Source organism: Podarcis tiliguerta (genome assembly GCF_965153285.1).
Source record: "Podarcis tiliguerta genome assembly, chromosome: 10".
NCBI lineage: Eukaryota > Metazoa > Chordata > Lepidosauria > Squamata > Lacertidae > Podarcis > Podarcis tiliguerta.
Window position 1 is genome coordinate 27,268,639 of NC_139543.1, and position 72,089 is coordinate 27,340,727.

The 72,089-nt window shown below is 41.9% G+C and overlaps 2 protein-coding genes across 7 annotated transcripts; one reads left to right on the forward strand and one right to left on the reverse strand.

The window, feature by feature from the left end:
• Positions 1-17,659: 17,659 nt before the first annotated feature.
• RPAP3 (RNA polymerase II associated protein 3) lies at positions 17,660-36,252 on the reverse strand. 6 transcript variants are annotated; one of them, XM_083399707.1, is made up of 17 exons: positions 36,052-36,252; positions 34,047-34,254; positions 33,342-33,482; positions 31,421-31,543; positions 30,539-30,666; positions 29,933-30,054; positions 28,891-28,961; positions 28,678-28,803; positions 28,097-28,224; positions 26,895-27,016; positions 26,070-26,140; positions 25,859-25,975; positions 25,058-25,287; positions 22,979-23,183; positions 21,455-21,552; positions 19,758-19,858; positions 17,660-18,278 (listed from the first exon to the last, which is right to left on the reverse strand). In XM_083399707.1, exons 2-17 carry the CDS (start codon positions 34,197-34,199, stop codon positions 18,193-18,195), a joined length of 2,022 nt encoding a protein of 673 aa, XP_083255833.1. In that variant the 5' UTR covers positions 34,200-34,254; positions 36,052-36,252; the 3' UTR covers positions 17,660-18,192. The 6 variants fall into 6 exon arrangements, with proteins under 6 accessions (XP_083255833.1, XP_083255834.1, XP_083255837.1 ...); XM_083399708.1 differs by having other exon boundaries at positions 34,047-34,199; positions 36,052-36,182; XM_083399711.1 differs by having other exon boundaries at positions 34,047-34,199; positions 36,020-36,127.
• Positions 36,253-36,259: 7 nt separating this feature from the next.
• Positions 36,260-43,571, forward strand: ATP23 (ATP23 metallopeptidase and ATP synthase assembly factor homolog). The gene is made up of 6 exons (XM_083400077.1): positions 36,260-36,717; positions 39,364-39,409; positions 39,516-39,597; positions 41,179-41,316; positions 42,337-42,420; positions 43,103-43,571. The coding sequence occupies exons 1-6, from the start codon at positions 36,504-36,506 to the stop codon at positions 43,304-43,306; spliced, it is 768 nt and encodes a 255-aa protein (XP_083256203.1). The 5' UTR covers positions 36,260-36,503; the 3' UTR covers positions 43,307-43,571.
• Positions 43,572-72,089: the final 28,518 nt, after the last annotated feature.

Consider the following 72,089-nt stretch of genomic DNA (forward strand, 5'->3'; position numbering starts at 1 on the left):
CTGAGGTCGTCCAAAACACGGATAGTGGCATGGGGGGAGATGCTGCTGCTTGGGGGGGGCGGTCTGGGGGCACTGGCTGGTGGCGAGCAGCTTCGCCCAATGCCACGTGAGTGGGGGGCAATCTGGGGGCGCTGGCTGACTGGAGCGCAACTTCCCTCGATGCTGTTGCGCGAGGGAAACACTCCCTCCCTGTGTGCGGGAAACTATCTAGAGAGTGTTTCCTGCGTGCAGCTGCGTGGGGGGAGAGGCTCAACCACTTTGGGCCATCTCCCCACATTTTCTTAAAATTGAGTCCCCCCAAATGGGGGCGGGGGGGTCCTAATACAATGGTACCTCGGGTTAAGTACTTAATTCGTTCCGGATGTCCGTTCCTAACCTGAAACTGTTCTTAACCTGAAGCACCACTTTAGCTAAGGGGGCCTCCTGCTGCCACCGTGCCGCCGGAGCCCGATTTCTGTTCTTATCCTGAAGCAAAGTTCTTAACCTTTTTCTGGGTTAGTGGAGCCTGTAACCTGAAGCATATGTAACCTGAAACATATGTAACCAGAGGTACCACTGTACACGGGGGCTTCTGATAGATGGAAAAGTATGGTGGTCCCTCCAGCACCCAGCAGGATTGAACCTTTTGCTCCACTGACTTCCCACAGTCTCCATTCCCCCTCTTCCCACAGTCTCCTCTCAGAATTAGACCTACCCTGCTTGCTTTCTTTTCACAATGGGAGGAAAGCTCCCAGTGTGACTAATTGAAGCTCCCCTCTCATTGTGAATAGGAAGGGGTGGTTTTTGTGTATGTGGTGGTGATAGGGATTGGCAGAGGGGAGTCAGTTATGACCATGGCAGAGATCCAGCCTTTTTAAAAAAACCAAACAACCTACCTCCATGTTAGTGTTGGATCCAAGAATGCCCCTAAGCTGCACTCCTGATCCACAATAGTTTCAGTGACCAGCGAGTTTGAACCTTGTGAATAACAATCAGAGTGGGGGACTTTTATCTAGTCTCTACGACTGGTTCATTTGCTTCTTTCAACCATGTGGGATAGTTTTTAATGAAACTGTCTTGTAGTTGGCTTTTCTGTCAAAGTATGTAATATTTCAGTTCCCTCTGGGGACTTCGTTTTATCATTGTTTTTGTGTGTCTTCTCCGTGATTCTCCATTAAAACTCAAAATGGATTATGTGTTGTTGTTTCCTTAAATGAGTTTCTAATCCGAAAGAATATTAGCTACACATAATTAAGCTGCCTTTATTTAGAGATCATTTGATGTGTTTAGTACAGAATGCTGAAGTGATTCAGTAAATGAGGCTGCCCGCCCACTGTTTATATATTGGCTCTCACCGCTTAGACTTGCACACAAGTATACTAATGAATTCCCAGTAGTGATGTATGGAAGTGAGAGCTGGACCATAAAGAAGGCTGATTGCCGAAGAATTGATGCTTTTGAATTATGGTGCTGGAGGAGACTCTTGAGAGTCCCATGGACTGCAAGAAGTTCAAACCTATCCATTCTTAAGGAAATTAGCCCTGAGTGCTCACTGGAAGGACAGATCATGAAGCTGAGGCTCCAATACTCTGGCCACCTCATGAGAAGAGAAGACTCCCTGGAAAAGACCTTGATGTTGGGAAAGATGGAGGGCACAAGGAGAAGGGGACGACAGAGGACGAGATGGTTGGATAGTGCTCTCGAAGCTACCAGCATGAGTTTGACCAAACTGCGGGAGGCAGTGGAACACAGGAGTGCTTGGCGTGCTCTGGTCCATGGGGTCATGAAGAGTCGGGCACGACTAAACGACTAAACAACAACAACATAGTAATGAATGCACTGCAATATTTGTACTTCTGCAGATATCTTGTTCCTGAAGTTCAAATACTAGAACTTTTAGTTTAGAAGAGCACTGGAAATGTATGCTAGGGCATCTTCCCACCGCCACCCCCAAAATCCTCTAAGATTTAAATATCTGATTTAGAATTACTTACCTGAAGAAAGTCCTCAGATTGTTTTTTCCAGAAAAACTATATAAATTCATTGACACAAGGAATGTGTCCATGAATAAGGCTAAAGCTTGACACAGTGAATGCTTCTTTCATGACATTCTGTCTCCAGGAGCTACTGTAATAGAAGAGGTACAATGTTGGGCAGAAACACAATGATGAACCAAATCTCCAATTAAAATGAAATGTCAAGTATTCACTTGGAAGTTAGCAAGAGGAAACCAAGATCCTAGTAGTCCAGACTACAGAGGATTGTTTCGTTTTTAGATACTTAGCTGATATACATGGCTAGAGATGCGCAAACCTTCCTTTAATTGCTGCTCAACAATGCAGTTTTATACCTGTTTACTCAGAAGTAATGAGGTTTATTTATAAGAGGCAGCTGGGTAATGACAGAGAAATCTGTCAATTTTAGTTTCTCTCAGTTTCTCATTTTACTAGTCTTCATTTCTCCACATTTCCAAATCAGTTTGTGATTTGCTCTTTTAAGTCCCTATAGAATTTCATCACGATTTTAGCACAATTTTCTCATTATATAAATGTTTCTGGATGGATTTCCCCCCTAATATACACATTTTTACAAAGCCCACTCCCCCCCCCCCCAGTATTTATATTTCCCCTAGCACAAAGCATTTATTTATGCCATTTGCACAAATACACCGGTGGCACTGTGGGTTAAACCACAGAGCCTAGGACTTGCCGATCAGAAGGTCGGCGGTTCAAATCGCCACGACAGGGTGAGCTCCCTTTGCTCGGTCCCTGCTCCTGCCAACCCAGCAGTTCAAAAGCATGCCAAAGTGCAAGCAGATAAATAGGTACCGCTCTGGCGGGAAGGTAAACAGTGTTTTTGTGCTCTGCTCTGGTTCGCCAGAAGCGGCTTAGTCATGCTGGCCACATGACCTGGAAGCTGTACGCCGGCTCCCTCGGCCAATAAAGCTAGATGAGTGCCACAACCCCAGAGTCGGTCACGACTAGACCTAATGGCCAGGGGTCCCTTTACCTTTAACTTTACTTGCCAGAGAACTGTATTGCGGTAGATGCCATGTCGTTGTTTCAGTCTTTTTTAATGACTCTTTCCTATTCTGTGAACATATACATTGCAAATCATCAGAATGCACATTTCCCGTTTCAGCTTGACTTGTTCTTTTCCTTGTTTAGCAGGTTCTTTTCCTTAGGGAGTTCTTAGGAAAGCTACCGGTACTTAGCATACATGCAATATGGTTAGGAAATTGTGCTTTGACGATGGCTAGACTTCAAGCCGAGAAGAGAAGACTCCCTGGAAAAGACCCTGATGTTGGGAAAGATGGAGGGCACAAGGAGAAGGGGACGACAGAGGACGAGATAGTTGGACAGTGCTCTCGAAGCTACCAACATGAGTTTGACCAAACTGCGGGAGGCAGTGGAAGACAGAAGTGCCTGGCATGCTCTGGTCCATGGGGTCACGAAGAGTCAGACACGACTAAACGACTAAGCAACAACAACAACAGACTTCAAGCCTGAATGCAGCTGCTCTATAACTTTAACACTCTTGGAATGGTGCAGATGAAGCTTCTTTTCCCCTTCGAACCCAAGTTGTTCAGGGCTTTGCAAATTAACACAAATACCTTGAACCTGGCTCAGAAGAAACCAGTGAGGCACTCTCAGCAGTGGGAAAACATTAGCCCAAAGAGAAAATACATGATTCCACTGACCACTGTAGAGGAAGCAAATTGCCTGTGTAACACAAAGGCTTAAGCATCCATAGGAAACAAACCTAAGCGCCATTGTATTTCCTAAGGGTGCTTTTGTTGTGAGTTGAGTTTGACTGTGAACCACATGGCAATCCTAGGCCCTTGAGGCTCTAATGGCAATGACAGATTCAGAATGACCCACAGTATGTTTGGGTTCATGAGATGGGGTGCCCAATAGCCCACTTTGGGACAGAATGAATTTGCCTAAATGCAGATCATGTGTGCTGAATTGTGGATTCAGATGTGAGAAAGCACTTAATGGTGAACTCAGCCGTAGTGTCAACCGAGAAACATGCACGCAGACTTCTTTCCTTCCACACGAATGTTTTGCTTCCATTCCTTGTGCCGTATTCCCCCCACCCAAACACAGAATCATAGAATTGTAGAGTTTGAAAGGACCCTCAGCATCATCTAGTCCAACCGCCTGCAATGCTGGAATCTCAAGTAAAGCATCCATGGCCAATGGCCATCCGATCCGTGCTTAAAAACACCCATTTTTGTGGTGGTTATTCTGTCAGGGCACTTTTTATTAATGCTGTTCTCCTTTGTCTCTGTTAAAAGAAAAAGTGCTGCAAGGGTGTACCACATACAGCGTTGCTATGACCCAGTTTGAGAGACTGCTTCATATAATGAACCACAAACAGTGTGCTACAACAGCCAAAGAAGTGTCACAATGAATGTCATGCCCAACTTGCTTACAAGAAATGCATCTCTCTCTCTCTCTCTCTCTCTCTCTCTCCAAGGGTGAAAGTTTTAAACAAAAGTAGACTTCAATATGTCATATATTTCATTTGACACTCAGAGAACTGGTTGGGAGGCAAAATGGAAAGGTGTAGCATGTACCTAAAAATAGCATCCCCTCATACGTTGTCCACATGAACAACACTGTTGAAACACACAGAAGGCTCCCAAAGCTGTTCTGGAAGTTATTTACTTTGGCAACATCGTGTTTTAGTAGGTGTTCAGCCTACAACTAGAGACAGATCCACTTCCACACAAATGTTATTTTGAAAGGTCACTTCTCCCCTGCCAATTTTGCTTAAAACAAAAATAAACCTGCTATTTCATTTCACTAACTAACTAGTCCTTGAGCAAAGTTGTCATGTTTTCATGGTTTTCACATACCTCTCAACATATTTATATATAAAGAATCAACCTATTAAAAACATTGGAAATCAATATTTTGGAGATTGGGAGCTTTGCTGTGTATTGCTTGTTCAGAAGCTTGTAGGTCCTTTTACATAATAGACTTTTTATTGAACTTCTAATTCCTTCTTGGTTCAACTCAGTTCAGCTGAAAATCAATTGGACAATTTCTTCACTCATAATAGAAATGAGGAACAAGCTTTAAAGCAGACATCCTTAAACTTATTTTGTACTCTGAAACTATTTCTCTATAATTTGCAGCACAATCTTTTGCATATTTACTTAGAAGTAGCGTAAGTTCCATTTACTTCAGGAACTGTGCACATAGAATTTCAGCTTTAATACATTTTCCCCCAATGCCAAAACATCCCCATGGAATTTATTATTATTATTTCCATACTCATTCATATAATTTCTGTTATTAGTGGGCAACATGATTTCACTTTGACCTGCATTTCTATATATTAAGGTAGTTAATCTGCAGAATACTAGGGTTGCCCATATTTCAAAAAGTGAAAAGACGCTGTAACAGAGGGCCGAATCCCATCTATGTCTGAGGAATTCCAGATGTATGGCCACCCTAATTGAATATACCATTTGTTTTGGGGAGAAGCAGGGTAAACACAGCCAGTTCAGGCTCATATTATATACCTTTGTTTTTATGATCATTTTACCCCAAATTAAGTGTTGGAACTGGATTATATATACAGTGGTACCTTGGTTCTCAAACGTAATCCATTCTGGAAGTCTGTTCGACATCCGAGATGCTTGAAAACCAAGGCGCGACTTCCGATTGGCTGAAATGTTCAAGTACCAAGGTGTTTGAGAACCAAGGTTCCACTGTAATAACTACTAATTCACAACTTTCCTGTGTGGATATTATTAACCTGTTTTGATACATTATATGTATCTGACCTAGACAGATGATAGTTGCATAACACTATAATTCTAAATTATAGTCAGAAAAGACATTAATCAAATTAAGTCTACTCAGGGTCTGATTAACAATGCATATCACCCACACAGCATCACTAAATAAGATTATAGCTCTATACCATGTGGCAGAATATCTTACACCAGATTTAAGAGATGCAAATCCAGACTTACCTTCAGAACCAGTCAGGAAGGAAATTCCACAAGACAGAACTGCTCTTAAGAGTTTACAAAAATTCAAGCACACGAACCCTTTCAGTTCCATCTATTTTCCCTTAAAACCCTTATTGTGCTATCTTCAGTCGGTCAATGACATAGATAACAGAAATGGATTTCTCTCTTCCGTCTGAAAGGCAGTGCTGTTTTTCTAGAAAAAGAGGTGCCAGAACTCACCGTGAACACCTCCATCATTCTCTTAGAATGGCAATGGCATCCACCTGACAGGGGCCGGGACTGAGTTCCTGCGAGTTCCCCCTGAAAAACAGCCCTGCAGTGGAAGCAGTGTTAGAAACTGAGATATAAAAGCTAGGAGCTAAATGGCACCTTAAACCTAGGTTATGGGCGCAACAGTGGAATGTCTAGGCAGACTTATATTTATAACAAGAATACAAAGCTGAAAATGAATGAACAGCAGCTAAAATATTATGTTCATTTTTCACATGATCCAGTCCTTCCCCTGCCCACCCCCCTAATATTCTTAAGAGGGTCTCTTAGAACAATGGGAGTTTCAAACACTGAGTGGAAGATATACAATATCAGATATTGAAGTCAAAACTTAGAACCTAATAGGGAGGGGGTGGGAAATTGGATCTGGTTGGCGAGCTCCAGATACTGTTCTTCCCACCGGCCAAATCCGACAGGTGGGTGGGGCTGCCCACCTGTCAATCACCTAAGGCAAATAAAGGTTGGACGTTACACCTCAAAAGCATACAGATAGTGAATCAGCTCAACATTGAATTGTTTACAGCTGTCTAAAGCTTTATTTGCAGATGTGTTCTGTACACAGAAGGTTGACTGGAAAACTTTCTCAAAAAAGAACCACCACAACAAAAAACAGTCCACAAGCACCTTTCAAAGTGTTCTGGGTCTTGCAAAGCCACATGGTTCTGCAGGTGCAGTGTTAGGATATTTCCGTTCCACCTTAAAAGGGAGCAGGATGTTTGTGTCACAGCCCGCGTATTTCCTGTTTCACAGGATGTTTATGTTGTGTCTTTGCTTTCGTTTCTCCCTCTCTCGGTGCCGGAACATTGAAGCAGGCAGTCATGTTTTTCTTTGTTCTGACCAACGCTGAATAAACTTGTAAATATGCTCCCCTGCGTGCATCTTTCGCTGTGCATTATCTGCTGATAGAGCGTGCATCGGCTCTGGAATGTGGCAAGCTATTTCTGGAGCTCGTGTCGCTAATTGCTGATACTGCGTGTCTACGGGAGATCGATGGACGTCCGGAGACGACGTGGGGTCATGATGGACTTTGTCTCCCTGGCAGTATCCCAACAGATAGGTGATACTGCAACACACACCTTTCACTGCTCTTACCTGTCTGACATATGACATAGATCTACAAGGGTGTAGGGTAGGTGGGTGGAACATGGCCATAATGGCCTTGTGGGTTAAATGTGGACCATGGACAGGAGGTTCCCCACCCTTGTGACACAATGTGGGGGGGAAACACGTTGAATACTGAGGTTATGAGTGAATGAGGTCTTAAAAACAGGTGAGGTTCCAGAAACATGGAAAGAGGCCTACATAACTTTGATATCAAAACAAGATTCAGATGTAACATTGGTAAAAAAAATTACAGGCCTATATGATTATTAAATAATGATTACAAATTGTTTGCATTTGTTTTCTCCCAAAAAGGTTGCACTGAGGGTCCATTGTAGGTTGTTTTGTTCCTGAACGCACAGATGCCAGTAAGAGAGGTTATTTGCTTTGTCTAGATAAATATGAACAGCTGGATAAAGAGCTGTAAAGGTTGTACGTTCCACCTCAAAAGCATCCAGATAGTGAATCAGCACATGCTGAATTGTTTAGAGCTGTCTAACGCTTGTATTTGCTGGTGTGTTCTGTACATAGAAGGATGACTGGAACACCTGGAGGGCTGCAGACTCCTTTACCCTCATAAGAGAGTAAAGTAATAAATTGATATTTTACTAACACGGAATCAGAGGGGTGAGAAAGTTTTGGCATTATCATTTTTTGACTTTTCTGTGATGCTTCCTTCTGACATTCAGCTAATTATAATCGTAGTCATGTGTACTGAATAGTATAGGTAAAAATCACCACAACAGCATACCCATTTCTGCAAAACAAACTAAAGAAAATCCCCACAACACTGAACAAGTTCACACAGTCCATGTTTAAAGCATGGAAGGGAAAAGTAGGCAAATTATCCCCATCCGCACTAACTTCCCTGGCCTATCACCCACTATTCCAACACGCAGCACAAAACCTCCAGATAAAAACCTGACAAGCTAAAGGCCTACACTGTCTAAAAGACTTCTACAAAAACAACAAACCCATACTAACACAAGAAATATGTGACAAACTAAGGGACACCCAAATACCTTGGCTAACACACTATCAACTACATGCCTTTTTAAACAGAGCAGCTCTTTGCATATTTTTATGGAGGTGAGCCTAGGAAAATCCACTTGGTTTGTGCGTGTGTGTACTCATTTAAAAACCTATTACTGCTTCCAAGTCTAATTAATTGGCATAATGAATACATCTGAACGTATTGGTGTATGTGCTAGAAGTGGAATTAAAGGAGCAGCACGTACAAAGAATTAGCGAGAGGAGCAAAGGCCCAGAACAACAAAACGCTGCCTTAAAACATGTTAAAATTAACTCCAGTTGGAGAGTAGACTCTGCACCTTTCAGCCAGCTCCTATAACTTCTGGGGCCATTCTAGATAATGGGTTTATAGCATAAGAAATACATAAATTAGCTGGTGCTCATTTGTTGCCTGGAAAGGATAACCTTCCCTCAAAGAAGTACTTTGCTTTGGAGGTTTATTTCATTTACCAAGTAGGCAAAATGGCTATATGTTGTTGCTGGGATAAAGCTTTATCTAATAGCGGGTCCAAAAGTTAAGAAGGCAGTTTCTGCATGTGCTGCAGAGGGAAGTGGGGAGAAGATGGGGCTCTTCAACCTGGGAGAAGGAAAACTGTTATGTACTGAAGTTCTCACCCTGGGCCAGCAGGGGGATACTGTAGATAGTTTTCATTCAGGTCCACATATGCAAATAAGGAATTGAAAGTGACGTTCAGTGATTGGATAGTTACAGAAAGTTGTTACTGTTGCTTTTGTAGTGGAGCTCTATATAAGCAGGTTGGCAGAACCCTGCAGCCCATTTCTGTTCTGGCCTGTGAATAAACAAGAGCTGTTTGAAGAATCGCTGTGTCGTCTGATATGTTCACCCACAACTTAACAAAAACTCTGGCATTAAGCCTCCATTGCCTTGCCGCTCTACTTATGTGGAATACCAGGTACACAAAAACTAAACCTGATGATGATTCTTTTGCTTACTTCAGTTATAAACCGAATTTCAGGTAAATGGTTTATCAGTTTCCATCATTCACTGTCTTGTGGTTCTTGCTAAAGCCAAGCAAAGCGAGAAAAATGAAGCATCTTGATTTTGGAATTAAACTGGGGAAAAATCCAAACAATATTGCCCACAGCAATTGAAATTACATATGATAGGGGGGTGAGGGAGAAGAAAACCCAACACTGGAGCAAAAGATTGGAATAAATGAATGGCAAAAGGTCTGCTATCTTACTAGATATGATTTAATGAAAACAAAGGGGCATCTGCCTGACACCACACCAACATTTATCCCTGCCCCCATCAAGTGGTGTGGAAATGAGAGAATTAAAGAATAGTAACACTTCCAGACTGCTGTACCCATTCTTTGTTTATTTGTTGAGTCATTAAACTAGGAAAGAGCAGACCAGCTCTATTGGTGGGAATAATATATATAAAAAGATCGCTTAATTCAAGGAACGTCACAAGCACGATCAAAATAATTGATTCAGTATATAATTTGCAGCAACCTGCTTTTGCTTCACATCTCAGATGTTTGCTTTCCTTGCAGAAGGCATAAGGTCAGAAGGTCTTATGGTTGCCGTTATTTCCTTATTTAATATCTATAATATATTCCACCTTTCAGCAGAGATTCGAGGGCTGTTTATGAACACAAGAGAAAAGAAAAATACCCAGATTAAATATAATCATTGACAAATGCCTTTGCTCCATCTCGGTAACTACAGGCAACTTATAACAATGCCTGCTTGTCAGATTTAGAACAGTGGCTTACTGGCATGTCACAGTTGTCATTCTAGCAGCCTGACATTTTTGAAGCGCTGGGGTATCTGATAAGATGCTATAATGCCAATTTTCAAGTCGCCTTGGTCTGTTTTTAAACCCACTCAGCGGTCGTTGACTGAGTCAAACTCTGGAAGGACAATAAATAAGGAAGGCAGAATAAACAGGACCCAGAGGACGAAACGTCAGACAAGGCTAGGACTTTATTTCTACCGTGGACAAGGAATTGTCAGTTTCAGCCCTTTCTTAGAACAGGAATAATATTGACTTATCTCAAATACCTTTTTTAATGAGGATAAATGGGATAAGGACTGCTGAGTGTGGGGTAATAATGATGAGATGTTCATGGGGAACAGGTCAGGAAGCCATTTTAGAAAAAAGATCTACTTTGTCTTAATTTTTTTAAAAAACCTCACAAAAATTCAAATTGCTGTATATTTAACTGGATAGAAAAGGGGACTTTAATCATAATTGGATTTCATAATGTTCACAATGTGTGTGACTCATTCAGAGTTTTGATAATTACCACAAACCTCTGAGAGGGATATTTGAAGATGGAGCGCTTTTTCCATTCCAGTAACCTTATTGCCCACAAAAATTTGGCCAAATCTTGTGGGACATTCAGTGGCGTAGTGTGGGTTGTCAGCACCCGGGGCAAGGCAAGTAATTTGCATCCCCTAACCCGTGGATTTGCGCCCCCTAACCCTAACCCCCAGATGTTGCGCCCGGTACGGCCGGCCCCCCCTGCACCCCCACGCTACGCCACTGGGGACATTAAAGAGAAACAGATTTAAAGTACTTCCACATGAAAATGTTTTAGCATTGTCCAATCATTGTTCCACACTTCATAAAATACATCCCCCTATCTTCCGTTAGGTCAGTGACCTCTCCCTTTTTACTGGGCGACTAGTAGGCAATTATTCATTTAAAGACCTAGCACTGTGGTCAACTAACCTTTATTAAGTGGAGACCCATTGTAATCAAGGGGTTGAAATTAATCATGGGAATTAATTCCAATTGTCTTTATTTCAGTCATTTGAGAGGCAGAAGGGGCGAAGCACAGATAAGAAAAACAGGGGGGTTAGAATTTCAAACTGTAGAAAGACATGTAACTGGCCTGAAGTCCTTTCTTCAAAGAACCACATGCTGCACTGAGCACAAATAGGGTGTTTTAAAACTGTTCTGAAGAGGAAAACGTCCTCAGACACCCCTTTGCATAAATAAGGTAAATGGAAGCACATATGCCAGCCCCTCAAATCCCTCCCCCAATTATCACACTCCTTGCAAAAGAGACAGTAAAAATGATGTCGCTTTCCCAGGAAGTTTAAGGTTTCTTGGGGTAGGGAGCAGAATAATAATAATAATTTTTATTATTTATAGCTTGCCCATTTGGGCGGCTTCGAGCATATATAAAAACATTGTAAAGCGTCAAACATTAAAAGCTTTCCAAAATAATAATAATTTTATTATTTACCTAGTATTTTGAGGCCTCGTGGCTGTGACTCTCACCATTCTCTCCTCTGGTCCCTACATCCCAGGGTTTGGCTCAGAGAAAAGGATAATGATGATGAATCCAAGAGTTTGTGAGAACCCACACATGCATTCAGGGATTCTTTTGTCTGTCTGCTTTTTATGGCTTTTAAAATGGTCCATGACCTCAAACCTTAGCCTGCAATCCTCCCCAAGTTCTCATCAGGAAAGAATGATCTTCCCAAAGATAGGTAGATTATAGATCTTGTCTCCCCTGCCCCCCCTTTTTTCTTTTTTGCCTGTGATATTTTTCCAGTGCTGAATCTAAATTGGCCATTTCATCTTCCAAATAGTACTTTGGTAATATACCTTGCAGTTAAAAGTCCCAAAGTGACAGTACCATTGAAACAGTGTCAACCACACTTCCTAATTGTGGCACGAACTTGTACTTCCACAAGCATGTAATAATTACTTCAGCTCTACACAGAATATCCATTTCACGAAGTTTTCCCCCTTTATCTTTCAGCAGCAGCAGAGTTACAAAAAAATTGCTAAGAGAAGTGTCAGAACATGTGGAGAAATACAGCCCACCAATTTAGTTACTCAGAATAACAGAAGGCGCTAAGAATTGTTAGCTGTGCAATGATTTTTACTTCTTTTTTACTTATAAGCTGCAGAAAAAGAAAGAAACTTCCAACCACCCTGAAGAAATTAGAATGCTCCCAAATTGAAAGTAATTTTGCTCCATATTTGTAAAGCCACTTAATACTCATTCCCATGAAGAAAATCATTATTATTGGATTCCCTATACAAATAACTGACTCCCTGTGAGTAAGTCTGGGGTGGAGTAGTTTTAGCATCTACCGTATTTTTCGCTCCATGAGACGCACCTGACCATAAGACGCACCTAGTTTTTAGAGGAGGAAAACAAGAAAAAAAAATATTCTGAACAAAACAGTGGATGTATGATTTTTGTGGTTCATGCTGTGGCCACAGACATGAGATTTGACAGTGAGTTTGGGGTAGGCCAATGGAAAAATCCTGAGGATCCATGTGGATCCGTGTTTTGTAACCACGTTTTTGTGCCATTGCGGCCCCAGGCAACAATGGGTGCGTGATTTTTTTGGTGCAGGCTGTAGCCATGGACATGATATGTGATCTGATGGTGAATTTGGAGTGACAAAAGGCAAAAATCCTGAAGATCCATGTGGATCCGTGCTTTGTAACCATGTTTTAAGTGGGGAGGGAAGGAGAAACACTGAAGGGACAAGGAGCACGTGTGGGGTGTGTGGAGAAGGATCTTTTCAGTGAGCTGGGGGGGGGGGAGAGCATGCTCACTTTAAAGCAGTCAACCGGACAGGAGCTGCTTACATCCATGTAAGCGGCTCCTCTCCTGCTTTGCTGCTTCAAAGCAAGCCACGGAGGAGGGAAGGAAGGGGAACCATGGATCCTCTGCTCACGACTGCAGCAGATCCCCCCCCCCATCCGTAAGCATTTGCTCCATAAGACGCACAGACATTTCCCCTTACTTTTTAGAAGGAAAAAAGTGTGTCTTATGGAGCGAAAAATACGGTATATTGTATCATGCTTGTGACTGAGCTGGTATGACAGAGCTGCATCCATTGCTGTGTGTGCTATGAGGTTGCTCTCCTCTCCCTGTGAACCTCCCAAATCTGTTCCAGAGGATCCCCCAATCTCTCTGAAGAAAATTTTGAGGGCGCGTAGGGTGCTGAATCAGGGAGGAAAGGGACGTTACATTGCCAAAGTGGAAGTGTGTTGTATGTGTGGAGGAAAACCTTAAGCATGTTCCCAAAAACAGACCAGAGGCAATAGTACTTCATCCAGCAGAGGTTTACTTGTGTTGAAGTCAAATGAGGTTAATGGTCACAAATCCAAAAACATTCAGGATTGGCATAGTCCATTAAAAAAATCTAGTTGCATCATTTACAAAAACTTCCTGGGGTAAAATCCTAAAAAAACCCTCAACAACTTCAATCCTAAAAAAAGGTTAACAACTTTGGTCGGCCCTTCACTTCATCAAATCTGGCTCTCTTTGAAAAAAGTTTGGACACCACTGGTTTAGGGGTATGCATACCCCTGCATCCCCCCCCCCGAAAGAAAGCCCTGAATAAGACTAAAACTCAACACTAAGCATGCTGTGTACAGAACACCACACCAGAAGAGAGATAGAAAGTAAAACCCAGGTTCCTTCTGGCTTATTATTATAGTCAGCATGACCTTAATTGAAAGAGACAAGAGAACTAGTTCAAACCAGCTTCCCAGAAGGTATAACCCAAACAATCATGACCCTTCTGCCTGCTTCTCTCACACAGAGAAGCTTCTAGTAGCTTCTGGAATCCTCTTGTAATAATCAGAAATAGGAAAGATCTCCACACATCAGATCAATACTTTCTTCACAAGAAATGCAAACTGACATTGTGCAAGTGGAATGAGAGCACTGGATATAAATCTGTGTTGGGAAATATGCCTATTACCGCTTTTGTTCTTGGTACTAAACAGGACAAGAGCATCTCAGTCAGCCTCTAGGTCTTGGTCACTGTCATGGATCAGAGAGCTCCAGGCAATTTCTGTGATGTCCCAGGACCAATTGCAGATATATTTCAAATTGGACTGAAGATTGGAGCCCAGGTCAAAATGTTAGGGTGGCCAGCCATACATTGCCCCAAAAGAATACACACATCATAAGGCCAGGAGGGAAGAGATGATTTGCACAAGCAGAACAACATATTGAGCTATGAATCCATAGCTCAGAATATCCCCTTGGTTGGGGAACTGAAGCAGTTTGTCATCCAGCTTCTTGCTGAAGTAATTACATGCTTAGACAGGCAAAGAGAAGCTGTCAGTTTGACTGGGATTAAAACCTCACATGGCAGTGGGCTGCAGAGAGGACTGGGAAGGAGACTGAAAGGAAGGCCGTAGGGTAGCAATGGAACGATCAGATATGCTTGTGTGTCTTTAATCAAGTGCACAATACAGGTGTCCCCCCACTTACATGGCGGTTACGTTCCAGGCATAAGCGAAGATCAGGCGGGGGGGTGGGGTGGATCTTCTTTAAAAAGCTTCTAAATGCCCATTTCCCCCCTGCTCTTCACTTCTCTGTCCTGCTCTCTTTCCACACAACTCTCTCTTCAACTAGAGTTGAAGCTGGCAACAGCTAAAAAGTGCCAAACGATGCAGTAAAAATAGAAATTACATAGTTTAAATAGGGTACTATCCTCAGTTTCTCAATCTAGGACACCAGCCACAGAGAGAGCTGCACTGCTGAGTTCTAAGAGGCAAAGCAGGTGAAAGGAGCTTATAGCGACTTTTAAAATCCCAAAACTTCATTGTACCTTTAAATTGTGCTTTTTAGAAGACCAGCAGCAGTTAGAGAAGAGACTGTGATTTTGAATTGGACAAGTTGGTTTTTTTAAGGCATGACAGTGAGTGTGGATAAATTTGCTTCAATCACCGAGGGAAAAGACCCATGTTTCATTTTAAAAAGTTATATTGAAGATGCTCGCTCCCCATTAACTGGTATTTCAGTTAGCAGTATGCTATGAGAGAGCAATATAGGGACGTGGGTGGTGCTGTGGGTTAAACCACAGAGCCTAGGACTTGCTGATCAGAAGGTCGGCGGTTCGAATCCCCGCGACAGGGTGAGCTCCCGTTGCTCGGTCCCTGCTCCTGCCCACCTAGCAGTTCAAAAGCACTTCAAAGTGCAAGTAGATAAATAGGTACCGCTCCGGCGGGAAGGTAAACGGTGTTTCCGTGCGCTGCTCTGGTTTGCCAGAAGCGACTTAGTCATGCTGGCCACATGACCTGGAAGCTGTACACCGGCTCCGTCGGCCAATAAAGTGAGATGAGCACCGCAACCCCAGAATCGGCCACGACTGGACCTCATGGTCAGGGGTCCCTTTACCTTTATGAGAGAGAGAGCAAAGCTCATTATCAATTTTTAGAAAAGAGACTAAAAATAAGACAGCAGGTATATTTGATTAATCTATGGCGCAACCTACATTTTTGATGTACGAATTGTTCCGTTCATCACACATCGTAAAGGATGCTGTGGGAACATGTGTGAAGTGCATAACACTTTGAATTACACAACATCAGCATTCACACACAACATCAATTCAGGTAGAGGCTGCTTCTCTGTGCTTATTTTGCCCATGTCTGTTCTGTGTGCATGCACAAGTCTGTTTGTGAAGATCACAACTACATTTGGCATTTTGTGGGTTAAGGCAGGGTACACGTTTAATGAATAAACTGGAGGTGGGGGAGAAGAGTGTCAGTAGTGAACTAAGGTATTTTTAGACTCATAACCAGTAGTTCCCAAACTAGTCATGATGGCTCTGCTCTGCTTCCATGGTCAGAGGTAGTATGAGTCTTTGGTCTCATCAAGAAAGAACAAAGTTGGTGTTTCTTTTTGTTTTGTTTTGTTACATTCAAGATCAATTCAATGATGGGGTTCTGCAGAAGATAACAAGCATGAATTGTCTTTAAAAACCAAACCTCAAGATTATAATATGCCAAGGCAACTGAGATTAATAACAAACATTCTTGCTGGTTTTATTGGACCTGGTAACTCACAATGGTTTTGGAATACAGTCAAACCAAACTCTCATTATTGCTTTTCACCAAAGTAAACAATACAGTCTAAGCAAATCAGAATTTGGGTCTCTCATTACATTTCTTGGAACAGTTCAAATAGAACTAGTGTCCCTATGAACCAAGGGATGAGTAATGTCCTGTTCTCTATTCCAGGGATAGGTTGTCTACTTAAGCATTTACTAAATTATAGGACTGGCATTTTCAAATATGAATTCATATTTACAGCCAGCCAACATTTAAATGAAACGAACAGCTGTGATTTTGAATATCGCCTCTTTTGCTCAATTGAAGAGATAGTTTTATTGAAAAATTCCCAATAATTTGGTCTTAAGTGCTCATTTTTCAGCATTAGTTTAACTGATGCTCATTGTAGCATTTGATACACATGCTGAATAGTCTGAAAATTACTGTTCTAGAGGATAAGGTACAGCGTGCAATGTCTACAAAATGGCAATGAAAACAAATTCATTTGTTCTACCTATAAAACCTGTATTCTCTGTGGGTTTTTTTTAATGGGCTGTCTCTATTTACTTGGTTAACTGCTGGAGGTTTAGAATTTAGAATAACCAGGAAGCCAAACATTTATTTTCACAGGGACCAATTTCCATCCAGTTGTCTGAAGAATAATGAATATGTTAGGGGCAATGCAAGACGTTAACGGGCACAGAAATTGCCCATTGTGCAATTAAACAGCAGGAAAGGTCTACTGTCTTAATGCCCCAAATGTTGGTTTCCTAGATGCACATCTGGAGCTGTGGGGGAAGTGATGAGGATGCTGAAGTAAATGGACTCTCAGCCTGAGTAGCAGGGCTTTTTTCCAGAACCTGCTCCTTTTGGCTGACTTTAGATGGCCCAATGTGTTTTTAAAAGGCTTTGAACTTTGTTACAATTCATTCAGGCTACAATATGTAATGTGCTTTATTTTTAGATTTGAACCTGATTCAAGTGGATAGGTTAGAAATCAATGTAGCCAGACCTTGGTAATTATTTTTTAAATGAGCAGATGTCATAAAACAAATGTGTCAAGAAAAAAATAGTGTGTTTATATAATGCTTTTGTCAAAATGTTTAATTGACAACTATCTAGCATCATGAATACACCTAACGTTATTGAAGAATATACAGAAATATACATCCTTCATTTGATTCCAGTAATTTACACCAGTACAATGCAAAATAACCAGTTTTAACCTCTTAGTAAGGGTGGGCGTTTGAAGAGGTAAGGGGTGATTAACTCATGTGATATACATATAGTCTCAAAAAGAAGATACAGACAAAGCCAAAACGATGATTGATGAATCCTTAGGAGAAAAATGTTCTTTGTTAGTAACTGAAATAGGGAGAAATTGAGGCAAGGTGGCAATTGGTTGAAAATAATCAGATTTTCACTCATCTGTACCTGAAAAACCTGCAAGAGGTATCAACATTGAAATTAGTAATCATATACAACAGTTTCAGAATCCTGTAATTAAACATCTGTTTATTGATAAGAACAGAAATACAGAATTATTTTAAAACAGCAAATTAATACGTACAATGCAAAATTTATAAAATATTTTAACAACTCACTGTCAACTTTGATTCTGCAATATGGTCAAAGAGGGGGAAAAGCCCAGTTTAAAATAGGTTCTGTCATGCTAAATCTTATGAGGTACTCTGCTAGACCGGAAGACACACATTTACCTTTTCCACATAAATGCTTTCCCCCCCACAGGCTTGGCTCCAAAGCGCAGTGCATGGAGCAGTAAATGTAAAACCAGCCTTTCCTCTCTCTTCCCTATCCAGGAAACTACTATTGAAAGTGTGGAGACTTTCCAAAGAAACATGTGATGTGGCATGGAGGGACCAAACAATCCTCATGCGCAAGTGGAAGGTACTTTGAATCCTCTTAGATGGGAGTCTCACTGATCATCTGAAGGCAAGTGTCTTCCCAAAACGGTGCAGAAACAGCTGTACTTCTATGCAGACACAAAAAGGTATTTGCCTTAAATACCGTATCTTGTCTTGAGCAGTTTAACGGAAGACTCTTTCAATCCTGACTGCTCCAAATGACCAAATAACGAATGTGCAGCTATAAGAAAAGAGAGATTAGTGCATTTCTTAAGCCTTTTAATCAGCTCATATATATATTCTCTGCATGAGACTGCCTGGCAAGTGGCTGGTGAAGAGAAGCGCAGGGCTTTCACAGTCTGGGAGGCTTCAAAATGTTCTTTATCAGCTGCAGGGCAGGCTAACAAAGGCAGGGGTGCAGAGAGGAGAAAATCAGGTTCTGTGCTGCTTTGTTACTTTTTAATCCATTTCTCTGAGTAGTTTACAATGTTGTCCACAGGTATTACTGCAAGCTGGGTGAAAGCTAAGAGTAGCAAACAAACAATGCTACAGTGTACCTTGGATCCTGAACGCCCTGGAACTCAAGACGTTTTGGCTTCCGAATGCTGCAAACCTGGAAGTGATTGTTCTGGTTTGGGAACGTTCTTTAGGAACCCAAATGTCTGACAGGGCTTCTGCGGCTTCTGACTGGCTGCAGGAGCTTCCAGCCAATCAGAAGCCGCAATTTAGTTCTTGACTGTAAACCACTGCTTTTATTCGCCATGTTGCCAAGTGGGCTGAGAGAGTAGACTACAATGGTACCTCGCGTTAAGTACTTAATTCGTTCCGGAGGTCCATTCTTAACCTGAAACTGTTCTTAACCTGAAGCACCAGTTTAGCTAATGGGGCCTCCTGCTGCCGCCATGCCACCGGAGCATGATTTCTGTTCTCATCCTGAAGCAAAGTTCTTAACGCGAGGTACTATTTCTGGTTTAGCGGAGTCTGTAACCTGAAGCGTATGTAACCCGAGGTACCACTGTATAACATGTAGTTCACTGCTATGGGGGCCCTGCAGCAGAATTCGCTGTTAATACTGCAGTTCAGAGGTGACTGGTTTGGATTTCTAATACCTAATATTGCCCCCCCCCATCTCTTAGATTGCAGCAAAGCTAAAACGACTTCCAATTGTCTCACTCTGGCCATCTATGAGACCAACTCAGCACTTGTATTCCACAGACTTGCATAAAGACTGGCTGCACTTCTAAAATGTTCTAAACTTAAGAGAAAATAAATTTTGCACATGAAGTAAGACACAGGTTGGAGCAGGAACTCCTGCCTCTGATGCAAAAATTGTTTTTTAAGCTCCAAAAGAAAAAACTGCAACACTGTACTTTGGCACCCAATTTGCAATATTTTATTTATATTGGGTTGCTAAATATTAGCAGGAGCTTTAAGATTCATCAGAGAGAAATCCAGACACTTTCCATTTCCATTTCCAACAGCAGCACCAGAAGCCCAAGCTACCTAATTTTGGTTTTAGGTTTTGCTGGGGGGGGGGGGAGCAGGTGATGAAAATTATTTTCTCAAACAATGATGCTGGATAGAATCTCTTTTTTTAAAAAAAGTGAAACAACACTTTCAGGATTTTGTTGCAGCAACCAAACTGTGCAATTAGCATGCCTGTCTCTAAACCTACCAACTACTAGATTCTATTAGTGACCCGTGGTTGCATTTTATTTACCTTTTTTCTCTGAATCAGACATAAACATTACTGCCATATCAAATCTTTTTGATTCGGACAGCTTCTGCAGAATTTCTAAGATGAGTGAAGGTTCTTCTTTCCTGTGTGAGAGGGAAACATTAACATACACCTGTAAACAACTGCTTTTGATTGGATACTTTCATGACATGTATATGGCAGCATCAAACTCAAGTAAAAAGTGAAAAACAGAATGCATGGATAAAATTAGTCAAGTATTAAAACCAATCTATATAAACAAACAGTACAACAAGCTACAAATCAGATATGATTGCCAATAATCTGATAATTTTGACATAGCCAGAAAAGCAACTTGATGACCTTATGTTCCTATGGGCATCCAAAATAAGAATATTTTCATAGAATCATAGAGTTGGAAGAGACCACAAGGGCCATCGAGTCCAACCCCCTGCCAAGCAGGAAACACCATCAGAGCATTTGTATATTTGATATTTGCATTTGATATTTGTATAAAATATCCTGAAACTGCTCTCGTTTAAGATGCAACTGTGGTATTTCATTTTGTTCAAAGTAGCATAGCAGCAATCATTTTCGCATAAGAAAAGTTTCCCATGCTGAACACCATTCCAGACTGTTTTCATGATAATGGAGGTATTTTGTGTACTTGCCTCCTACCAACATTACATTAAATTGATAGTCATCTAGTCCTCATTTCCTTGTTTCTGAGGAACTTGATCTTATCTTGCCAGCACTCCTTCAACTCCCCTTTCCTGTGTGTGCAGCATTAATACAGGGTCTTACTAATAATACTAATAGTAATACACATGCTGTGCTTTCTCATAAGCACATCAAAACGACTTAGTTCGTACTGCTCAGTGGTAGGGGACATCCTTTAGTTCTATACGACTCAAAGCTCAGTTCTTGGCATCACCCTTAAAAGGATATTTTGAGGCAGGTCAAGATATTCTATAATATTGATTTCACTTGAAAAGAACCACCCGTCTTATGCATAAGCAGCTGCCTAAGAAGAGCAAGCATGGTGACAAAGTTCCACAAATCTTAGCTAGCCTTGGTACAGTCATTATCTCTGGCACATACAGAGGATTTGTATAATCTAGTTTTGATCTTCACACTATGCTTCAGAGACATTCTGAGTGTCTTAAGAGCATAGTGCAAAGCCAGACACTGCATTTCCCATTAACTTGGAACCTGGGCAGAAGGTGCTGACTTTTTGGCATTGTGCTGTGCCTCCAAAGTCAACAATGAGATGCTTCCTCTGCACTCAAGTAACATGGATGGATAGACGGGAGAGTCTCATGTTAGACTTTGCACCACTCTTCAGAGGCATGGTATGATGTCAGAACAAGTGAAGGAACAATTGTTAAGGTGCCCATATATTTATTGACCACTGTATTGTGAGTCAACTCTGGATTTTCATCCAAGTATTCTGAAGGGTAAGCACTGAAGTGTTCCAGCTCTAAGCAACACTTTGCTGCAGATTTTTTTCTTACTTTCCCCAAAATTGCTTTGTAAAATATCATTTCCCTTACAGATTATTCAAGCGACACTAATTCCAAGTACTGGCATATTGCTAGTATCAGACAGAACAACAAGCAGCCAGAAATATGCTCTGGAAAACAGGAAAATTGCTTTTCAGCCAGGAAATGAGTCCAGCTGTTCAATTTACCATCTAAAAATCCATGAACTGAAAAACTTACCCAATATAAAAATCCTGTAGAATTTTCAAAATTTGGCTAAATACATCTGGATCCAAGGATTTTTGGAACAGATTAGGATAAAGTGAAGGATCAATTTGCTTTGAGAAAACAAAAGAAAAAGAAAAACAAAGCAGGCATTATACACTATCAGAATTTATCTTCTTCCACAGTGCCTATAGAAACAAAAGCTTGATTGGAAAGAAATCAAATCAATTAAAACATTTTATTATACCAGCAGTTTTCAAACTGTTCTAGGGAACAATGGATTTCCTTGTGAGTTTATCATGGTTCTCCAATGAGAGTGATAGTAATGGTGGAACATGCCTCCTTGATGTACAGCTTGCTCCTTTTAATACTGACTGCCCCTCTCCCCATGCTGGGCAGTGTCAGGGAATGTTGGATTTGTTCTCAAGGTCTCTCAGTTCATATGAAGTGACAGTGAGGCTCCTAGGGCCAGTATGAATGAAATGTGTGGCCTAGAACATGCTGTAAGATCCTGTGACAGTGTACAGAGACTGTGACGGGGGAGACCTAGGATTCACAGTCTGCTGCTTAGCTCAGCAGCAAGCACCTTGGGCCAGATGCTCTCTCTCAGCTTTGCCTACTTCAAAGGGTTATAATGAAAATCGGGGGGTGGGGAGAAAAGAACCTAAGGTCCTGGAAGGAAGATTCAAGGTAATCAGCATATGGTCAGAGGATCTTCTACTGTCCTGCTGATGTGGAAAGAGTTCTCTGAAGGTTAAGGGTTTTAAGACTCCTATACCACAGATAGCGCTACAAGTATATGCAGTTTAATAAGCACTTTCAATACTACAGCTGATGCATGCAATCCTACAGATGGAGAGAATTTCCCCAAGTTACATAAGAAATCCAGGCAGCTGACTTCCTGCTTCCTTTCAGTCCAAGATTGCTAAGTGGAAGATGGGTGTCCAACTCAATTCTACCCAGATCCATTTTAAAGTACTGCAGGAGCTTCAATTCTACCTTCTCTTTAGCGTAGCACAAGGGCTACAGAGACTCACAGGGAAAGGGAACACACTTGGTTCTAATACTACAATGGAAGGTTGAGTCCTGAAGCCAAGTGGAGTGTGAGCACTCAAATGAAGCACCTATGAAGGTTTTAGGGTTGCTGGTGAAAGAGAGGAAGGCCACTCCAAATCCCTAAATAAACTTGAGGCTGCACAGCCAGCACTGGAGCTCCCCTCTCCTCCTGCTATTACCCCAAAAAACCCTGTATGGGACGCCCCACACTGGACACGATGGAATTGGCTTTGGAGACAGCTGCAACCTCTTTGCATGAACTGACTGAGACAGTGAGGCTGATCAACACGTCCCTGAAGCTTCAATAGGAAAAACTTTCCCTAAAGGTACTATTCATGGACAACAACAACAAATATGTAATGAAATAAACTAAATAAATCTCAAGTTGGAAATTGCTTTACCCTAAAGGAAGGTATTAAGAAAGACTGCACTGTAAAGTTACACAACTTGGTAGAAACCATACTTAGGTATGAAGAAGCTTACCTTCAAGTACGCGTATAATTGATCTGGGTAACCTTTTAATTTTCTGAAATCTGATTCCAGCTGAAAAGAATTCACAGGAACTGGAGGCACAGGGAATGTAAATGTGGGGAGAAGTGTTTGTTTTTCTGTCTTGGTTTGTTTTTTCATAGCACAAGACTGAGATGTAGATGACGGTTTCTCTTTCATGGTGCTTTTGCTGACAGGTCTAAAACATTTAAGGCAGACATGAAGTGGATGATTACCTAGCCTCTATTTGGAGACAGGTTTTACAAAACACAGTTATATTTATTCAAACCAATCTTCAAAATTGGTTCCAGAGTGATTCACACAATTAAAGGGTCCCATCAATAAGACACATGTTAACAACAGTTGGCAGACAAAACAGAACTATCAGCAAAACATTTAAAATTCCTAAAACTTAAATGCCAGTGAACAGAAAGATTTTCTTGCACCTGACACCTAAAAGATAACATCAGCACCAAGTGAGCCGCCTTACAGAAGGTATGTCAAAAACGGTGTGTCAAAACTGAGAAGGCCCTCTCTCTGGTTGTCATTTTTTTCAACTTTGACAAAGAGAGAAGAGTAGGAAGGGCCTCTCTCAGCTGTTGATCTGAGAGTCCAAGCTATGGAGAAGGCACTAATTCTGATACTTGGTCCCAACCCATTTATGACTCCCTGATTTAGAGTACAGGACTCTGTTGAAGTAGTTAAAAGAAAACAAAAAATCCAGAATGGTGGTAGAGACTCCCCTTAACAGATCAGAATCTATTCTAGTAAAGGACAGGGTCAGGATAAGACATAATGTAAGATTCAGTCTATATCAATCATGCAAAAAGCTTGCATATAATCAATATATGTGCATGATTGGTGACACTTCATTGGATGTTGTCAGAATGAATTCTGTTCCAACACTAATCCCCACTAAGTAGATTGTGTAGAAAACTGCACAATCTTGTGCAACGTACATTTTCAAAGCCTAACCTTGCAAACAATAGCAACAATATTGGAACACATGATTAAGACTATATGCATCAACAATACTACTTACACTTGATCTGACATACATTTTAGATTTACTTGCAATGTTTAAAGGGTAAAAATGCCTCAACTATTGTGCAACAAAGTTGGTTATGAATATAAAAGTTCAGAACAAGAGATTTACTTAATACTAAATGCTAATGCACCAAATATTTAACGGTACATTTAATTTGGTGAGGAAAAAAGTGGTAAGAAACAACAATTCTTTAAGCCCATAGTGCTCTGAAAATTATAAACGTCAAAAGGGAATTTTCACAACTAGAAAAGTAAAGCCTTTCCCTATAATTTCATAATATGAAAGAAAAAAATGTCAAATGTCCAAGCCCTCTCAACACTGATTACAGTGTAGCCATTTGCTCTCCTGTAATTTATATGTCATTCCATTTGGTTTATATTCAAGGGTTGGAACTTTGCTACAAGAATAAAATGTTTACTGTACAGCACATACAGCAGACATCTCCAAAGTCCGTTTTGGGGGCCTAATCCAGCCCACGCAGTTTACTCCCTAAAATCCTAAAAAAAACGCAACAACTTAAATCTTAATAGAAGCTCAACAACTGCAATCCTAAAAAAAGGTCAACAACTTTGGTCGGCCCCCACTTCATCAAATCTGCCCCTCTTTGAAAAAAAGTTTGGACACCACTAAATACAGTATAGTGTTTCCTAAAATATATGAGGGGAAAGTTATAAACTCTTCCATTTGTGTACTTACATAACATGTATTAGATCTGAAAAAATAGCCTTGTAGTTTTACTTTTAAGATTCATTCAAGGGACATACATGCTGTTAAGCCACCATGATTTTTAGCATCAACTGTCTTGAGCTAAAATTATCCTAACCTATATGGAACTAAAAGATCCGATTAAAATCATTAACAAAGTTCCCATTTGTTTATTCCGTTCATAAGGCCTCCTACCCCCATTACCATATGGGTCAATTCACAACTCATAGTAAGATAATAGTTAATAGTTTATTGTCAACATGTTTGTTTGGAGCAAAACAAACCACTAGTTCTTATTTAATACTAAAATCAGTACTTACTCTATGGTTACAGAATCTCCAATTTCTTCTATTTTCAACAGCTTTGCTTTGGGAGTATCAGCTGAAGAAGAAAAATCATCTTTGCTTCGATTCTGTGCAGATGCTGAGGTATTTGTTGCTTCTACACTTGCAGAAACAGACTGATTAGGTTGCGGATTGGAGGTAGCCAGCAAATTTGCGGTCAGAATCTCACCATCCACTTCTTCAATGATTATTCTTCTCAAGGGTTTCTAAACAGAACAGAACCATGCAGGGAGTTAGTTACAGCGGTTTTAACATACCTGTGAACAACTGGGTGCATTCTCAAAGCTTACCTGTGCCTGTCATAGCAAATATGAAAATCCCGATACTAAGAGGTTCTTTGTGGCATAAAACTTTTGTAGGCAATCACAGGAAGACACACTCACCCTTTTAGTACACACACACAGCAATGGAATCTGCCTCCTATCAATTGATCTCACCCCAAATGTGTATGGCAGTATTTATAAGACCACACCTTCTAAACTTTTTTTTTTTTTTAATCCTCTTTGTATCTTCCTCTCTTATGATTCTAGACAGAGATATGGCTCGCCATTCAGATCCATGTAAACTACTTAGGATGCACTTTTCTCCTCCCACACCTCTGCCCTTTGTGGAAATTTCTCTTTATTTCATACCAGCAAGCATCCTTCCTGTAACTTCCCTTCCTGAACAAACTGATCCTCTTCTTTACAACACTTCAAGCCCACACAAGTTTGCCCCGCTCATACTAACATTATCCTTGGGATAAAAACACCTGATACCCTCATCATTTGTACTTACTTTTGATCTAAGATGCAAGGGTTTATCAATGGGTTTCACTAGATTTTGTGCTTCTGTTTCCTTTTGTGATAGTCCAGGACATTCTGTGCCCGTCCACAGCCCTTTTGCAATTGATTCCTTTAAAAGATTAGTAAATAACCATCCATGAAAATCAGAATGATTTATAACTCAGAAAAATAACTAGGGAGATACTGAAGTACAACACACTTACATTCTTAAGTTTCATTAGTTCATTTACTGCTTGCTTATTTCCAGGTTCCAGGTTCAAAACAGTTTCAAAATCTGATGAATTTACATCAAGAAACACCAATTTAATGTAATGTAACGATAATTAGTTTTAACACTTAATTTACACGCATTTATCTGCAATTGTTAAGACATGATCCATTATCAAACGTTAACCATTTGGAAGTCCCACTGAATCCAACTGGTCTCCCAAAGAAGACTTTCCCCACTATAATAAATGTGATTTCCATGACTATGGCATGCTCAAGTATCTAATTATTAATGAACTACTGAAATGCAATAACAGTAACTAATGGTCATTATTTATTAAAATGTAAGCTACTGTGAATGAAATTTTGCAATAGCAAGGAAATGCGAGCTAAGCAATTTTCATGCTCTCTTTCAGTGCAAAATAGCTTTACTTCTTTTGAATCAGCAGTACCAGCCTTGACTCCAATGAAGCAGGATGCAAGGCCCAATTTCAAATACCAAATTGATTAGAATCTCAATTAGCAATTTAGACAGGGTTCTGCCACATCACCTTCAAAGTGAGTCTCCTTATTCCCTGGGCAAAGGTTAAGTGGTTAGGAGCACATACATGTTCCCCCTTACGGTGGCCCAACTATATCAGGCAAACATGGCAGCTCAAAAAATCTAGGTGTTTAAAAAACCCAGTTACTTTCTGTCCAAGCTTTGCTGCTATCATACCGGATTGCTGTTGGTGGACTGGGGCTGTTGCACTGAGAAATTATGATTGAGCAAAAACTTCATTAAAAGATAACATCAAGCACACATCCATTAAAAATCCCACCTTGTATAGCTTCTTTTAGTTTTCCCAGTGCAGCTCTCGCAGTCGCTCTTCTGGCATAAGCTTTTGAGTAGTTGGAATCTAGTAATACAGCTTGAGTACAATCTTCCTCTGCCTCTTCATATCTCATCATCAAGAGAAAACATTTAAAAGGATTACTTAGTAGTGCAGATCCCATCAGATATTATTTCTTACAGTCTACACTCATTCCAACAAATTCTGACCAAAGTTTGCATATCTATGTCACATATGAGCAAATATGAGAATTATATGCTACTAGAAGCTGTGTAATTCTATCTCTAGAGCTGAACAGACCTTTCTCAATGTGATTACATTAAAGAAGTGCTTGGATTAAAAACCAATATGTTGCCTAAATTTAAACTTTATGTGACCGTTATTTGGAAAGTTCAAAAACATTTAGTTGAATATGTTACAAAGAGTATCAACTTATAGCAGAGTTGCTCTCTGGTCTTGACAATGTAACAGCTACAGTACCAATCTGAACCTGAGCAGAGCTTTCCAAACTTTTCATGTTGATGACACACTTTTTAGACATGCATCATTTCATGACAGAGTAATTCAATTTTACTAGCAAACCGGAGGTTAAACTAACCTCTTTCCAGCCCCGGAAGGAGTGAGGGGAGCGTTCACGTGACACACCTACACACTGCAGATGACACACTAATGTGTAGTGACACAGTTTGGAGAGCTCTGCTCTAAAGAAATACATTATTCTACTTCACTGGTTGAATATTAAAACTTGATGAATAAAATGCAATGAGAATAGGTGAGGAGATCGTAGCTCTGAATTCCTCCATTAAGTCATTCTTGTAATATATGAAAGTAGTGCTTACATTAGCTACTTGCTTATGTACACAAGTTTTAATTTCACACCAAAAAACATTTTCAGATCAGTTCGGTGAAGTGCAAAACAGCATTAGACCAACCCAAGCTATGACATAATCTCCACTATGGGAACAAAATGTTCTTGTGGGAACAAAATGTTGTGTTGTACTGTACTGTTTATTGGTGTGTTATAGGAACATTAATTAAGATTTTTTTTTAATAGATACTGATGAGAGTGCAATTAGCAAAAAGCTTTGCTTATGAATATGTATTTTAAAAAAGATTTCAAAAGACAGAATTGATTTAAATGCTAAGAAAATACGCAGATCATGCGGAATTGCAAGTTCAAGAGCACACACTTTTGAATTTTCAGGTAGGCCATAGCTCTGTTGGCTGGAAGAAGCGCATTGGTGCCATCTGCTGCTATTCCACGTGTGTAGCATTCTATTGCTATTTCATATTTCCCTTCTTTGAAATAGCCATTTCCCTGTGATATTTGGGGAAGAGAAACAGTGTATACATCAACAATTGCATCTTCATACAAGTGAGCAACACTTCAAAAATTAAGACTTTAATCAATATCTCACACACTCCTGCATGTGAAAGAAGGGGACAGAAGTAATGATAGGGTATGCTTTTTCAGACAGCAATGCAGATTTCAGAATGTCTGGCATATGGCAACACAATACAATATAGCAGCTGGGCCAGGGCTGGAACTACATCAGAACAATGTAAAGCTAGCGTTTTGACACTTGGTAGCTTTAAATAAACCACACAACTAAGTAAACACTAGACATTTATTCCATTTGTCACAGACGTGGGTTCCAGTTCTGCATAGTAGAGAACTGTGCAAAAAGGCTTCCACAATGCAATGAATTCTGAACCACTATAAAATTCCACAACTCCCACAACTATCTTAAACATTATATGTTCTATTTACCAAATCTTTTTCTGCCATAGCCTTTTGCTTTAGCTGCTCTTCCTCAGTTTGTTTCTGTTCTGTTATTTCAGTGTTGATAAAGACATCTGATTCTTCAGTTTGGAAGCCTTCTTTCGACAGGAGAGCCTAATATAAGACATAAGACATGCAAAATATTTATACTACATAGCAAAAAATAAAATCATGTTCATTGGGCCAATTTAAATTATTTACCTGTTCGATTTTCCTAAGTTCAGTTTTTGCTTCAAAGTTGTCTGAATCCAACTCCAAAACCTTTTCGTAATCTGACAGCAGGACATGAAAATATATATTAATAGGGTGAAAAGAATGAACCTTTAGGGAAAATGTAAACTAGGGCTTGCTAATTGTATCAGCAGTGTTTCTTGTATAGGAAATGCACTGACATACCTCACTTAAAAAGCAAAACAAGTACCGGTAAGTAAATAGTTCTCAAAGTAACCTCCCAAAAGTTTACTAGCATTATTACCCAACTATATAAACTAGAAGATAACACCAAACAGCTTTAGACTTCATCAATAGGTATCACAGTCTCTAGACTTCATTTTGAGGGAAGACAGAAAACAGATCTCATCACATTTCAGAACACTGTTATTCTCCAACAGTTTGTAATTATGTTTCACCCTGGGCGATTTTCAATGTCAGCAAACATGAATCTAAGACAATATTGTTACTTTTCCAGAATTAGGGGCATGTAAATATGAAAATATTTAACCAAAATTAACTGCAGGTGGAGTAAAGTTCAATGAAAATCTGCAAAATGACCTTCTTTTAAAAAGTCATTTCTCCAATGTAATTTTTTTTACAGACACTTACTAAAGAAGGGGAACAAATATAAGAAGTCTCTTCTAAGATACAGAATATTTTACTTAAAATTAATAATATATGGTTGTTTCCCAGAATCTTGTTCAATTGAGAAGTTTCTCAGGATGCTGTATACATTAATTAATTGGCTGAACTCTTCCATGCATGCTTCAGAGACAGGGCAAATTGAAGAAGTGATGCTGAAATTGGTATATGGCCAAAGCACTGGGTCAATCCATAAATCAGAAAGTTATTTATTTAGAGCAGGCATGTGGGGAACCTTTAGCCCTGCTTATGTTGCTGAACTACAACTCCCATGAGCCCCAGCAAGCATGGTTAATGGCCTGGGATGAAACGAGTTGTGGCTGAGCAATGTCTCTGACAGCCAAAACGAATGAATATTAAACATACAGAAACAGAAAATCCAACATACCTTCTTTAGCACCGTCAAAATTTTGCAAAGCAAAGCGAGCTGCTCCTCTTCTGGCATAAGCCTTTGTATAATTTTTGTTTAGGGCAAGTGCTAAGTTACAATCAGATTCAGCCACAGAATACCTGCAACAATATTGTAGGTTTGTAATCCCAAATGCATGTTCCTTAAAAGCATGCAAACAAAAACCCATGCAATTCACAGAAATGTGGGTATGAACACTTCTAAAGTTGCACTGGTGCTGAACTGGGGAAGACTGTCAGCTATATTATACCCTTCAGTATATTCTGTCCCCCACTGTCTGACAGGGCAGCCACAGCATGTGACTCCGATGTTTCCTACCACCCCCTTCAAGGAGTCAATGCTCATAAAATGGGACTACTTCAGAAATGTTTGCCTCTGCATTTTCAGGATGCTGAGCATCAATACCAGCTTCTGATAAGGCACTAATTTCCCATTTTCTTTGTTAATTAATCTATCAAATGGCAAACTGAAATGGTTGAGCATTGACAGGTATAAAACCAAAACAAGGCTACTGAAAAAGAAGAGAGGGGGAGCTAAATGCTTAAGGAAATCCTGAAATACCAAAGTGTCCAAAACAAGCCTTACTTTTTCAGTCGAAAAAAAGCAGATGATCGGTTTGTGGGCAAAACAGGATTGTAAGGATCTGCATTCATTCCTCTTGTGTAACATTCAATTGCAGCATCATAATTTCCTTGCTTAAAATAATTATTACCCTGTTAAACAAAATATAGTGATCAGTGATGTGAATATACTTCAAACTGATTCCCCCCCCCCCAAATGTTACTTTTCTTGTATCATGGGAATTGTGTTTGCCAGCTTTCAGGATTTTGTGGCCCATGTTCAACCCAATTCAGATGGAAAACTTGAAAAAAAAACCTCAGCAAGACTCACGTGCATCCTAACCTACACCATGGCTTACTTTGAAGATAAAATGAGGAAAGGAATATAAATGCAAATAAATAATATAGTATAATTTTGGGAAGATGGCACTTATTCATAATCTCTCTAGCCCCAATTCACACATCTGTTTATAAATTACTTCCGTAACCACAAATTCTAGCAGTTTTCAGACCTCACTTTCAATCACACAACCTGCACTGGGAGATAAGAGTTGAGCAGGACAGAAGAGTGTGACTGTCACCAATTTTCCAAAACATCTATAGCTTTTACCAGGTTGGGTTTCCTTCTTCTTGTTGTTTTTACAGAAAATGGAACACGATTTAAAGTAAGTAAATACCACAATTCCACACTGCCTATCTCAAGAAGGCCATCAACATAACAAAAGGAGATCAAATCACCATGCTGCCCATAACATGCCTTAAAATAATTAGATAAGGAATGAGTCACGGTAAAATATCCAAAAATGTCTGGAGTTAATCTCTTGGTTTCAAGGTTTAATCTGAAGGTACATCCTAAAGGGTGTTAGGAGAAAACAAAGTGTCCCTCATTCTGAAAGACCAAAATAACCTTTTCTTTCTCAGCAAGAGCCTTTTCTGTGTCTATGTGTATTCCATCTTCTTCAGAATCTGATTCTAGAGACACTGAATCATGGGTGCTATCTTCCTTATCAAGTTCTTCAAGTATCTTATCCTGAAACACATTTGAAGAAAATTACAAATTAAAAAAATTAAAGGGTGAATAAACAAAGTAGTAAAAAACAGTGACTGTCTTATTAAATATTAGTTATATCACTAACATTCATCCACGTATTTCACCCAACTCCTATCCAACCAGCTAAAGCAAACTGTCTTTTCACTTTTTAAATAAAGATTTCTGTTATCAGAGCTAAAGTAATATCACAAAATGGAGTAACTGCTTCTGAAAGTAAAACTTTTCTGCCCAAAGCCATTTCAGAAGGAATGTTAGAAATGAATTTCTGGGAAGTATTTTTTTTTAAATTCCACTTTGGAGTGGACAAGGTCATCAGTCATTACCAGCCTTCATGGACTGATAAGGGAGAGAGCTTTGAGCACTTGTTTATACAGCTGGGTTTTGGCTCAAGAGCTCAAGTTACAGCATTTTAGAAATGCTCCCTTGGAAAAGGGAAAAAGTGGAAACCCATTCCTTCAAATTAAGCCTGAATACTAAAGCTAATTTAGTTCTATTGACTGTTGTATAATTGACAGCCTGTTTATACATACACTGAATGAGGTGGTAGAATTTGGGTCTGTACCACTTCAGAGTGTGGGAAAAGGAGTGATGTCATATTTTGGATTACTTCCCCATATTAAAAACTTACTTTAGCCTCTCCACAATGTGCTCACTAAATGTGAAATAAATGATTTACATGAAAGCAGACCCCCCCCCCCGAAACACCCACCCTTCCTGAAGTCTGTAGCGTCACATGTTACAACTAGAAATCTACAACATTTTTCTACAGTATATAGAATGCCCTAAGACAACCCAGAAATACATTTTCTTGTGACTAAATCTGCCTTTGGTGAAATTTACTTTAGCTAAAATCTTAGGCTAGGGTGCAAGAATGTAATCTGGACAACGGTGCTCCTGTGCAACATCTATTCGTTTTAATTGGATAAGCACAGATCAGAAATGTTAATTAATCTATGTCCATCTTAATTATCTCATGAATTAGACTACAGTCTAATAAAACATACAGACAATATGTTTCACCAATAAACTGTAATATTCTTTAGTTGAACCTTCGGAGGTATTTGAGTTTTGTTTCAGTGCTGGCTAGTCACGGTAACCCATGCTCTAGTGACCTCCCATTTGGATTACTGCAATGCACTCGTTATGGGGCTACCCTTGAAAAGGGTCCAGAAGCTACAGCTAGTGATGGATATTACTGCCAGATTATTGACTGAGGCAGTAAGATGGGATCACCTATCCTAAAAGCTCTGCACTGGCCACTTGTATAATACCAGACGTGATTCAAAGTAGTGATGGATTACAGATCTTGGGGCTCTGCTTGAGGTCCCCAACAATATTTAGGATGAAGAGATGTGCAGAAGGGCATTCTCTATGGTAGGTCCCTGAATCTGGAATGATTTTTCCAATGTTTCCCGTTGTTGGCCTTCAGATACCAAATGAAAACAGTTACCTTTGCCTTGGCCTTTCCAGTTTTACAAATAAGAAGTGTTCTATTGAGCAACACATGTATTTCTGTTTTAAATAATTTGCTACAAGTTTTTTTAAAAAAATTATATATGTTTTAAGGTTCTTTTATCATTCTTTTGTTCACATGGTTGCTGTACATTGCCCTGGGCTCTTCCTAAGTAAGATAAAGGTGTAAATTTTAAAAAAATGATGTTTGAATTTGTAATTGTCTTTTTAAAATTTCATAGCATGCTTTAATGTTACATACTTAAATCCCACAAAACAAAACTCTGTATTTTTCCTAGCATTTTAATAACTAGATTCAGCTTACCACATCAAGCTTCCCCCATGCCTCATAATCGTAAGATTTTATCTTATTCTTTTTATTTTCTTCAGTAGTTTTCTTAGAGATGGCTTTAACTTTGTTTTTCTTCCTTTTCTTATAAGCTTCATTCCGAATTGGTGGTAAATCCTAAATATCAGAAAAGGTTGCTATTCAGTATCAGAAAACTTAATAAATAAATTGATTTGCCCTTTTCTAGTTCCCACAGTACACAAGCAGATTTATTGGCCATTGATGAGGATGTATATTCCCAAATGCACTAAAGGAAGACTCATCCAGGTATGCGACCCACTTAAACAATCTCTATGCTGTGTGTAGTTCCATTCTCCCCCTGCTCCCAAAGGGATCTCTTCTCTCAGAGAAAGTAGCTGTGAATGGCAAGGGAGCTGCTTAAGCTGGGGAAACAATTGCAATATTACATATGATTCTATCTTGAAAAGAATGGCACTATGCATCATTTGTTGAAAGTTATGACCTAAATGTTTCAGAGTTTACAAAGAGTCTCCTTTTGCTTTGTAAAAGAGGAAACCTAAGTATATGACTTCCCGCCAAACAAACATGCTAAGCACAAAATGGCAAAAACTACATCAGTAATACAAGTGATTTATTTGTAGTTTCACTTGAAATTTAAAAAGGACATATTTCTACTTGTAAGCATCCCTGTCAATCCTAGTATCAGATAACTGAATTTACCTTGACTGGAACTCCACTCTGTTGCCGTAAATTGCAATCCTTTTCTTTAATATCCTTTTCCCAATTTTCTAATTCTTTCACAAAATCTTGCAACTCTTCTGCATTTTGTCTTATTTGCATCTGTAACTCTATTGCTTTATTTGGTGAAGTCATCTGGTAATTAAAAGGTTTTGGGAAATGTCAGGCTACTAACAAACATTTGCAGATACTAGATTACGGAAAGAAAAAAAGAGAAAAGTATTGGTGTCCTTGAGTACTGAAATAAGCCACGACATCTGATGATACGATAAATTTAGTGGGGAAAAGCAGGCTACTATCATTCTAAAAGCCCCTTACTAAAAAAATAATGAAACTAGACTGAATTATACAGAGCCACAGGAAATTAGACCATTAAACATATGCCCAGTCCACTAACATGCAAAGTTGGGGGGGGTGTCTTATTTTCACAATAAAACCATCATGTAGCAGAGATGTACTAAACCCACCCCTCTATTGCATTGCACCTTGCATTTGTTGAGTACTCCACATACTTTTCTTCTTTCTTAAGCTACAAATGGTGAAAACTGCCAGAAGCCCCTTAAAATACCAACACCAATGAATATTCAGTGCCAATTTAAAACCAACCTATGCTACCAAGGGTGGGGGAAGTCAACCATCTGGCCAGATTTTGATCCATAATTATTGCTGCGACTTTATTGTCATTATTATTATTATTATTATTATTATTATTATTACAATCACCATCATCATTTGTATACTGCCCTATAGTATACTCTATACCCACAGGTTCCATTTATTTACTTTTTTTGCTCATATTTGCTCATAGTTGTTTTGGCCAGAGTTTATAGTGATGCATCATTTCAATGAGGGACGTAGGTGGCACTGCGAGTTAAACCACAGAGCCTAGGACTTGCTGATCAGAAAGTCGGCGGTTCGAATCCCAGCGATGGGGTGAGCTCCTGTTGTTAGGTCCCTGCTCCTGCCAACCTAGCAGTTCGAAAGCACGCTAAAGTGCAAGTAGATAAATAGGTACCGCTCTAGCGGGAAGGTAAACGGTGTTTCCGTGCGCTGCTCTGGTTCGCCAGAAGTGGCTTAGTCATGCTGGCCGCATGACCCGGAAAAACTGTCTGCGGACAAACGCCGGCTCCCTCGGCCTATAGAGCGAGATGAGCGCCGCAACCCCAGAGTCGGTCACAACTGCACCTAATGGTCAGGGATCCCTTTACCGTTTATCATTTCAATGAAGGATAGGGCAGAAATGTTTCAATAAATAAATAAATAACAATATGAATCATTGCACGGTGGCAAGGGATTGCTTTCTTTGCAGAGGCTCACTTGGTGCCGTTGCTATGTATCTTCAGGTGCCAGCCAAAAACACAGTTTTTAAAGCAGGCAACTTTAGCTTTTAACGACCTATATGGCCTTTTGGAGTGGGCAGGAAATTTTAATGTATACACCCCCTGGCTTTAATGCATGCATGGTTTTCTTTTTGGATAAGCTCCTCTGGCAAAACAGTGCCCAACAAGTAAATTACCCTGTAAATAGTGCCCTTGGACCAAACTTTTCTTTTTCAAACTGCAGAGGTCTGACCACTCCACCCCCACCCCTCCTGCTGTATACATGAATAGAACAGACACGTGTTCAGAGACACGTAACAGTTCGTTCTTCAGCAACAGCGCTTGGACAGACTTGGAGGCGATGTTCCCCTCACTAAATTCAAGGCGAAGTTCGTTATAAAGATACGACAGCTACGCGTAAGGCGACGGGAGTCTGACAGAAACCTCCCTGGGAAATTACCTCCGAGTCAAACCGAACAGTGAACGTGAGAATGGCACGATCTTGTCCGCACACCCCCTCCCGGTTTCAAGGGGGCTCTCGAAGGCCCTCACACTGCCAAAGGGGAGCCTTCCCCGGGCCAGAGTCGCCCCCGGCCGTCCGGCCCCGAGACTCCCTCCCTCAGCTAGCCGCCCCACCTGTCAATCGACGGCGCCCGCAGCCTCCTTACCGGCGCGAGGTTTGGTCCCGCCTTCTCGCGCTCCCCGGCCGTCACTCCGCAGGCCAAGCGCCACGCTCCTTTCCCAGAATCCCGCGCGCGACAGAGCAGTGACGTAAAACGCCCCTTGCGGAAAACGTTATTTCTGTAGTAACCATAGAAAGGACCCTCGGCCTTATCTGGCGCCTGCGCGGTTTGGTTTGCCTGCTGCCTCTAGTGCCATGGATACCGTCGGCTTCCCCTGCTCTCTTCATTTCCGCCTTCCCCTCCTCCTCCTTCCGCCTTCCCCTCCTCCTGGTTCAAAAGAAGCAGCCGGAGGCAGTTCTCTCTTTCCTTCTCCACATCTCGTTGGTACCACAGAGGCGGGGCGGAGCGACCTCGAGAGACTTTTCCCTATTATTACGGTGAGTGACCTACGGTGGCCGGCGAGGCTTCCCGAGCCATGCTGTCTCCGACGCGCCTGAATGGCTGAAGGAGGCTCCTCCGAGATGCCTCCTCCGGAACAGCCGCAGGATCCGGAGAGCCGCGGCTCCGGCGGAGAGCGGGACGACGACTTCGGGTACGGCCTGTTTCCCGAGAGGAGCCGCGGAGGCGGGAAAAAGCAGTCCATGCTCTATAAGGCCATCTTCACCAGGAACCACAGGTGCCAGGTGATGCTGCAGATCGCCCTGGAAAGCAGTAAGTGCCTGGAGGCCGCGGCCCCTCTTTAAGGAGCGTCTCTGGCCGCGCAGTGACGGACGAGCCACTTGCCCTCCGCTCCCAAGGGACCCGCGGCTCCTTCCCAACCACCTCTCTCTCTCTGCCTCTCCCCTAAACACCCCTCAATTACTTGCACCTATGCTGGGTTGGACCGCAGGCAAGGCTCTTACCGAAAATTTAGGGGCCTCTACAGAGCAGCCAAGGGCGCTGTGGGTTAAACCACAGAGCCTACGACTTGCCGATCAGAAGGTCGGCAGTTCGAATCCCCGTGACGGGGTGAGCTCCCGTTGCTCACCTGCCAACCTAGCAGTTCCTGGTCCCTGCTCCTGCCAACCTAGCAGTTCGAAAGCACCTCAAAGTGCAAGTAGGTACCGCTCCGGTGAGAAGGTAAACGGCGTTTTCGTGTGCTGCTCTGGTTCGTCAGAAGCAGCTTAGTCATGCTGGCCACACGACCCGGAAGCTGCACGCCGGCTCCCATGGCCAATAAAGCGAGATAAGCGCCGCAACCCCAAGTTCCTTTACCTTTACAGGGCAAGCAAAGCAGATTCCATGCCCGAACTGGGCTTAAAGCCCAAATGAAATGGATCTAGAAAATCAGTTTCCTGCAGGGGTGTCTGGATCTGGCCCATGACCACACGCTCATGGGTCTTGCCCAAGAAGGGGAGATTGGCAATCCACAATCAGGTCATGGATGAGAGAGGTCTTACTCTGAGCTGACCTGGCATTTGGCAACAGCAGCCGCAGACCTGAGAGCTGGCTGATAGAGTAACCACAATTCCCCAGATTTGCCCCTGTCTCTTTCCCAAGAGAGGTCTGTGCAAGCCTATCCATGCCTATTCAGCCCTAGGGCATGTAGGGGGGCTTACTCCCAGGTAAGCGGGGTTAGGTTGGCAGCCTAAGTGCGGCATCAGACCCTGTTTTGTTGCCAGGGCAGACACCTTCCATGTCTTAAGTAGTAGCAAGAAGACCATTGCTTGTGGAGGCTTCCAGCTTGTTCTTTTCAAGAAGTCCAGAAACTGGTTTGCAGTAATACAGTGGTGCCTCGCAAGACAAAATTAATTCGTTCTGCGAGTTTTTTCGTCTTGTGAATTTTTTCGTCTTGCGAAGCACCAATGTGTATTCCCATAGGAATGCATTGGTGGTTTTAAAAAAAAGGCGCAAGACGTTTTCGTCTTGCGAAGCAAGCCCATAGGGAAATCCGTCTTGCGAAGCAACTCAGAAAACGAAAAACTCTTTCGTCTTGCGAGTTTTTCGTCTTCCGAGGCATTCGTCTTGTGAGGTACCACTGTAAACAGTCTATTACCCATGGGTAATAGGCTGTTTATTACTGTAAACCAATAGTGTGTGTGTGTGTGTGTGTGTGTGTGTGTACACACACCCATACAGTCGTATCTTGGTTCTCAAACAAAATCCATTCTAGAAATCCATTCGACTTCTGAAAATGTTCAAAAACCAAGGTACAGCTTCCAAATGGCTGCAGGAGCTTCTTGCACTCAGTCAGAAGCCGTGGAAGCAGCATCAGACGTTGGGGTTCCAAAGAACATTCGCAAACTGGAACATTCACTTCTGGGTTTGTGGTGTTTGAGAGCCAAAACGTACGAATACCAAGGCGTTCGACAACCAAGGTACAAGTGTATGTGTGTGCGCGCGCGCATCTATCTATCATCTATCTATCTATCTATCATTCTTTACTAGAAAATACCAAAGTACAAGTGCACGGAGTAAGACACAAAAAAGAAGAAACAAGAAATAGAATCCATGTCGAAAACAAAGCAGAAAAATATATACTGTGTGCATTACAAAAAAAGGAGGGGGGTACCTTGTTATTGCAGTTAACCAGACCTTAATCTTATACGGTATTTATCAAAAACAACCTATTCCAAATACAGTGGTGCCTCGCAAGACGAAATTAATTTGTTCCGCGAGTCTCTTCGTCTAGCAGTTTTTTCGTCTTGCGAAGGAACCCTATTAGCGGATTAGCGCTATTAGCGGTTTAGCGGCTATTAAAGGCTTAAGGGATTAGCGGATTAGCTGCTAAAAGGCTATTAGCGGTTTAGCGGCTTAGAAAAAGGGGGTGGGGAGCGAAAAAAAATCTCAAGACTCGCAAGACATTTTTGCCTTGCGAACCAAGCCCATAGGTAAATTCGTCCTGCGAAGCGCATTGAAAAACGGAAAACCCTTTCGTCTAGCGGGTTTTCCATCTTGCGAGGCATTCATCTTGCGGAGCACCACTGTACTGTCAAATTTGCCCATGGCAGGTCTACGTCTGTATAGAGCTTGTTCATGTGTAGCGAGTTTGTTCATATCTTCAATCCAGTCATTAAAGGGAGCCACATTATTTCCCCCCCAGTTCATCAATAACAGTCTTTTTGCTGTAGTGAGGGTGCAGAGAGTCCATTCATATTGTCTGTTTCCCATTGCCCTTATTCTAAAGTTTTAGACATGCACCCAGCTGTAGTTCTGATCTTACAAAGCTGGGCACCCACATGGGCCACACTGAAGGCCTGCAAGGCCCACATGTGGGCTACAGGCTGCCCCTTTGTGGTCTAAAGCATGTGACCAGTAGCTCATTTTGTCTGCCCAAGTTTTGTGCTTAAGAATAAATGACTGCATTGCTTGGTCTAGGTCCATATGCTAAACTGCTACTTGACGCTATGAAGAATACTGGCTGGTAAGATATTTTTTTGACCCAAGCTTGTTGCATGTTTACTGCATTTGTGTTCCTACTTGAAATTGACTTTAATACTAAAAAGCTGACCTATATTTGGGCCTTTTAGCACTGTTTTCAAAGATCGACACTTCTCATGTGAAGAGTGTGATGGGTGTGTCAGTGGAGGATTCGATTCTTCAACATCACAGGTAGGTACGGAGCAACCTGTTGCAGCATTGGAAACATCAGATAACTTGATGCTTTGACATGTGAGCAAAACAAAATAGTTGCAGAAAATTATGAGATGCTTACTGTTGAACCCTTTGGGTTCATAGTTCTCAAAATCAATGCTTACTCCCCTCTCCCCCATAGTATTATGGTAATTCAGTTCAAGTGGAGTATTTAATTAAATAGTATTTGAGCAGTCAGATCTCTTCTCAATTGGAAATACAAATCCACAGGCCCACTCACTACTCCCAGAGAAGTTATTCCTGTTGGAGTGGAAGGGCTTCTTTTGTTCTAGGCAGCAGACTCACCTGGTAAACTATAGGCCTTCTACAAAAAGGGAAGACTGTTGGCCCACAGTTGGGACTTAATCTTGACAGCTGATTAGTGGCTTAAATGGGCTCAAAATGCATTTGTGTGGGCCAATAATGAGTCCTCAAATGCACGAAGCAGGAGTGAGCAGTGAGCTCCTGGGAAAGTGCACTGTCAGTGAAAGCACACCTTCAAAGGGGCTTTCTGATAAGCACTGATAGCGAGCCCTCTTGGCTGCATGGGAAAGTTCTTGATGGGGAACTCTGGTGCCCATCTGGCGCTTGCTGTTAGTGCCGGTTTCAGTGATGGCTCCAACCTGGTGGAATGCTCTGTCCCATGAGACTAGGGCCCTTCAGGATTTAACCTCCTTCCGTCGGGCCTTTAAGACAGAGCTATTCCGCCTGGCCTTTGAATTCAGCCTGATCTTTTATTTCCCTTCTCTTCCCTCCCCCTCCCGTTTTATGAAGATTACCCACTCTGAGACCCCACAGCTAATTCTCCCCTGGCCTCCTTGCTGGCCCAAGTAGGACCAATTCAGCCAGCTAGCCTTGGCGATTATCTAATGCTTATTTTCCCTAAATTGATTTCTGAATTTTGAATTTTATTGTTATTCATGTTTTTATACTGTATTTTATGCTGCTTTTACAATTAAGTGTTTTAAATTTGTTGTTAGCTCTGAGCCCAGTTTTTGAATTGGGAAGGGTGGGGTAGAAATAAAATTTTATTATTATTATCAGTGCTATCAGTGATTTCCCACCTGCAAAGTAGCAAATGGAAGCTCATTTTCGGCTCCAATTGTTCCTTTGTGGCTGTGTTCTTACTTGATGTCATATTTGAAATCAGTTGTAGGGCAAGTGGCTTGAGGAAAAGCTTCAAAGGCCAATTAGAAACATAAGGCCCACAGGTTGCATGCTTCTCATTCCTGCTATAAGCAAAGGTGGAAAAAAAGAAGCTATGTTGTACTCCTCCCTTTCTTGACATGCCTTGATACAGCAGTGTGATAAGTGTGGATGAATCTGCACCATCCCTTCCCCATTTGCATTATATAATAGTAAAAATATTTTGGGAGGGAAGTGAGAAAGGAGATTTGACTCTCTTCCCATCAACGCCAGAGAAATACCAGAGGATGACTGTCCACAAAGTTCTGCGCTTGTTAATTTCAGTATATTTTTGAGGCTTGCTTTAAAATAGGATAAAGCCTGTGACTTGTAGATTAAATTATCTTCTGAATGTCCCCCTTATTTCCTTTGTAGATTGTTCTGTGCCAAAACAATATTCATCACCAGTCTCATATGAACAGAGTGGTTGCACATGAGCTTATCCATGCTTTTGATCACTGCCGTGCACATGTGGACTGGTTCAATAATATCAGGCATTTAGCTTGCTCAGAGGTAAGTTGTAAATTAGTAGTGCTGCTAAGAACATATTTAACATCTAAGCAAAACATATCCTTATCAGTGCAATTCTTCTTAGTTTTTTCCTTGGCTTCCCCCCTCCCCTTCATTCCAAGTTTGTTTTTGTCAAAAACGGCAAGATGGGGATTGTTCATGCTGGTCACATCTAGAAATTCCATAGACGTACGTAGTGGATCACAGGGCCATTACAGTCGTATCACAGAAGTCGAATGCCTTGCGAGTCAAACGTTTTGGCTCCCAAATGCCGCAAACCTGGAAGTGAGTGTTCTGGTTTGTGAACTTTCTTTAGAACCCGGACATCTGACACAGGTTCCGCAGGTTCTGATTGGCAGGAGCTTCCTGCAGCCAATTGGAAGCCGCGCCTTGGTTTCCAGACGTTTTAGAAGTCGAACAGACTTCTGGAACGGATTCCATTCAACTTCCGAGGTATGTCTGTATAACAGTTCTGTGATTTCACTATTTCAGAAATGGACCCAGTGGGTTTTTGTGTATGTGCTAATAAGAATTTACTCCAACTAACACTCTAAAAAGGAGGATTTATGTGCCATTTAAAATTAGAATAACTAGCGTACAATGCTAAAACATAATAAAGCAATATAATGTAAGATTCTAATCAACAATCAGTATCTGACATGATTGAAAAGCCTTTGTCAGTATTCCCATTTTAGTTGTTGCAGCTTTAAAAACTGTGAATGAGAAAATTCAAACAACCAGCCTGCCTTTAAAATTTTACTCAGTGTGAAGTAGCAGGGAACAGGAGAAAAAGGAAACCAGACTTGTCACAAGGTCAGAATTCTTATAAGTAAACAAACAGTACTTTTTCAAAGTCTTACTTTGTGTCACATGTGTTCTTATGGCCTGTTGTCTTGACTGGCATATAGCTAGTGGCATCTTAGCCAGAGAACTGTTGGGAGCCATGTAATTATGTTAGGAATGGTTGTAGTTCTCTGAGTACTTTATTTAGTTTTGGTGTCTTTGGTGTGTTTCCCTACATAGATTCGAGCTGCTAATCTTAGTGGCGATTGCTCCCTCCTAAATGAAATGTCTCGGTTTAAATTTGGATTGAAGCAGCATCAGCAGGTAAGTTGATGGTGACCTGTAAATGAAGAGGAGGGCCAGGCTTCCACAGTGTCTCCATTTGCAGAGGGGGTCCTGTTTAATTTGGAAATTCAGATATCCGAGATTCAAGTTACAGGAGTTCTGTTAGGTATAACAAAGTATTAGAATCTGTTGCTGGTCAGATTTGGTGCAACCTTATATGGCTGTTCTTCAAGGAGTGACATTGCTAGTAGACATCCACAATAAACAATGTGACACTGGCTTTTGAGCTTAGCATCTTGGTGTCTTCCCAAGTTTGTGGAGAATATGGGAGATTGACAGTTGTTCATTTTGTTTTAGTTAGCAATACAGTGGTACCTCGGGTTACATACGCTTCAGGTTATATACGCTTCAGGTTACAGACTCCACTAACCCAGAAATAGTACCTCGGGTTAAGAACTTTGCTTCAGGATGAGAACAGAAATCGTGCTCCGGCAGCGCGGCAGCAGCAGGAGGCCCCCATTAGCTAAAGTGGTGCTTCAGGTTAAGGACAGTTTCAGGTTAAGTACGGACTCTGGAACGAATTAAGTACTTAACCTGAGGTACCACTGTACCTTTCAAAACACTTTCTGTGGCTTATTATTGGTAATCAATTTTACTAAGTGTATCCCTTGTCTAGACTTCGCAGTCTGTGTCCTGACCTTGGTTTTCTTACCTTCCTCAGACCTGCGTAAAAGACAGAGCTGTTCGCTCCATCTTGGCTGTTCGGAACATCAGCAAAGAGGTGGCCGAGAAAGCTGTGGATGAAGTCTTTGAATCGTGTTTCAATGATCACGAGCCGTTTGACAGAGTGCCTCACAGCAGATCAGATGCAAAATATGCACATAGAGATTTCCAAAACCGTGACCGGTACTATGCAAATATATAGCCAAAAACTGTTCATTTCTAGCTACAACATTTTGGGACAATTTTCAAAAGATTAATTGTGAAGATAACTGGAAATCCACGAACAACAAAGAATATTCATGTTGTTGAATTCCTGTTCTGTGTTTTGTTTGTCGTACAAATTGGGTCTAGCAGTCCCCCCCCCCCCCCCAATGTACACATAAACGTTTATGTGAGTATTCTACTGGAAATTAATTTTGCAAATGCTTTGGTTCTCATCCTTGGTTTAATAAATTCTGTTTCGTTAATGGTTTGGCAGTCCCTCTATTTCTACTGCTCATAGGTGACAGCTGTTGCTTATGTAGCCAAAGCAGCACAAAAAGTCAGGTATCAGCAAGCTTTGGAAAACAATGAAATGTAAAAAGTTGGGGGGTGGGTACACCATAATAGTGTATTGGGATGGTGGGGGAATCTCCAAAACCAGGTCTATGAGGATGGAGAATGTTCAGTTGACATGAAATTATATCTTCATCTATAAACACACCCACACCCACACGATGTATTCTTACATTTTTTTTATGGAAGTTCGGAGGAGAGCGCCCACCATTACATAGCTAAAATATGGGGAGGTACCAACAGTCTTGTGGGGGAGGGGAACCCTAGGTTTTCAGAAGCAGCATGGAGCAGGGCACCAAATAACCCTTAAAGAAGTTAAGTGGTATGGAATATTGAGAGATGAAGAGCTAAAACGCTGGGAAGGGGAATGGAATGGCATGGTTGGAGAGGGAAGGAGAGAGGCATATGGAATCGGCTAATTGGCCAGGGTGGTCATTTCCTGTTTCATATCTAAAATGTTCCCAGGGACAGAAGTGAGAGCTGCCCATAGAAACTAAAGGAGAAAGTCAAAATTTTAATATAGCTGTGAATGGGCACTATATTTGCCTAAAAACCTGAAAGGTAGCAGCAAAGGAAAGTGGCCTTGCTTTTTCTAACTTTGTTCTTACTTAGGTTGGAAAAGGACATGAAAGAATGATTTATGAGTGTTCACACTGAATATTCACACAGTGTCAGGCTCCACCCTGCAGTGTTGTTCAAGAAAATCAAATCCTTCTGCAGGTTCATTGGTTAGAGGAAAGCAAGCCTGCGATGTTACCCACATTGCAGGTTAGTCAGAGCAGGATACATTAAAGTGTAGTGTTGTTTATGGTAATATCCTTGTTGCAGATTGGAGGGCTGTGCTGTGAGAGAGTACCTTATAGAAAGCCTGCACTGTACTCCACAGTTAATATTGCAGCTTGGAGGTGAATGCTTATGAAAGTCCATCTGATACACACAGCAATCTTTGCACAAATGTCCTGAGATGGTGCCAGAGGTTTTGCAGAGAAACTGAAGCTTCCCCTTTCAGCTGCAAGGGCTTGCAGCCCTCCATAGTCGTTCCATACCATATTAAATGCAGGGTCGACTAAAATGGGAGGATTGTTTATTTATACATTGTCATCACTGAGCATAGTGTAATGCTAAGAGGTTTAAGCAGAGAAGAAATTGCAGTCTAAATTACAGATTGTCTAGCACCCCTAAGAAGCCTGCACTGAGCATACAGTGTGAAATGATTATAGAATTTATGGAATCCTTCTGAGAAAATAATACACTGCCATTACTCATGGCTATTTATATTTGCAGGAGAAGACCTCAAACATAATTATTAGAGGAGTTTGGCTTCTAGGGATTCCCAGGGTATAATAAATGGAAGCGTTACAGGGGATGCAATATTGAAATTCTACAAGAGGCCTGAGGCCATTTCAAGTTAGGATGTCAACCTCTTCCTCATTTTGCCAGCCCGAGACCTTAGGATCAGAGCAACTATGCCAGTGATAGTTAAACATTTGCGTACCTTGTTAGTCCTTGCTTGATTCTTATCACTCAGCTAAATCCTTTCATTTTTACTATTCCACCAAGTCCCTTAGGCCAGAGATGCCCACTTTTTTATTCAGGTGGGGGACATTCTATGCTCCACAATAGTGAAGGACCCAGAACTGCATTTTGCCTTGCTGGCTTTACATCTATTCAAACACCATAATAAGGTTGGCAGTGCCTTGCAGTAAGGTCTTCCTAGCTATAGACCACCTGTGCTCAAACATACTCCTTAACAAATTGTAGTTAGACATCCTCCAAGTGTCCCTATTTTCTAGGGACAGTCCTGGAAATACAGAAGCCATCCCAGTTTCTGATTCGATCCCAGATTGTCCCCGTTTTCCTTTTTCCTCCCCTCCACATCTCAGAGAACAATTAAAAGTCGGGTGTGTGTGTAGGTGCAAAAAATTAAATTCCTGCACTAAATTAAAGAAATGGTGAAGCTGGCATACAAAGCCCTTCCTATAATTTTGAAGGAAAATGTCACCAATCTACTTTAAATTCTTTAATTGCAATGCTTCAGCAGCCAGCCAGTTTTAAGGAAATGTGTGGAGTGTTTATTCCTTTATTCTAAATGGAGCATAGCTGTCAACTTTCCCCTTTTTTAAAGGGAAATTCCCTTATTCCAAATAGGATTCCTCGCAAGAAAAGGAAAAAGTTGACAGCTATGAAATGGAACTTTACACTGTCTACTGAGAGGAAAGTCCCAGTGAATTCAATGGATCTTACTCCCTGATAACTGGGTGAAGACTGTGCAGCCTTACACTGCTTTCCTAAGCAATCCTTTAGCCAGAACTAAGTCCCACTGAGTTTAATAGAATTTACTTTCTGGTATGTTTCTGATCGGACGCGGGTGGCACTGTGGGTTAAACCACTGAGCCTAGGACTTGCAGATCAGAAGGTTGGCGGTTCGAATCCCCGCGACGGGGTGAGCTCCCGTTGCTCGGTCCCTGCTCCTCCCAGCCTAGCAGTTCGAAAGCACATCAAAGTGTAAGTAGATAAATAGGTACCACCGGTGGGAAGGTAAACGGCGTTTCTGTGCGCTGCTCTGGTTCGCCAGAAGCGGCTTAGTCATGCTGGCCACATGACCAGGAAGCTGTACGCCAGCTCCCTCGGACAATAAAGCAAGATGAGCGCCGCAACCCCAGAGTCATCCGTGACTGGACCTAATGGTCAGGGGTCCCTTATGTACATAAGGTCCCTTATGTACCTTATGTTTCTGATCATTCTCAGAGTTTCTGTTGTTGTTGTTGTTGTTGTTGTTGTTGTTGTTGTTATAGCCTGCCTTATTCCCTGACAGGGAACCAAGGCAGCTTACAGCTAAATTTTTATTTCATTCCATTTATCTGTGGAAGGTGTTGTACATGATCCCTTCCCTCGCACATTTTTCTTTGCAACAATCCTATGAGGTAGGTTAGACTGAGAGGTTGTAACTGTCTCAAGGGGACAGATGCTTATATGTATATGACTTGTACGGTATGTGTGTGGCGGGATCAAACACGGGAGAAGCTTCCTGATGCAGAATAGGATGTCCCTATTTTCATGGGAGAAATGTTGGAGGGTATGTAGATTTTGAATGTACCCCCCCTAAAGAAACCCCCAAGTTTCTTAAAAAAACCCCACTTAGTTTCTAAAAAAACACTTAATTTTAAAAAAGCTTGCATTTTACTATGCTTAAATCAGGATTTTGAGGGCCTTTGAACAGCCACATAAATTTACCCCGATCATCATGATTTACTGGTTCACAACACCGAATAACTACTCTGTGTGCAGAAGGAAGGTTAATGTTGATCTGTGCTCACAAAAGTCTAATGCTGAAGCAGAGTGTAAGAAACTGTGTCAATTATCATTGCAGGGGTAATTTAGGTAGGTGGAATGTAATTGCTTGATGTTGCTGCACTTCTTCAATTTCTTCACCGTAATGCTATTATTGATTTAGAGAAGAAGAATTCCAGCTAATGAACAGATCTATGATAACTGCATTGCTATTGTTTTGGAGTGTGTGTGTGGGGGGGTGTACTTTGAGGAGGGCACACGGTGGGGGGAATGACATGTCATGGCTTATGTAGCAAATTCTTCTAAAAATAGCAATTTGATAGAATCACAGTCGGGATGGGTGTCAGACCACGGATCAAGTCCCAAACTCGTTGATACAGTCTGCAATAAAATGGATCTAAAGAGTCAATTGAGGTTGGCTTTGCCTTTTAAAAATGTGATGTGAATCAGCACTTTAGATTTGGGGGGCCGATAGTACCTTTTAGGAATCATGTATCTTTTGGTGTGATGCCTCTGCATTTTTGCCCCAAAGTAAGTCCCACTGCGTTCAATGGATATTACTCTCAGGAAAGTGTTCATAAGGTTGCGGTAGCCTTAGTTATCTAGCTAAGCGCTGCTTCACATCTTTCCCTCCTATATTTCATGTGGAGAATTTCTAATCTTGTTTTCAAGAGGTAATTTTATCAGCAACCTACTGTTGCATAGCTGCTGGCTGCAAAGTGACTGAATATCGGAACAAAAGCAGTTAGAAAAATACTTTATACACCTATGGAGAAAATTGCACACTAAATTCTAAAAGTCCCCTCCTTTGATGTAATCTAGCCGACCTTCTGCATTGTCTAAATTCCCTGGGGCTCAGCTTAGCCTTGCAATAGCATAATCTTGCTTGTTAATATTCCTTTGCTCTTTGCTTCTTTTCCAGGGCCCCAGTTTAGATTATGTTTTGCATGACACTGCATTTTCAGAAGACACAAAAAAGTCACACGTCTTAATATCTTGCCCTTCATCTACCCCTCAGTTGTGTTACACCTTTGTCGCTAATAACGATGATACTATGTTTGTGGAATTGCACACTGATTTTAATATGCAAACATGCTTCCCTTTTGTCAGCTTAATTGGATGGTCTTGAGCTCTAATATTATGAGAGGGAGATGTCCTAAAGACAGGAAGAAAACCAGCTAGTTTGATGGCAGAAGAGCATTTGAAGCATAATAAACAGGTCCACAGTTCACTGAGTGAGCTCCACAGTCTCCAGCATCTCCTGGTAGAGTGAGGAAAGAGTCAACCTGTCAGAGACCAGGCTGAAGAGTACTGCTCTGATGAGGAATGGTGGGAGCCTCCTCCTGCCCCTGCTCCTGCCCCTGCTCCTGCTCCTGACCAGGATCCTGAAGCTGCCCAGGAGCAGTGGAGCAGTATAGATTTGGAACATTGGTTTGCAGAGGGGCATAGTTCTGAAGACAAAAGCTGGGAAGAACTGGGGGAAGAACAGCAAGGTGAAGAAAAACTGGAAAAGAGAGAGCTAACATACTCTCTCTTGCTGGAAAGTGTCCAGCCTAACACTCCAAGGTCACATAGAGCAGATAAGGTGGCTACACAAAAAGCACGGTGGTTGCGAGATAAGGTTGCAAGACGCAGAAGTGACTAGAGGGGAAGTGGGTGGAAACCTTAACTGGGAGCACCTTTACTCCGAGACGGACTCCTTGTTCTTTAGCTGTGACCATTAACATTTCTTTAAATGGTAAGAGACTATTTTTGCTTTGTTCTGCTTATCCACGGCCAAAGGGAGGGAGGAAGCCACTTTCCCAAAGCCTGACACAACCATGCCAGTCAGTTGAGACAGCCCTGAGCTAAGTGGACCAATAGTCTACATAAGGAGACCATAAGACAAGTACTCCTGGATCAGACCAATGGCCCATCTAGTCCAGCATCCTGTTCTCACAGTGGTCTGTGATGTAAGACAGTTTCCTATGTCATCAAAATGAAGCTGAGAAACAGTGCACAAGAAACGAGGTTTAAGAAGGGCACTGTCTGCAGCCCAGTCCTATGCATGTTTATTTAGAAATCAGTCCTGCTGTGCTCCATGAGGCTTACTTCCAATAAAGATGCAGTCTTAAACACACATAGGGGAAAGCCCCACTCGACACAGTGGGACTCGCTTCTGAATAAACAGGCATAGGATCACATTCTTATTCCACAAAGTCAACTGCAGCATCAAAAGAAAGCAAGGACAAAAGATAGCAGAGACCAAGGCAATGAAGGGTCAAAAGTGAATTTAAAAAGTTTAAACTCAATCCAGTGAAGGTGAGGAACCCAATGCAAGGAAATATATAAAACAGAAAGCCAGAAATGCAGAATGAAAAAGGAAATGCCCACAAGATGTTTAAAAATGTTGACTGTGCAATCTTATACTTGTTTGCCAAGAACCAAGTCCCACTGAGTTCCAGAGGGGTTGCACTTCGGTAAGTGGCTATGTGATTTTAGCCTAGAGGTTGAAGTAAAGGATCAAGGAAGCAAGTCAAAGAATATTGCCATAATTAATTCATTCTAGAGGTTTTATCAGACTTAGTGGTTGAAAATATCTGGCTCTTGGAAGTATTAAAGAAGGAAGGAAATATTCTTTTAAGACCCAAAATGCAAAATAAAGTTCTATCAAAAATCATTCCAGATCAGCAGACATGCTAGGCTGAATGAATTACAGACTCACTTAGAAGAAGAATTATGAAAAAAGTTGAATAGCAAAAATGGTTTGACAGGTATATACAGAAACTTACTGTGAGGATGAATGGATTATAGAGTCACACAGAAAAATTATGGAAAAGGTTAGGATGAAAACAATTCAGCTTATCTATATATAGAATCGCGCTGTATTGTTGGTTTGGTGATGTAGAATTTGGCTGTGAGTGCAGAAAGTGGATTTATGAGACAAACTCCAGTTATAGAAAGGTACATTTCTGCCTCCTTCCTGCTGCAATCCTTGCACCTACCTGAAAGGCCATTTCTGATGGTCAAAGGATATGTGACGTGGGAGGTAGAGGGCATGATTCAGCATGGCAGGTAGGCAGGAACTGGGGGAGACAGTGATCCTTTCGTGTTTGTGGCAAAGTGGTTGTGCTAGAGCAGGGATACAAAACCTGTGACTCTCCAGTTGTTGATGGACTACAAATCCCATCAGAATGCCCAGTGGTCAGAGACGATGGGAGCTGTAGTCCAGCAATGCTTGGAGAACCACAAGTCCCCAATTCTTGCGCTAGAGGTTCTTTGGATACAAGAAAGTTGGATACACTTGAGAGCAAGTGGTGTAGTGGCTAAGAGCGGTGGTCTCGTATTCTGGTGAACCTTGTTCGCTTCCCTGCTCCTCCACATGCAGCTGCTGGGTGACCTTGGGCCAGTCACACTTCTCTGAAGTCTCTCAGCCCCACTCACCTCACAGAATATTTGTTGTGGGGGAGGAAGGGAAAGGAGATTGTTAGCCGCTTTGAGACTCCTTAGGGTAATGATAAAGCAGGATATCAAATCCAAACTCCTCCTCTTCTTCTTTAGAAAAGGCAACAAGCTCTTAATTCCTCAGTCTTTGCTGAAAGCGGGAAACGTAGCCCTGCAGACCTGTCAGCTCTAGGGAGAGGCAGGAGTCCTGAAAACACATAGGAACCCGGATCCCCTAAAATGATGGTGTTTTGGTATTTCAAGTGTCTTGTTATTTCACTCACAGAGAAGAAGGCTGATTGTGCTGATGGCCTTTTTGCTTTAACTTGAAAAGGCAAGAAGACAGCAACCAGCAACTTCTTGTAGTGCTTCTCAGCTCATAGAGTTATTGCATTATTTTAACACATAACATTAAACGGCTTCTCTCCCCCACCATTGCTAACAGGTGAAAAGCCCAGGAACAATCTGAATTCCTGCCATCAGTACAGCAGAGGGCGCTGCGGCACCATTTGGAAAGAGCTCTGCGGCGAAAACAAAGCAAGCCTGAAGCGACTTCAGCATGCATTTCCATTTTTATTTAAATCTGCATTTTAATCAAATTTACATAACTCTAATGTTAAAATAGATTAGAAATTAAACACACTTCCACTGCATTGTTCAGCTCCCAGAGAGTTCAAAAATGAAATATTTACTTCCTCATAATAATGATCTGGAGAATGCAAGCGGAATACATTTGGCTGGCTGCTGTTGCAGTTGCAGTGAGGATGTTTTGATTAGGAACCTGCTGTGCTGGAGAAAGTCATGCAGGCTGAAAACTTTGGCATCACATAGGTCTCCTGATATTGGATGTGATCCTCCAGCCCAGTTCCCCATTTGTAAATGGGGACTTTATAGCGGCTGCATTCTGGGGTTGCTGTGGAGGACCACCAGACTGAAGAGAATAAACACAATACCTTTCAAACTGAATGCTCTTGAAGACAATGTAAGCACCTGTTAAAAGTTTTGCAACTTAAATCAGTGGGGCATGCTACATGATCCAAAACACATTTACTGAATTCAGTGGGACTTAGTCCATATAAAGTGTGCTCAGCTCTTAATCTCTTCTGGTTTGCATCTTGGCCTTAGTTTATAGAATTGGTATGGGAGGTACTGAATATATTGTGGTCACTTCACCGCCAACTTTTTCCAACTCAAGTAGTGGTGTATTACATCTTTCCAGCTGTATGTTGAGAAAAGCATGTGCCTTGATATGGTACCTGTACAACATCTTTCTCTCTTTTTTGGCCACTGAAACACAAATCAGGAAGCCTTGTGCCATCTTGCAGGCACTCAGAAAATTGTAGGCCCCTAAGATATATTTGGACGCGGGTGGCGCTGTGGTCTAAATCACTGAGCCTTTTGGGCTTGCTGATCAGAAGGTCGGGGGTTCGAATCCCCACCGGGGTGAGCTCCCGTTGCTCTTTCCCAGCTCCTGCCAACCTAGTAGTTCAAAAGCACGCCAAAAGTGCAAGTAGATAAATAGGTACCACTCCAGCGGGAAGGTAAATGGCTGCTTAGTCATGCTGGCCACATGACAGGGAAAAACTGTCTGTGGACAAACGCCGGCTCCCTTAGCCTGTAAAGCAAGATGAACGCCGCAACCCCAGAGTCGTCTGCGACTGGACTTAACTGTCAGGGGTCCTTTACCTTTACCCTTTTAAGATACATTTATAAATAAGTATGTGAATTGTATAACTCCTATAATTTAACATATATACATGAGACTGCTTCTGCTGCTCGAGTCTGCCAAGCTGCAGTTTCCAGCATATGCTGTGGGTAGGCGAGAAGATAAGAATATACTTTGCGGAGGGAACTGCTAGCCACTTTGAGAGGGATTTAAAAGTTTGGTCAATCTAAGACAAGTGCTGATGGGAATAAAATACTGGCACTAAATTGTGCACTGTCATGAATTGTATAATGGTCTTTTCTCACACTTTGGTGATGCCTGCAATACATTTCATGTGTTTGAGGCCGTGGCAAATGAACTCACGCTATCCAAACATTGCTATTTTTTTTTCCTAGAAAAAAAGGTGCCAGAACTCACCATGAAAGCCTCCCTTGTTCTCCTGAGAGGTGCCAGAACTGAGTTCCAGTAGGTTCCGGCTGAAAAAAATGTCCTGCAACTACAAGGAGATTACACAACACAAACAAGCGAGAACCCACGAGGTTGGCAGAGATAACAGCGACAAATTCCACACACATTTCTTCTGTGTCCCATCATGGGACACAAAACTGCCTTGGTCACACTGCCTGATGATCTCCGGCGGGCTAGAAACAAAAGTGAAAGCAGTTTCCTGGTCCTGCTGATATCTCAGGAGCTTTTGATACCATCCACCATCATAGGAGCCAACTCCTACGGGCTGCGGGGGCCCTCACAATAAAATATTTGAGCCCTCCCCCCAGTTGATGGGCATTCGCATTCAAATGGTGTGCGCGCGCTGCGTCATGTGGTCGATTATGTGGCGGCGGGGCAATATTTTATTCAAGTTGGCACGCCTGTCCACCATGGGATCTTTTTGGACCACCTAGGGAGGTTGGAACCTGAGGACATTGTTCTATCCTATAAGGGATAAGCTTATCATTGAGACAGGCAGAGGGCAAGCAGCATATGCCACACTGTATAGGATTCACCCCCTATAAACACCATGCAGCCCCCTCATAGTTGGCCAACAATGAATGTAGCCCTCAGCCATTAAAGGAGTAGCCACCCGTACCACATGATCTGAGAGAAAATTATTCCACAAGCGATTTTCTTCATTTCATGAAAAATAAGAGTGCACCCCCCCCCCCACAAAGAAAGCTTTGAGTGCTCTTTGAGTTATGTTATATAGGAAATAACGTGCAGGCCTTTTGTAGCTGAGCTCTCGCTCCCTTCTCCTTGGAAAATGTCATGGTTTTTCACTCCCAGTTGTGAAGAGGTGCACAGTTTTGCATGGGATTGTTAAATATTGTTTTGCAACAAAGGTTGTAGCGGACCTCTAGCACTGGATGGAAAGATTTCTGTGTATGATTTGCTATATTTGTAAAGTATTTTGAGATCCCTTGGTGTGAAAGCTACTAAATAAATGTAAGATAATTATCACTGTAGCTTGGTACTCAGGAGGAAAAATCGTGAGATATTCTCAACCAGCCTTCATAAATCTTTTCAGCATCCTCATCCTATTAAAGCCTTAGGCTTTATTCATTCAGGTCACAAATTACTGAACAGAAGTGGAAATAATGGGATACTGATAGAAAATTGTCTTTTTCCACACCATGACTATAAATAAGTTACCTACGCCAACTTTCCAGAAGCTGATTTCGGTCTAGTCATTTATATCAAGAGCCAATGGAAGGAATAATATGGAAATGATTAATAAGCTTTGCCATCTTTTTTATACAGATTATTTATTATATACCACATGCATAAATATTTTTAAGGGAGAAGTATTTATCTGGAACTTTGGACATATTTCTGTGGACAAATCTTTGCAGGTGGATGTCTGCTGATATTTTTTTTATAAAAAAAAAATACAATGATTAGGTAATAAGTCTGGATTTATTTTTATAAGTGTGTGGCTTTTATTTCTGTCCCTGTATTTTTTTCCCCACTGTGATTTGTATCCCACAGAATTGTTTACTTATTCCAATATCGGATTTGTTACAATGAGTGATAGGCAGTTTAAGAAGTTACTCACAAATTTTGCACTCTGGGAGAAAAAGACAAATGTGGGAATCCTCAGAAAACTTATTAAGCAGTAAAGTGGGGCTCACATACGAATAAATATAATCCTAAAACATTTTGCTGCCAGAGGCAAAAGAGAAAATGGCACCCACACACCCACCCCACTTGAGGTAACTAGACATGGCCTGGGGAAGCCCCAGTATGCTGAAGGTGTTGGGGGAAATAAACCGTGGCTGGAAAGGAAGAAGAAGAAGAAGAAGAAGAAGAAGAAGAAGAAGAAGAAGAGGAGGAGGAGGAGGAGGAGGAGGAGGAGGAGGAGGAGGAGGAGGAGGAGTTTGGACGATATCTCGCCTTTCACTCCCCTTAAGGGCAGAGGAGAGGTTGGCTTCACACAGGCGCAGTCTCCAACTGCTTAGAAAAAGTTCTGGAGATGAGGGAATTTAGACAGCTATGGGGAAGCAGGGACTTTGAGTCTCAGCAACTGATCCATGGGGCAAGATCTCCTGGGGGTGAGCTGCAGTCCTCATTAGGGCCGACACTCCACCACGTCTGTGCAGATCGTGCTCTTGAGAGCCAGTGTGGTGTAGTGGTTAAGAGCGGTAGTCTCATAATCTGGGGCACCGAGTTCGCGTCTCCGCTTCTCCACATGCAGCTGCTGGGTGACCTTGGGCCAGTCACACTTCTCTGAAGTCTCTCAGCCCCACTCACCTCACAGAGTGTTTGTTGTGGGGGAGGAAGGGAAAGGAGAATGTTAGCCGCTTTGAGACTCCTGAAGGGGAGTGAAAGGCGGGATATCAAATCCAAACTCTTCTTCTTCTTGCTAATTAAGAGTTGACTCCAACTTGAATGTTGTGATTTAGCGCCGGCTCGCTCCTGACAGACACCATCGTTCGTATCATGCCAAGAGAGTTGAGATGTAGCGTGCTGATGTTGGAATGGTATCGAGGCAGCATCTTTCTTCACTGCCATCTGTGGCGATTGGTAGCAATTTCCATTCGGAATATGGCACCAACTCATTTTGTCTGCTAAATCTCGGGACAAAAATTGACTGTCTGCAGAGAGCCTATGCAAAGTGTAAGCTGGGTGATGCATGGAGCTGCATTTCTAAACGCTGCTCTAAATTGCACTTACCGTTGCTCTAGAGGAACCGGCCTTGTTAAGGGTCTCCTGTAATGGAATGCCTCTCTCACTCACGCGAGAGATGCCCCTGGCAGTCCCCTCTTTCACTTTCGCAAAGCGGAAGAACAAGTGACACGGACCTGCTGTGCCACTTAAAAGATTTGTGCCTGTCAGGTCAAATCCTTTCAGGCATGTATATGTCAGCTCCCCAGCTAAAATATACCACTGTGGTCAGAGGCATCAGCCATGGCTGCCAATTTTCAGGTCGTGTGTGTTCCTTTTGTGCGGTCTTTGAAATGCCGTACATAATTTATTAATCCTTACCATAGTTTAGAAGCACAGAGAAATCCTACTTCTGAACTATGAAATTAACTCTCAGCATGGCTAAGACTTTGAAGCACACTCTACTATTTTCTTACCTTTTGGGGGGCACTACCTACCATAGTTCAGTTGGTTAAAAAAATTGCAAGGATATTAATTTCTCTTGCATATTGGCATGATTGCATTAGGTAGATCTTGGCTCTTTGCATAAGAAGGACAGAATATTAAGAAGCGAATGACCCTGTGCGTTAATGAAAAATAGACCCAATATTTATATATTCTCCCCATTAAATATATATATATATATAATAATATCTAAATTGCATAGCAGTTCTGTGCCTAATTGAATGTCACAATACCAGTGAGTAATTGCACTGTCTATGAAAGAAATTTGTTCCAAAGTCAAAATGTCACCTTGCTGTCAAATAATCCCATAGATTACCATAAACAGAGCTGGAGAAATTGTACTGTGACTGGAAAGATATGTGATGTGAATCCTACTCATTACCCAAGACATGACTTCCATTGTAATTATCTGCCTATCACAATAGCTTCCTTTTGCCATCTCTTGCTTACCTGCTGCCACACACAAACTCATTAACATTTATGTTGGTACAACACTGTTTGAAGAGTTAACCTTTTCTGCAAAGTATGGCAAACCCTTTCATACTGACGGATCCTGTAGTGTCACATGCAAAAACTTGCTCAGGAGACTAACATTTATCTTTGCTTCCTTTGCGGCTAAATTAGAAATTAGTTTAAACACCTGACTTCCATTACGGTGCATTTTGCCTTGTCATGCATTGCAAATGTGAGACAGCTTCATATTTTCGAGTTCCTTCCCAGATTTATCTCTCAAATATGTAGCGATCTGCGGCGCAATCCTATTGATGTCTACTCAGAAGTAAGCTTCCTTGAGTACAAGGACCATTATCCCCAGATAATTGTGTATAGGATTACCACCTCAATTGCAGTAGCACCGTGGGAAACACTTTTCTGTGGGTTCAGTCCATGGCTCTGCAGTTATGTTCAGTACCCTTAATGCAGGCACCCCCAAACTCGGCCCTCCATCTGTTTTGGGACTACAACTCCCATCATCCCTAGCTAACAGGACAAGTGGTCAGAGATGATGGGAGTTGTAGTCCTGAAACAGATGGAGGGCCGATTTTGGGGTTGCCTGTGATAGATAGATAGTTTCAGCCAGTTCCCACCCCCAGACTTCTCAGGCTCATTTATTTATACCTCGCCCATCTGGCTGGGTTTCCCAAGCCACACTGGGCGGCTCCCAACAGAATATTAAAAACACGATAAAATATCAAACATTAATTTTTTTCCTAAACAGGGCTGCCTTCAGATGTCTTCTAAAAGTCAGATAGTTGTTTATTTCCTTGTCATCTGAGGGGAGGGCGTTCTTAACCTGAAGCACTGTTTCTGGGTTAGTGGAGTCTGTACCCTGAAGCGTATGTAACCTAAAGCGTATGTAACACTCCTCGCAGTGAGAGAACTGCCAGTAGGCCCTCGGAGCTGGACCTCAGTGTCCGGGCTGAATGATGGGGGTGGAGACACTCCTTCATATGTTAAATGTTAGTATGTTAAATGTATGTTTGTGAAGTGTGGATGATCATGTTTAGGACCATCCATGGCACAGAGAAACACTTTCCTCTCATGCTGTGGTTCCAGTGAAAATAATCCCTGCCAAGCAGGCATAAAAAATTAACCCACCTTTCCTAGGGCATCACAGTCCTGGTACTGATCATCCTCCTCCATCTTATGGCTATTATTTTTAAAACAAAAACAAAACATGCTAAATGCAGACATACGCACATGGCTTCAATTCCATATGTTACTAGAGCAGTGGCCATGAACAAACGACTAAAATAATGCCTGAATTATCTGTTGGAAAGCAAAAGGAATTTTTGTGTCACCTCATATGATGGCTGTAAGAACATAGGAAGAGCCTGCTGGAACAGACCAATAGGTCCGTCCTAGTGGAGCACCCTTTATCCACAGTGGCCAACCAGATGCCAATAGGAAGCCTACAAGCAGAATTTGAGCAGAACAGCACTCCTCTCTCCCGTGGTTTCGGGCAACTGATATTCAGAAGCATACTGCCTACAACCACTGCTAGAAAAATAGGTGCTTTTTCACCAGGAACACCTCCCTTGTTCTCTTATAATGGCAATGGCGTCCACCTGAGAGGTGCCGGAACTGAATTCCAGGAAGTTCCTGCTGAAAAAAAGCATGGCCTACAACACTGTTTTTCAGTCTCTGTTCCCCAGCTGTAAAATGGGAATTTGTGGATTCACAAACAGATAAAAGCCACAATCCAAAGATTTATGTGTCCGTAGGGCAGAACCGTGTGTGCATTGCTAGATTTTTTTCCTTTGCTGTTCCTATGTAAGCCCTCCCTGTGGGGCGCCCTCCCACCCTATGTCAAGGAGATAAAGAACTACACAACTTTTAGAAGACATCTGAAGGCAGCCCTGTGTTGGGAAGTTTTTTTTTAAAAAAAATTGACATTTCATAATGTTTTTATATGTGCTGGAAGCTGCCCAGAGTGGCTGGGGAAACCCAGCCAGATGGATGGGGTGTTATTATTGTTGTTACTATTATGGCTGTCATCTGGCTCCCAGTATTCTGGTGCCTTTCAAACAACCTTACTGAGCATTGAGATTCATTAATGGAGAAAGCTCTATCTGTTACTTCCCTTCTGTTCCGAAACACTGGAGTCTTGCAACAACTAGCCGAAATATATACCAGAGTCCCACACAGACTTGTAGACATGTATTCCAGAACTGATACTGCTCAATAACTGTGTCAGCTTCTTCTTCTTCTTCTTTTATCAGGGTTAGCTGATGAGGACTCTTTCCCATTTGCCTCTCACCTCAAATGGCTTCATAATGGAATCGACATTAGAAGATTGTCAAGTAGGCTTTCTTCAACATTACACCACTTCATCTATCTCACCGCAGCAGGACTTGCCCATACAAAGAGGGTGGGATTCTCCCCCACCCTCCCCCACTTATTATTGCAGAATGGTGAGTACCAAATGTTGACATTCATTACAAATTGTTGGGGGAAGTGGAACATTGTGCAAATTATTGTGCCAGATTATTTGAAAAGCCACAGTGGGCCATGAATTGTCAAAGTAACTGAATATTCAAAGCTCAGATTTGTGGTGTGTCGCTCCAACCTTTGTGCTTTGTGCTCAAGCCACTGGGATTTCCCCATGAAGACATAATTGCAAATTATTAAGTCATGAGTTATGAATTATTCTGAGCTCGATTGAGCCAAGTTTTGTGAAGCTAATTTGAATTACCAGCACCAACCTAATTTGAATATTTATCAATAAAATCAGATACTTAAATACTATTTTTGAATTTTAAATGCTCTATTTATTTTAGTTCCAGGCATCTAAGGAAGAGAGAAAAAGAGGAAAATTGTGCTTGGTAGACTCAAAAACACCAGCAGTATATTTTTTTCTGGCTCTCTTTTGGTCAGTGTATCATCATAAAGATTGCTTACCCTCTTTGGGTGGGCGACGGTTGTGGTCCAGCGCGAGGGGAGATCAGACCCCCATATACTTTGCTGCTGCTTGTTGTCCTTGTTGTCCTAAGCCAGCTGCAGTGGATGAGGGGATAGCCCACGAAGAATTTGAATTTGAACTGGCCAATAGATGCCTTCAAAGGGTAATAATTATAGTTATGAGACACACACATAAGTCCATTAGATCCAAACTCTAACATGACCTAACTGTACCACTGTCTCAAGGCAGCTCATGTTCTTTATTTTCAAGAAACGTATTGTATCCAACAAAGTGCAAGGATGTCTGCTTCCAATTCCATTCTGGATTTCCCCACAACCCTCCAGAACAGATCTGCGGAGGGAGTGGGGAACAAGGGGAATGGAGATGGAGGGGAAGTTCTGTTGTGAAAGTAGAAGTCATTTTTGAAAGGGGACGACTCCATTGGCTATGTCCCTTGGCTGCTTTCAAGATAGTCACTGGTTAGTGGAGTTGAGAGGAGTCTAACTTTTGGAAATGCCTTTCTTTACAGCAAACTCAACCTGGTGCACTGTACAGGGTGGCCATTTTCAGGCATTTCTTGATACCTGTGCATGTCAGCTGCAAATTTTGATGCTGGCAGTGCCAGGAAATCTGTTTCTGAAGCTTGAAGTGGCTCAATGCAGAAAGTACCCACCAGGGAAGAGAAGCCTTGAGTCAGATAATAAAAGGGAAGAGGGGCCTGCCCCCTGACATGCTTTGACTGTAATCCAGGGACTAGCTGGGCCAGTAATCTGTCCATTTGGCTGCCCAGGAGTTTGGAGTGTTGATGTAGCTCCAGCAATGCTGTCTTTCTTTTCTGCCTGTTGCTTTTAGGAGCTTAATATACTGTGAATTGGATATGGAGGGCAGGCTTCCTCAAATTCTGCCCTCCAGATGTTTTTGGCCTACAACTCCCATGATCCCTAGCTAGCAGGACCAGTGGTCAGGGATGATGGGAACTGTAGTCTCAAAACACCTGGAGGGCCGAGTTTGAGGAATCCTGATGTAGGGCTTGTCTCTATGTATCTAGCAACCAATTTATGATGGCACGTGTAAGTGAGCTGTTTCCTGTTTTTAACCTTGTCACTTTCCTGACATTTCATCTGTCCTCCTATTGCGGTTGGGGCCAGACAAGACACCCCACTGTTGCCAGGCAGTTTGGGATGGATGGGCCTGGCAAGGATTGGTAGCCCGAGTTGCTGGGGTAAAGTTGATGTTGCCAATTTGGGGGTGGGAACAGAGGTTATTTAAGCAGCACTCACAGCGATCTGCTTTCTCTTTCACTGTGTGCACAGGATCACCCGCCCGCCGTCCCTTGATTTGGGCTTGAGCATTGACCTTGCTATGCCTGTCATGGGGTTGTCTGCTGTTGGGGCAAGGGCCTAGTAGGAATTTTGTCCATCTGGCGGATTGGCTGGTGCCATTTGGTTTTTGCCTACTGCATAGCAAATCGTCACAACTTGTAAGGTTGGCGGTTAGGCATTGGTTAAAATTGGTTGGAGGAGGGGTAAGGATTGGCTGGGCCTGCCCCTCCAATGCTGCTGCTGCAAGGGAATTCCATTAAAGGAATTCAGGGGCTTGCCATTGGAATCGGGTTTGGGCCGCGTAAGCCCCTGGGAGCATGTGGGGTGAAGCTGAGGGCCTGTGTCGCAGCTCCAGTTCTCCCCAATATTGTTTCCCCTCACTGACTTTCGCTGGAATCCGGAAGTCAGTTCTGTCCCCAAGGCGGGGGGGCAGATAGTCCTAACCAATGCCTAAGCAACCACTCACATCCATGTATGTTAATAAAGTTGTGGCCAAAATTATGCCCAAAACCTTAAACAAAAATTTCTGTGTGATGTGTGAGTTATTGGGGTGGGGGTGTTTTGGGGGACCTCAGCACGCAACAGTTCTGTGCATTGTCGCAGTGCCATTTCGGATGGTGATGACACTGCTGCCAGTCTTTGAACCGGCCTCTTCAGCACACTTGCTGTTCCACCAGAACCAGCTACGCCAACTTGCAATGTCATTCAGCCATCCTTCCTACAGACTCTGCTACACATTTATTGCTATTGCAATAAGTCATAAAGTTTGTCTGGAAGAAATGTTGCATTATTTGATCAATGTACTTTTACAGAGGCTCGACTTTCCCATGACAATTTAACTGAACTATTTTTTTTGAAAACTCAATTCTCTCAAATATTATTTGGAAACCGCTGTTAGAAAAGTTGCTTCTTTTTAACCCATTCTTGGCTGGCTGAAAAAATGGGATTCATTGTAGTTATTTGCTGTGTCCCTGCCAAAAACAACCCTCATCCTTTCTTTTGGGATTGATGATGAGTGCTGGATTGATAATGGCTGCTATGCTCTATTGGTGAAGGCAGCTGTATGATGAACATGTCAGACGACCCATTCACCACAAACAGGAAGCTACTGCAGGCTGTTGAATGGTGTGAGAAGTAAATGTGGCCCAGAGCTACTGAGCTGAGGAAATAATAGAAGAGATTGCCTCATTAGGTGCTAAGAGACAGTTTGTTGAAAGAAGCTGTTAAAGCCCAATGTATTTCAGGCATAGAATCCTTCCTCAACACCTTAGTACCTCTTGAGGCCTTTGATTCTCCAGTCATCTGTCTTGGAGGAAAAAATAGCTACCTGAAGCTCAGAAGCTATGTGACTTGGCTCCATGTTGTGTCAGAAAGAATATTTTTAATATAACATCTAGCTTATAGTTACACAGAAAAACAGGACTTGCTGCCATCATGTTAAGGAACGTAAAGAATTTCTGGGCTGTGAGGGACTAGCATAGTGATGTAGATGTCATATTTATGATGTCATATATAATGTCAGGTGTGGGGCAGATAAAGACATATCTGGTGTGAACCAGGGTGTGTAAGATGTAGCTGGTCTTTGGAAATTGATCACCTGACATAGGTGTGATGTCAGGGGATTGCCCACCTGACAAACATGGCCTATGGTGGTAGAGGAGGACAAGATAAAATGGCTGGATCCAGCTCCCCACCCCAGAACTAATACCTCTTCAACTTCAGTTCTAGGTGGGAAGATTCAGCTGCAAAGTTGTTGCTAAGACACTGGATAAATTGGGGATAAACCTATATAGCCTTTGCCCTGTGGTAATACTGTTGCTTGTTTTGCTGTATTTTTAACACATTGTAAGCCATCTCAAATACTTTGGTTAATAGGTGGGGTACAAAATACTCCTAAATTAATAATGAAACAAATATCCATGCCCTAAGTATCATAGAGGGGACGCGGGTGGCACTGTGGGTTAAAGCCTCAGTGCCTAGGGCTTGCCAATCGAAAGGTCGGCGGTTCGAATCCCCGCGGCGGGGTGCGCTCCCGCTGTTCGGTCCCAGCGCCTGCCAACCTAGCAGTTCGAAAGCACCCCTGGGTGCAAGTAGATAAATAGGGACCGCTTACTAGCGGGAAGGTAAACGGCGTTTCCGTGTGCGGCTATGGCTCGCCAGAGCAGCGATGTCACGCTGGCCACGTGACCCGGAAGTGTCTTTGGGCAGCGCTGGCCCTTGGCCTCTTTGAGTGAGATGGGCGCACAACCCTAGAGTCTGTCAAGACTGGCCCGTACGGGCAGGGGTACCTTTACCTTACCTTTAAGTATCATAACTTGGAGACGTTAGTAAGAAAATAACAATGACTGTTTAAGGAAGGGGTAGTCAAGATGGTGGACTTGTATGCCACAATTCCCATCATCCCAGACAATTGGCCATGCTGGCTGGGTCTGAAAGGAGTTATAGTCTGAAACATTTTGACGGTTCCATGTTGGCTACTCCTGGTTTAAAGCAAGTGCCTCTAAGGATTGCAGCCAAAGTGATGGCCCTTTTTATTTTCATGATTGTCCTAACAAATATTTCCAAAGAACTACCAATTTGAAAAACATAAATAAAACAAATGATTTCCCACAGTGTAAGAAAAGGTTTGTCCTGAGTTTATCTCTTTAAGTTCATTATTTATTTCCAGTCTAAAGTTATCATAGTTCTCGTGGTATGGCAGAAGAAACAATTAAAAATAAACAACAAATAAATAAACAACAAATAAAGATCAGATTACTAGCAGCACAATAAAATGTCAACATGTCAGAACTTCTGAAATAAAATTTAAATATCAACTGTTTAAATGTGATAGCAAGCTGTCAAGCCATTCAAAAATCAAAAGGGATCCCTGTTCTACTACAAACTGTGCTCTTCTAATGTGAACAGATTTAAGTCAACCTGGTTTTTTTTTTCAAGAAAGAAAGAAGAAGAAGAAGAGTTTGGACTTGATATCCTGCCTTTCACTCCCTTTAAGGAGTCTCAAAGCGGCTAACATTCTCCTTTCCCTTCCTCCCCCACAACAAACACTCTGCGAGGTGAGTGGGGCTGAGAGACTTCAGAGAAGTGTGACTGGCCCAAGGTCACCCAGCAGCTGCATGTGGAGGAGCGGAGACGCGAACCCGGTTCCCCAGATTATGAGACTACCGCTCTTAACCAGAAAGAAAGAAAAGAATCAGGGGCACATCATATAGCCTAAAATGAGTGGCATATACATGCAGATTCATCGTATGCAGAATTCAAGAGAGTCTCAAGCAACCCAGCTTCTAAATATGCAACCCATCTGGACCATTTGGAATGATTATGTAGTGACAGCAGAACACCTGTTTTGGTATGGAAAACTGTAGCTCTCAGAGTTCCCTGGGAAAATGGATTGATTGTTAAACCACACTGAGAATTGTGGCTCTGGGAGGGGAATAGGGCTCTCCTAAGAACAACCTGCAGTTCCCATGATTCATTGGGGGAAGCCATGCCTGTTTAAAGTGGTATGCTACTGCTTTGAATGTATAGTGCAGATGGGGCTTGACTGCACCCTGAGGAATTTTGTGTTGCTGGTTCTTAAAGGATGGAAACTTTTTCCTTTTGGGAACATGGCTTCTCAAATCCATCCCTTCAACTTGAGAAAGGCATACATTAAAATGCAGCTTCATAGCAGCTGATATCCAATTTCTGATTGCTTTTCCAGGCAATTCAAAGAGCTGTTACATTCTTCTTTTTTTCCGCTTTTGGTAAATACATTGTGAGTAGTTTATGATGTTTTGACAGTTTAATTCTCCAGCATAATTTTCAATTCTGTACCTAGTCTCTAATGGATGCAGCTTTGTTAAAACTGCATGGTAATATTGAGCCTACCTACCTAAAGTGATTCATACTTCAAAATTCAAATTTTCAACAGAATAGGAAAAGAAAAAGAAAAAACCCGGAGCTGCCATTAATCACACTTTATATATTTCTATCTTGACTGAGGTTTGTTGCGTTTACTATTATAAAGACTTTCCAACACACATTAGTTAAATGGGCCTGAAAATCATGCATGCATATTTAATGGGGAAAAATTACAGATGTATCTCCAGTTTTAAGCTAGAAACTATTACTTTTCTTAGGCCATTAAAATATTCTGCCCCATTTAAAATGAGCTACATAATAAAACGATGTACGGTAATAATTCTACAAGGCTTTAATAATATAAAGCACTTTTGTAGCAAATGGCATTTTCTTAAGCTTCCATGCATAATTGAAATGCTTTTGTTCCGTTCTGCAAAACAGAAGAAGGTGCGAGCCCTATCAATACAAGCCCAAATCCGAAAGTATGGGTGTTTGCCTGTGTCGCTCCAAGATTCCTTGAAGATTTCCACCCTACATTGTGATGCGACGAAAGGAATGAAGGGTGCCAGGAGTCTAGATGGGGTTTGACAAACTGAGACAATGAGAAATATCAGACCCACGTTGTAGCTTACAAAGGAGGGTCCTGGAAGTTATTGAAAAGAGAGACTAAAGGGTTCTTTAATTGCATTTAATAGGATTCTTATTGCCGATTCATGTCGGCGAGAAGCATTTGCCCTTCCTGACATGAGAAGAGGCGGTTTCTGATCTTCACCCAGCCACCTGCCAACCGCGTCCTTTCACATGCAAACGAGACGAGGGACTTTGTGTGCCTCATCATCACCATCAAAGCAAGGCGGTGGGTGTGGGAGGGGGGAACCTGAAGATAGATTGCTTACATTCTGACTGCATTGCCCTTGAGCTATTACTAATAACGAGGAGAGAAAACTGAGTTAGAGGCCCATAATGTGTTTATTAATGAAGGGTGAGTTATGACTCCGCTAGTACTTTTTTGGGAGTATTAAAGCTAGCTTTGCATTTCAGAAATAGTTGTGAGTGAAAAATATCAATAAGATAGAGGGGAAGGCGAGACAGAAATAAACCAGAGGTAATTATCTACTGAAAACAAGAACTATCAATGCACTGAATCAACAAAAATAAACTGAAAGGCTGAAAGGCTGATAGGATTAGAAATGAGCCCATTAAACAATGGTTATAGGGCTGTCGTCTCCCAATGCCTTTCAGCATGTCATACAGTCTCTTAAGAGACAGTTCTCCCTCAGGATTTAATGCTTTCTTGTTTATTTTGAATGATACTGTTTATAAGTGATCATTAAATATAATCTCTCTCAAAATATATTTTTTTTTAAATACCAAGTTGAGTTTTCTGCTTCATTCTGCCAAGTGTAAACTTCTGTGCAATTTGGAATCACCAGGAACACAGTCCAGTCAGATGCCTGATGATTAAAGCAATAGTTAAAATTCTTTAACTTAAGGCCAATCAACAAGAGATGCCTGAACATCTCATAGGCCAGAATGGGCAATGTCACAGGCTCTGATTTCTGTCAGAAGGTGCAGCTGGAATAGGATAGGTATGTCCTTCCAGATGTTGTTGGACTCCACTCCCATCAGCCCCAGCCAGCTTGGTCAGTTTTCAAGGATGATGGGAACTGTAGCTCAATAGTAGCTAGAGGACCACAGGTGCTTCACCTCTAATGTACAGGTCAAACCTCCTCCTTGACTCAAAACAGAAATGTTGATTCTTTGCTTTATCCATTATTTGTCCAGATTGCCCAGACCATGGTTCAACTTGCCTCTGTCTCTGGATCTTTCTACTCCATGCAAATTAGGTTTCCTTCTCACTGTTGTGACCAACACAGAGTTTGCTAGGCTTGTTTGTCCATCAGCACCCGAAAGACACCACTAAGTGATGAAGGTCTTTTCAAACAGTTCATTCTGATGATTTATCTACCCTACAACAGGATTTCCAAGCAGGTATGTTAAAAGGCAACATTGTTCGGTGAGAAAAGGGCCATATCAATCTGCTGGGATACCTGCATGTTTTTGGTCTGCTTTTTTATTTCTATTTTACATGAATTTCATGAACTGACTGTAAACTAGCTAAACAGAGAGCTGGTGACACAAAGATTGGAAGAGTAATGAATGTACATTGAGTGGTAAGAAAGCTTTATGAGATTTGTATCAGCTTTGTAACCAGGCTGACATGAGGGAAATAAAATTTATTGTTGATAAACATACAACATTACTCATAGGGGCAAAAGTAATGAAGAACAAGAGAAAAATAAATAGGAAACCACTAACTAATGAGCTTTCCCAAAAGTGACCCAAGAGAGCATAACAGTGGATTTCTCTGTAAATAATATCTTGTTGATCTAGAGAAGTAATTCCTTTGCTGCAACTACAATAAAATTTGTCTTAACCTTGTGATAGTGGAATGTTATGTATTGTGATCTGTTCCTTTGGTTTTAGATTGCAAAGCATGTGAAGGGCTTTACAGAGCATAAGGTCAAGACAGCCTAAACTTGTACCATTCAGATTAAAAAAATATTTTCATCATCAAAAAAAATAAGTGTCACAGATTGAGGCAGGCGGTGGAGTTGGGACGGGGTATCAATGACAATATAGTGGTACCTCGGGTTAAGTACTTAATTAGTTCCAGAGGTCCGTTCTTAACCTGAAACTGTTCTTAACCTGAAGCACCATTTTACCTAATGGGGCTTCCTGCTGCAGCTGTGCCGCCAGAGCACGATTTCTGTTCTCATCCTGAAGCAACATTCTTAACCTGAAGCACTATTTCTGGATTAGCGGAGTCTGTAACCTGAAGCATATGTAACCTGAGGTACCACTCAATGGATCATAGGAGGATGGGGAAAATCAATGAGGGCACCAATTATTTTTAAGCATGATATTCATTCAATGCATATGACACTTGTAACCTTTTGTATGCTGCCTTGAGGGAGCTTTGTCCTGATAGGCGGCTTATAAATACTTTAAACCGATAAATAAAATTTAATTGATTCTCTACATATGCTGTTTGAAGCCTGTTGCATCATACTCAAAGAATCACACCCTATTGCATATTCATATTATTTACTGTATTCTTCATATATGCAATACAAGTTGTCCAACTGCATTGTCAAATATGCAGAAAGCCTGGACCAAGAGTGCATGTGTGTCATTGTCTGGCTGGACGAAGAGGACTGGTGGGAGGCACCAGCCAGGGAACCTTCAAACGAAACCCTAGAGGAGGAAGGCTCAGAGCCAGGCGATGGATGGTGGGACACCAAGGAGAGGTCAGAGGAAGAAGATTGAGAGGAAGTGCTAGATGCTACTCCACAGGGGCAAGACCTACTGGGAAGTGTTGCTGAGACCACTAGGTCGACTCTGTGGTGTAGCATGGAAGGGGCCACAGGGGTAGTTGCCCCAGGTGCAAAATTCTTAGGGGTGCAAAATTTCTACACCTGGCACTGCCTCAATACAGCTGTGCACTTCCGTCACTGGGCTCCACTGAAATGGCTTCTCCATGCAAACCAGGAAGTGACCTCTCCAGTCAACGGAACAAGTCTTTTTTTCTTATCTCTGTGGCTCAGATTTCCTGGGTGACGCGGATGCCATTAGGCAGTTGAATGCACATGCGTACTCTGTCTGTTTCCCTCCCTCCCTCCCACCCTCCCTCCCTCCCACCCCCCAGCTTTCCCCAGTGCTGGCAACCCACGCTACGTCACTGGGCCAAGTTGCATGTTTGTTTCCTTGAATAAAGAGTTAACCTTACTGACAACAGATATCTGCTTCCTTTATTGCTTTTTTTTTAATTAAAGATTTTGTTGTTTTACAGAAGTATGTGTAATGTCTCTCGTATTTTTTCCATGTAACATTTTTACAAATCAGTTTCATTTGTTGAGACATTGGGGGGGGGAGGGGGGGAAATGGGGGGGTCGGGTGGCGATGTTTCTATTATGCTTAATGTATGTAGGGTTTGGTGTCAGCGTTGCTTGTGCTGTTCACTTGTCTTCCTTTGGTGGTGAGAGAGGTTGGGGTTGGCCTAGGGTGTGGTTGTTTGTTTGTGATTGGCTGTGGTGATCTTTGTTTTCGTGTGTGAGTGGGGTGGGTGGGTCTTTTGGATCAGGTTAGCCATATTGATTTGTATGCTGTTGGTGGATTATTGTCATTGTCTTGTTGGGCAATGTCCCCGTGCCAGTTTCAGTTTATTGGTTATTTTTTCTAGTCGGGCTGTTTCCCATACTATTTGGTACCATTGGTTCATGCTTACTCCTGACAGGTCTCTCCAGTGTCTGGTTATGGTGTTTCTGGCTGGGTTATGAGTGCTTTGTGGTGTAAATGGGCATTGTTGTCTTGGAAGATGTTTAGTAGGGCCAATTCTGGGGTGATGTATAATACTTGCTTAGTTATTTTACATAGCTTCCTTTATTACTGACCTGTGTCTGACTTTAGCCCCGACAATGTGGGCATTTGCATGTACAGTGGTGCCCCGCAAGACGAATGCCTCGCAAGACGGAAAACCCCAAGACGAAAGGGTTTTCCGTCTGCAGAGGCGCTTCGCAAGACGAATTTCCCTATGGGCTTGCTTCGCAAGACAAAAAATGACGGAAAAATCGAATTATTTTTTTTGCTCCAAAACCCCTTATTCTGAATCGCTAAGCTGCTAAAAGCATTTTAGCAGCAAAACCGCTAATCCCCCCAAAAAAGCCGTTTTTAGCCCTTTTTTAGCCAATAGCGCTAATAGCGCTACTACGTCAATGGGCTTGCTTCGCAAGACGAAAAAACCGCAAGACGAAAAGACTCCCGGAACGGATTCTTTTCGTCTTGCGAGGCACCACTGTATTGTGCCATGTCACATGGTCTGTCTAGCAAAGAATGAGGAGTGCTTTTCTCTAGTTGATAAGTTCCTACTCTTTCAACGGACTCTAATAAATTCCACCATGAAGAGCATGGCTAGAGGGTGCTGGACTTGGCATCCCTAACCATTGGCAATGCTGGTTGTGGCTGATGGAACTTGCAGTCCCACATCGGTTATCCCTGGTGTAGCAATACAGTGCACCTATGTGATTCTCTCTTGGCTATTGTGTTTAATACATATCCTTGGTGGTAGTGCAGAACTGGGGCACTTTCTCCATTTAGATCCACATGCCAGAGAAGTTCCTTCACTGACACCATACTGGAAACCTAATAATAATAATGACCTACCACTGAAATGGTTTTAATAAAAGAGCCAAGTATTTCTGTATGCACACAATTCATTATAGTTTTATTGCTATTGCTGATTAATGTAAAATGAATGAAATGCAAGATGGCAAACAAAAATACATAAGCATATGCGATTCAATGCTACACTTATTAGATAATTAAATAATGGATCATTTGTTTAATTAAACAAATTTACTATTTTCATATTAAATAATTGGGATTGCAATTGAAATATTATTATAATTAAATGATCATGAATATACTTGTACATAGTAATGATGGTTCATTATTTCGTGCATAAAAATAAATCTGGGAAGTAGTAAAGCCCAAGCACAGGTTGAACATACTGGAGACAGTATGCCACTGAATACCAGTTGCAGGAGAGAAAGAACGGGCAAGGGTTATTGCCTTCATGTTGTGCTTATGGACTCTTCTCAAGATATCTAGTTGGAGGTCCTCTCTCAGAAGACTAGAACCTAAGGCCATCCCATGAAGCTGAATCATGGGACACTTAAGACAGCCAAAATAATTACTTCTTTATATAAACACTATGAAATTTGCTTCTTCAATATGTGGAGCTGGCCAGAAATGTAGATGAGTTCACGGGAGTTTTGACAAATTCATGGAGGATATCAATGGTCATTGGCTATATAGTGGTACCTCGGGTTAAGAACTTACTTGGTTCTGGAGGTCCGTTCTTAACCTGAAACTGTTCTTAACCTGAGGTACCACTTTAGCTAATGGGGCCTCCCACTGTCGCCGCGCTGCCGCCGCCACCGCCGCCACCGCATGATTTCTGTTCTCATCCTGAAGCAAAGTTCTTAACCCAAGGTACTATTTCTGGGTTAGCAGAGCCTGTAACCTGAAGCGTCTGTAACCCGAGGTACCACTCTATGCTGCCTCTAGGACCAGAGGCAGCATTGCATCTGAATACCAGCTGCAGATTAGTGATGATGGGTAAAGGCTTTTGCTTTCTTGCCCTTCTTGAGAACTTCCTAGAGTATCTATTGACCACTTTAGGGAACAGGATGCTAGATGGATGGACCTTTGGTCTAATCCAGCAGAGCTCTTCTTTTGTGAAATAAATACAGCACAAAAAGCGTTATTCCTTATCTGGTAAGAAAAATACCAGGAATATAGAAAGTGTTTCCATTTAGATTGTCAGGAGTCGAGGTTCTCAGCTTGGTAGCACAGTACGTGTAGGTAATTAAAAAGGAGGATTTATTGCAAAAGCAACAGATAACTGCGGAAAGCTCTAACTGAGCTTCAGACACCATCAATCAAGAGGACCCTTCTGAAGATTGCTTCCTGTGTCTACAGAAGATATTGAACTTACGTAGTTTACGTCGCTTGCTCTGCTTCCTGTCTCATAACCCTCCCTGTCTACGAGACCATGGGCTGATTGGTTCAGCCCCAGCTTCCTCTTGCCCTGACAAGTTGTCACTCTGTACTTTCCCGCTTGATCGCTCTTCTGGCGAACTGTGGTGGTGTGCCAGTTCACTCCTGGCCAATCTCTTGTCAACCTGCATTCCTAGGGGTGGGGTGGACGGAGCGAGCTGCTCTTCAGCTGGCTTCACCTCTAAGCTTCTCTGCTCCTGGCAGCTTTCGGAAGCCTGCTGTAAACCTTTGCTGAGTGCTGGCTCATTCCTGACATAGATGCTGATGCAAAGTCTGTATCATATTCAAAACGTACATAGGGATCCATTGCAGTTGGATATTGAAACCACTATTGCCCATTGCTGACTCACACTTGCAACTTCAATTGCTGCATGGCCGTTAGATGTTGTGAACAATATCTGCATCCCTTGCAGTGATGCACTGACAAGAAAAAATGCATCTGCTGGATATTTTTCTGCCACAAAGCTGTCAACAGCAGAGGAAATGACCTTCAGGTTCAGAAATTGTCAAATCTAATTTGAAACAAAATCTCTCTCTATCTATATTAAACAAGCACGCATTCTGGATGTAGTGTTTGACACCTTCTACCACAGACCTCTGCCAACTTTTGACCTCTTCTCTCAGTCTTCTGATATGAAATTTGATATACGATTGTACAAAATCGGCAGCATCGGCACTGTAGGTAGCATTATTCGACAGCCAGTTCAGTTCCGGTTGGAAAAAAGGGTACGTACATAATTATTTTTAGAGGAAAGCATCATAGGGCTGTGCATTCAAAATTCTGTGCTAAAAAAAGCTGAATTCTGTGAATTGCATCCATCATGTATAATAATCAAATGTCCATATATTTGCATAGATTATCTTTTCGTGGTTCAATGAAACTGTGCCAAGGGTGTGACCAGGAGCTAATTTTCTCTTGGTTTTCCCGATTTGCCAGGATCCACTGGCATAAGAGTGACTTTGTTCTCTGAGATAATAATATAATAATAATAATAATAAATTTTATTTATATCCCGCCCTCCCCAGCCGAAGCCGGGCTCAGGGCGGCTAACAACAATAAAACAGTACAAAAGTACAGCACAAACAACACTCTAAAATCATTCATTATAAAATTAATTAATTCAAGCCACTGGCAACCATTGGGCCAGAGCTCTGCGAAGATTGCCGAGGGAGGGAGTCAGGCTGTGCCCTGGCCAAAGGCCTGGTGGAACAGTTCTGTCTTGCAGGCCCTGCAGAAAGATGTCAAGTCCCGCAGGGCCCT

Coding starts and splice junctions, on each gene's coding strand:
- RPAP3 (XM_083399707.1), bottom strand. CDS start 34,199: ATGACTTCACCAAATAAAGCAATAGAGTTACAGATGCAAATAAGACAA. Junction 30,055..30,538: donor GCTTTTTTTCGACTGAAAAA/GTAAGGCTTGTT, acceptor ATATTGTTGCAG/GTATTCTGTGGCTGAATCTG. Junction 27,017..28,096: donor GCCTACCTGAAAATTCAAAA/GTGTGTGCTCTT, acceptor CTTGATGATGAG/ATATGAAGAGGCAGAGGAAG.
- ATP23 (XM_083400077.1), top strand. CDS start 36,504: ATGGCTGAAGGAGGCTCCTCCGAGATGCCTCCTCCGGAACAGCCGCAG. Junction 41,317..42,336: donor GGCATTTAGCTTGCTCAGAG/GTAAGTTGTAAA, acceptor TTCCCTACATAG/ATTCGAGCTGCTAATCTTAG. Junction 42,421..43,102: donor GATTGAAGCAGCATCAGCAG/GTAAGTTGATGG, acceptor TACCTTCCTCAG/ACCTGCGTAAAAGACAGAGC.